We start from the raw sequence: 71,762 nt of genomic DNA, 5'->3' as shown, positions 1-71,762 counted from the left end.
GGCAACAGAACGCCTGCTTTACAGTGTTGCTTTAGGTGAGAATCTGTTTAGTGCCCTAAGACAAACAAAACATACAAAAGCCCGAAGGCCAACACACTGAGGGAGATGTTGGCAGTGGCTGCCTGAATCCCTCTGTCTGTTACAGGTAATGTCCCCGCTGGAAAATGATGCATTCAGTGGCAGATCTTCATTACAGCAAATTAGGTATTTTCCAGTACATGAACATTGATCAAGTGAAGCATTTCAGGGAGTGAGCACATCCATCCTCCCAAGGGCACCCCAGGAGTACTTGATCCCAGCGAGGGAGTTATTTTTTTAGGCTGCAGGCCTCAGAGCTGAAGAAGTCCCTTCTGCTCCCTCACCTCCTCCTACTTCCAGCCACTTCTTCCCACTCTCTTACTCCTCCTTCTGCTACTCTGGCACAAGTATTTGGGCATGTGGTGAAGTGCAAAGGGAGAGCTAATCTGACTTAAAAAAACTCTGGCTGAAAAATAAGAGGTGGGGGGCTAGCTAGCTCAGCTCCCTGCTCTAATTTATTTGCAGCAACCTAGGAGGTACGAGGAGGAACAATGTAGGAGCAGAGACTCCTTTAGCAGACAAAGCTGCTCAAAATAATGCTGATCAGGATTTCCTTTTTGTGATGACTTCTTCCTGCCACCTGCAAGGAGACAAGACAGCCCTGTAGCAGTCTGCTTGATGAGGATGGGGAGGAAATAACCTGCTCACAAGCACTAGGTTCCAAACTGGGCATCAAAGGAGAATTTAGAAGAAACTGTCAAGTGACAGTCAAGATCTATATTCTAGTTTGATATACAGTTCAGTTTAAAATAAAAGTTTTTAGCTAGTGAAGCTCTTCATGGTTTGAACCTTACTACCTCCAAACAGAGGAACTACCACTTAGTTCAAAGCACTGATAAGAGAAACCACTGGACCATTAGAGAATCCTCTACTGAAACAGAAATGTATCCTTGGTTTATATTGAGGAGGTTTTCATTTGTACTCCAAAACGTAATGATTTATGTAATTTGTAAAATATCTTTCTATGCATTTTTCTTGTGACGTTAAATGTTATCACTGTGTACACAGATATATTTATATATCTCTTCTAACCTCCTTTGTTTTTCAATCTTACTCACCTCTTGTCCTCTGGAGATAACAGGAGGGTGTAGAGAGTGTTTTCAATGAGTCAGTTTGAAAGTGACTCTGGGGATCTGAGGTTGCACAAGTGCTTTTGAAAACATGACCAAGTAGCTTCAGGCATTAGGTTAAAATGAAATAATGCTTCAAAACTAAGTCCTGGCCATCTGGCAGAGATTCCAAGTGAAGAGAGATAGCTCCAAGGCCATGTCAGTATGCTGGAGGCAATACCTTTCCTTTTGTTTTTAATCAGTCTATGGGATGACGAAGCCTGTGGGCTGAGGGAGAAGCTCCTGGGATAGCTGATGAGATGAAGATGTGTCTGAGACCAGGTGCCTGGCTTGGGACTGCCTGGGGGGTGTCCTTGTCCCTTGCAGATCAAGAATACTGAGCTCTAGGAAGGTAGGTAATGATAGGTGAAATCTTAAATGGAAAAATACAAGCAGTCACTGAGTGGGAACCTGCCACCAGATTCCTGCCTTCTGGAGGTGTTCATAATTAAGGAGTCAGATTGATGCTTACTTTCTCACTGGCCCATTGAATGTTGTCCTCTTTGCAGTTCAGTGAGCCAGCTGTCATAGGAGACACATGGGAGTGGGACTGAGCATTTTGTATTCTGATGGCTGGAAGATCTTACCAGAGAAGTGGGAGCTGTGGGAAAGAAGAGTCTGGGTCTTTAACACCCTAGGAGTGTGCTGCAGAGACTGAGTTATCATCAAAAGGCTACCACCATCATCTCCACCCGTGTTCTGCAGTGAACTCCTGTGTAAGGCTCACTTGGATATATTAAGATCATGTTTTATTTTACTTTTTTCCAGGGAGCTTTGCAGAAAGCAAAATTAGGCAGCCTTTAGGGGCTAAGTATGTTTCTTCTTTTTCAAACCTCAGGTAAGGTTTATTCCAAAGTGATGACAAAATTTGATAGTGATGTATATACATACATACATACATGTATATGTATACAATAAGTTCCTCTGGGAGTCATTTGGTACTGCAGTAAGTGGTCAGAATCACTATTTTGAGTTTCCCAAACTGAGTTGCTGGTAATGTAAATGGGAAGGATCTGACCTTCTGGCTCTTGAATCAGCAGGCTTTGTTGTTGAAACTGAATTGTATTAGAGAAGTCAATATAGAATAAGCCCTTGTATTTAGCTTTTTTCAAATTCCAGCAGGAATGCTGGTGTCAGGGGTGTGGTGCACAGAGATGACCCATGCCATTGTCATTAGAAAATAAATAAGGGTTCACAAAGTGATCATGCAGTGGCTGTGTCCCTGCAGCGTGCCCAGCAGACTGTGACTGCTGGATAATCTTTATTGCCTCATTCTGTGGAACACTCAGTTCTGAATTACATTAGAATCTCGTATTTCATCTACAAAGCTGTGAAGCAGATGCATTTTTCAAACAGTATGAACATTTTTCTTTCCTATTTTTTTTCAGGCCAATTCCATACCTTTCCTGAGGGAGCCAGAGTGCCTGGCTAAGTGGAAAAGTAATAGTGCATCTGTAATAAATAGATAAGATAAAAACTTGCTCTGTTGTAAAGGGTGTAGCTGCTTGACTGCATCTGCTTATTTTGTCAGTGTGTGATTCCCACTTTCTTCTTGTCAAGCTTTGAGATTATTAGTACTGAATCTTCATCTCACTGCTTGCATCTGCTGATAGTCTTTCTTACTTTGAACCTCATGGTGTGATAGCCTGAGCTGCTGTAATGACAGCTGACTTCATGCAAAAAAATGCCCCACAAACAACAAAACAAAACCAGCTGAGGAAAGGCATGGCACCCACACAAGTCCCAGAGAAGTACTGTACTTCTTCCTTAGCTCCTCTAAAGAGTTGCTACAAGCCTTGCTCAGAGTGGGAGTATAGGCAAGAGGAAAACTGATATGCAAGGATTTACAGCATAGTGGCTGTGCATGTCTGCCTCAGCTGGGGGTCTGCTTGTAGTGTGGGTAAGTACATTTAATTTAACTTTGATCTACTTTGCTTGGGCAACAAGCAGGGTGAAGAGATCAATGGAAGCGCCACCCACTCGGTTAATCACCCCCAGCCCACTCCCTGCGGCTGCGCCGTCACTGCTGCTCGTAGCTGAGATACAAAGATTAGGAATGGTTTGCATGTGTTTAATGGTGCTGCAATGGTATTGTTATTTCCAGTTGCAGAACAGACCTGTTGCACTGTGGTGTGTGTGAAGGTGTTGTGTGAAACCAGGTGTCCACAGACTTGAAAGGCTTTGTTTTCGCAAACGCTGATGCCATGATACAGGAGACTCAGAACACAGGGGTCGCCTCTGTATGGCAGTAGTATCAAAACATTTTGTTATTCATTAGCAAAATTCTGTACTTTGTGGGAAAAGCCTAGTTTATCTGCTAGTTGATAAATATTTCAGTGCCCCAAAACAAGTGGAGCTGGATGCAGGGAGGTATGAGTGGAGACACAGGAGCTGGGGGAAAGAAGCAGCAAAACATATTTGAGAAAATTATCTTTATCCATATAGTAGGAGATGAAAATACTGCTTTGGGAAGATGGGTTTCCCTTGATACATTGTGTAGGGAAATAAGTTTTGAAAGTGACTGAGCTTATGTAAGTTTAAAATACTGAGGCTGGCATAAACCTTTATGGTGCTTGAGGTAGAGAAGGAAAAAAAGGTGTGAATCAACGGACAACAACCACAGGTCTGAGCACTTGGCAGTGGGTGACAGCTGCTGGATGTTGGACCTGTGAAGTTAAGAGTCAAAACTATACCCCACACTCAGCATTTTTACTGCTGATTGGATGAATACTCACAGTGAGTTAAGTCCAACTAGAGATTTTGGGGAATTTTAATATGCAAATGCCCAATAAAGATGTATTTCCTTGAGTTAGAAGTAAGGTCTAGCTCCAGTTTTTGTGAATATTTTTGTGGGAAGGCCTTGGAGAATGAAGCAGCCTGTTCCACTGTTGGTAGAAAGAATATCCCAGGATTTTCATGTTACTGAAGAGAATTAGCCCCTGGCCTCTGTGGAAGGCTGGGTTTCCACCTCCAAGTACTGTATGCCAGTACCAGCCTCAAACCCCTTCTGGTGTGTGACTTGTTGCAACCTGAAAAATTCACAAGTTTTTCCTCAAAAGCTTTTTTAAAAATAGTTCTGCTGCTTAGGAAAGTTAAACACAGACTCAGAGAGATATTTGGTCTAAATAGCAGGGGTTTAGGAGATGAGGAATGGCATGTTGCTTTTAATGGTGCTTCAGACCTGCTAGTGCCCTACTCCTGCAGCAAGGCTTGGTCAGACCCTGCTTCGTGCCTCTGGGGTTGATCCTGTCACATGCAGTTTGGATGTCTGTGATTTTTTGACAGCTGTATTCAGCTACAATAAATGTTTTCTTAAAGCCTGATTAGATCAAAATGATGTTTGTGTTGTGTGTGACAGTGCTGCGGTGACTTGGAGAACCAAAGACTTCATCACAAAGAGGTTTCATTGTGTCTCTGGTTTGGCTGATTAATAAATGCATTTAGTAACTGGAAAAATATGTTGCTGCTTTGTTGATGTGTTGACTCATTTGATGTATTTTAAAAGAAAACAGACAACAAACTGCTTGTCCAAACGAGTCTACTGACATGTCTGCGGAGGTAGGCTGGGCTGGAGGATGTCGAGATCGTCTCATCAGATTATTGTGATCTCTTGTTTGCTTCATGGTCTGTATGAAGAAATCACTTCTCTGTTTCCACCAGGTCTTCTGGGCCTCAGAGGAGGTTTCATATGGCATCGTTGTGACAAACACATCTACGCTTTATGAACAGCATGTCATGGGAAACTTACCAAACCACGAAACTCGAGCAGGCTTAATATTGATAAAAACTACATTGCATAAAAGTTATCTGAATGGTATTTTAATGACTCAGCCAGTAATAGGAGAAAATATTCCATTCAGTGCACAAGAGACAAAGTGTGCAGCTGTCAATCTAGAGTAATAGAGGCTTAGTTCAGTTTGCAGGAGATTTTATTTAAGGATGGAACCATTGGACAGGAGGTTCAGCACACACATATGGGTGACGCACTTCTCAGAGCGGGGGTGGTTCTCTATCGTGTGGAGCTGGGTTATTGTTTGCATCCTGGAGTACCCCTGCAGGAACTTAAATCTCTCTCCGTCTTGGTGGTTTTTATTTGGGTGGCTGTACATGCTCCAACAGTCACAGATTTGTTGCTGCGTTCTGTGCCTTTATGCTGGGTTTCTGTAGCTATTTCAGGCAAAATAAGCAGAGTCCTTTAGACAGTGGCACCTGGGAAGTTGCCTCTGCCATGTTAATTTGTTAATTTGTTGTTGTCTTATAATAGAGCTGTTCTGATACTGCAATCTCTCCGTGAGGGTGATACCGGCTTTTCCCTGTAAGAATCTCTGATTTTCTTTATAGAACTCTTGGAAATCTTTCAGGCCTCTACCCTTGACTCAATTTTGGTTGAAATTGCCCAGTGAGTTCACTGGAAGAAGGGAAGAAACTATCAGATAATATAAACTTTTTTCCTAAGAATACCAAACTGAAAACCCAGTGGAGGAATTTGAAAGCGAACACTACAGTTAATATAAAAACTTGACAAATACAGCTGACTCTGTGCTATTCCCATGTTCAATATGGGCAAACTTCTTTTTTCTTCCTTACATTTACAATTCATTAGTGTATTGCTGGGATTGTTAAGCAAGATAGGATGAATGGAGTAGTTCAGACCTTCCCTATGTACTGGCTAGACCTTCTGTTGTTTGCCAGAATTCTTCAGAAGTGCAGGTGTAAAATCCCCTAATGTAAAAACATGGCTTCTGGTGTATTCTTTTTAAAATTAGAGGTGCAATTTTTTGCAAATTTCATGGTGCAGCATCACAAAGTATATGGAGTATATGGAACAAAATTGGGTGTTCTGTTTTAAAACCATGTGACACAGTTATGTCATTATATATACATACACACATCAATATGCAGACTTAGACTGTACAGTCAATAATCAGATTTTGAGGTAGACAGGCATGTTAACAGGTAAAACTGATCATGAGTTTACTGCAAGTCTACTGGTTTTGCTCACATTTGAGGAACTGCTGCCTTAATTAATTATGAATGTTCTATATCATAATATTTCTCTTTGAATATGAGAACTATCAAAATATTAGTATATTATTTACATAGGTGTCAGAGTTGCTGCAGCTGATATTCACAGCTAGCCCAAGTCATGCTGGACTGGCTTCAAATTACTTCCTTGAAAAGTGCAAAAGGGCAATTTCTCAGCTGGGGTAAGATGAAGTTGTGAGAATTCAATTTTAAAGGCAAAGAATCAGAGTGGTTTAAAATAAGCTTTTCGTAGCCTCTACCTCAAAGGCACTTTCTAAGGCATTCAGCTACCATGGTGATGAATGTGGTATAAATAGAAAATAGATTAGATAGAATCCAAGACATTTCTGAGTAGATCTAAATTAACAGTGGCCATTCAGGAAAGAGGGGTAGGAAGTCACTGTGCAAAATTTAAGAAAATACACACCAATAGTAAATCTAGAGTGGCTTATAGGAAGAGGAAGGTAGGAAGTAGTTGATTATATCATGGCTGGTAATACAATATCAACAGGAGTATTGGATTCTGATTCTGTTCAACCCTAGCACAGAAAAAGCAGACACAGAAGATGTTCTAGAAACCTGAGAAGCACTGAAAGACTTTTACCTGGGAGACAACAACTTCTTCTGAACAGGCAGGTGCCAGAAATGGCAATGTTCCCCCATGAATCTATGAAGCACACAAGGGATCCCACAACAGTGGGATACACAACTAGGAAAGACACTCAGAAATAAGATACTTATTCTGCAAAATACATCTCTGTCCCCTGTCAACCAAACTCTCTTTAACTTGTCTTGTATCATAAGACCCTGATATAATTTAAAGACAGCAAGTACTTTTTTAGGCTGTTTGCATAAGAAGCTTGTAGTTTTTTTGCCACAGTATATTAAGGTCTGTTTGACAGGAGTTAAAGGCCTCAATTTGCAGACTTATTTAAAGGACATAAAACTTCAGGGACATGGATGGTTCTGTTGTTTTCAGTGGGAGTACTCAAGTGCTTTAAATTGCAGGTGGACTGAAGCACCCTGCTGAAGAATGGTTCTAGAAATAGCTGTGCACAGGTATAAATATGCAATAAGCTAATGCGTGGCCTACAGATCTATCTTTGTATGAATAGTTCGCACTGTGTTGCTGCTCTTTTTGGAGGGCTTTGCAGCCAAGGGGAAGGTTTAGCTTCTCCATCCATTTACTTTCTCGTGATTGAGTTAACACTCTATGATTGCTGGTGTGTGAACATCATTACTGGGTGACCTTTCCCAAGTGATTGTAGGATGACAACTGCGTAACAGCTGCTCTTAAACCAGCCTCAAGTTTATGATGATCAAGGGATTAAAGACCTGTCTTTTGTGCTGCTACTTGCTGAGCTTCTGAAGTGAGTCTTTTTTATGTTGTCATCACTTCTGATAGTTAGAAAACAAGGTGGGAATTCAGTCATGTATTTGTGACTGAGATGTCAGCACTGGTTTTGGCTGGTCAGATGAACAAAATCAGAGGGGATAGTTTATCTAACTCAAAAGTAATTCACTGAATATGAGATGATAGCAGTTCTCCACACCAAAAATCAAAGTTTAAAGAAAGAGTGCTGACCAGCCATGTATCTAAAAATGGAAATTTTAGATTTGAAAGTAATTAAAAAAACCCCCAAAACATAGCTGAAATTATTTTGGATGAAGCATGATAGCTGGACAGCCCAAAAACTTCAGGGGATATGCGATAATGCTCCCTCATCCTCAAGTTACACGATTCAAGATATTGGTGACCTCTCTGTGAGGAGGCAGAAGTGCAGGAGAATGTTCTCAGGGCCTCTATGAAAATGTCCACTAAATAAGAAGAAGATGATGTATACCCTGACTGCTATCCCTTTAACTAGAATTTATGCTGAACGTGTGGCCTGCGGATAGGTTGTTTGGGCAATGTGAAGACCCACAGTGCCAGCAGCACAGTCCTTTAGCAGAGCCTAGGTGTTATCAGTACCACTGAGACAGCTGAGTGCTTTTACAGATCAGCTCAGCAAGGAGGAAAAGCTGACTGAAGCTGATCTCAAGCAGGGGAGAGGTTATGTAAACAAAGAAAACCTTTTTTGCAGTCTTATTTCTTTGAGGGTATGCAAACACAACTGGTTAACCTGCTAATTCATTTGGTGATGGCCCTGGACTCTGAGCTGTCACTAAGCTTGTGTATCTGTTTTGTTTAAGAACCCCTGTCTCCTCCTGGCAGATTACAGATGTAACCAAAGCTGGGTTTCCATTACCCCTTCTCTGAAACAGCAACATGATATAGCTGGGTATGGCACTATTACCTTTGGAGCTACACAACCTAGAACACAACGTGCAGTTCATCTTAACACAAAGCATCACAAGCACCCTCTTCTCACATACTGGCTTCTCATAGCTAAGTGCAGATGTGCATTTTCAAAGTTATCTGAGTTTCTTGGGAGCTGCTCTGTTAGTGCTGAATAAATTCTCATGGGAGTAAACGGTTATCAAAGCTACACCACCTTCTACTCCCTTAGATTACTTTCTTTGTTGTAAACATAAGTAACATCAACACTTTAAGATAAAACCCCTAAAATAAAAAGTAAACCCCCAACCCTCTCCTGCCTACACAGTTCTGCCTTTGAGCCTGAAATGAAAGAGTGGTAGATATTCAGCCACATTACTTAACACATTCCTGGAAGGCATTTGGATGCTGTGGTGAAAAAGGGGTGTAAACAAACCAACATAAAACAACAAAGCTTAAATTATGTAACTCGTGGCAGGCTCTACAGACACCCAAACTGAGATCTCCTTGGGTGTCCATTTCCCTTCCAGAACAATTTAAACTCAGCAACTGGGGTGACCTATCTGGTGTTGAAAGCAGAAGGAGATAATGATGCCTGTACACTTAAAGCATGAAATGGTAATTACAAGGGCTGTGTTCTGAGGGAGAAGCCAGGATATCCTCCAAATGCCACACTGGTGATGGTTCTGGAAGAGTATATCATTCCCTATATCTTAGATCAGGTGTTTCCTTCTTCCTTTTCTACCTGAGAAACTAGTTATCGTTATTACCATTTAAATAATCGTTACATACTGGATTTCTAATATAGCACCAGGATGAATGAATGTTTTCACATTTCTCATTGCTCTAAGACCATCAGCTGACGTATGTCATCATAGTTTCATGGCACAATTTCTGTTCCAGGTACTCCATGGACTTATGTCTGTTATTTATACTACAGACAGATGTCTTCTGGAAGAGTTTAAGATGTTATCGCGTGTCTTACTTCCCCCCTCACTTCTGCTACCAAAGCAACTTGTTTGAGTACTCCCTAACCCACTTCAGGCACAATCAACACAGTTAGTGTATGGCTCCTATTTAAATTGTTTGAACTCAGCTGATTCTGCTTTAAGTGGGTTAGGGAGCACTCAAACGGCTGGGAGAGCTACCCAGGTAGTAATCAATGCCCAAGGGACTCTATAAACAGCTTGAAAAGAGAATGGCAGGGCACAAATGTTTCAAACCTCTGCAGCTGTTTGCAAATTGAATGTCTACAGAGAGCCTGTAAGCTGCACGTGAGCTATTGCAATACCCGTTTCCAGATGAGGTGTTCTCTCTCCTCAGCTGTAACAGCTAGCAACTTCTTAAAAAAATAAAATGAAATGAAAGTTGAGAATTATAAGAAAGTTTATGGTGATGTGCCCATATAGCATATGAGCAGATATTCTCTGAGCCCAGCGCAGCATATTGTGCAACAGCATGGGAGAGGGGAAATTTTGGCCAGCAAAGTCAAAGCATATTCTTTCTTTTATCTGTTGGATGCTAAAGCAGTGCCTTTCATGTGCCATTTGATTTCACCGGCCAGACAAGGGGGGGCAGACAATTTCCACTGCGCTCCAATCCCCAGCTCTGGAGGTACTTATTAGAGTCTGAACATTCGCTGTTTCAACCCACTGATAAGGGAGCCCATCCAACAAGCAAATTGGGCTGCCTTCCATCATGCTCTGTATCTTCCAAAATCTCCAAAGGGAACAGAGCGAACAAATATGTTGAGCGAGTGTGCTCAGTTTGTGGCAAACGGCAGAACAACCCCCCCAGGACATATGCACAGTCTATAGCCATCGCACCAATGCCGGGGATGAGGACCGGCGGATGCAGCTCATTAATTTTCTTCCACAGGCCTTCAGTAAGCACAGAGCTGGGGGCGGGGGATAGGAAACTGCCCCCTCATGGGAAACAAGCTTGCTCTGTAGTTCATGCTGGGGCCAAGGCATCTGGAGGAGCTATTTCTGGCATCTCCATGCACTCACAGTGTGACCAGGGCTGAGTCACACATCATTATCCCGTATGCAAATTAGATGTCAACAACTTTGCAGGTGATGTTTGTTGCAGCCTATTTTTTTTGTTTGAAGTGCTCAAGTGTACTAGTACATGGTATTCTGGGCTGACCTGGAGGATCTGTGGGCTGTAGCGCAGCCACCTGCACCCAAAGAAATAGCGTTTTGTGTTTTTACAAGTGATTGGTTCCACGTTGGTGTTTTTTCCTGGGGCAAACCCCACCTTCACTGAGACGTGAACCAAGGCAGGTCTTGCTCTGAAGGGCAGCAGCATCTGCAGCATTTGCTGGGGGACGGCAAACCCCTTCTTCCCCCTACAACATGCACTGTAGCCTTTGCCATCATATATGGCTTGAAAGAATCACAGAATATTCTAAGTTGGAAGGGACCCACAACGATCATCAAGTTCAACTCCTGGACCTGTACAGGACATCCCCAAGAGTCACACCATGTGCCCAAGAGCTTTGTCCAAATGCTTTTTGAACTCTGTCAGGCTGGTGCTGTGCACGTTCCTGGGGGCCCTGTTCCAGTGCCCAGCCACCCTTTGGGTGAAGAACCTCTGCCTAATATCCAACCTAAATTTTCTAATATCTAAGCTAAGAAGCTTTTAAGCTGACGAAATCCATCATGTCAGGCCGTGTAGCAGGGGCCCTGGTAGATGTGGGTGAAGGAGCGTTCTCAGAAGCAGGAGGGCGACTGCGGGACCTGTGCACGTCAGTGGTGTGGAATAAGGAGTGAAACGTGCTGGCTTTGGCTGGGGTTATTTTCTTCACAGTGTCTAGCGGCTGGTTGGGATTTGTGCTGGGCACAGGGTTCATAATACAGAGATGTTAATTTTGGGGAACGGGAGTTCAGTTTGGAATGGGCAGCCCAGGCAGGTGGTGGAGTCACCATGGAAGTATTTAAGGAAAGACTGGATGTAGTCTGGTCGTGCTGAGTCGTAGGCTGGACTCGAGGACGTCCAAGCTCTTTTCCAACCTAATTGACTCAGCGGCTCCTGATTCATCACCCAGCCCCAAGCACGGCTCTCTGCCACAGACACAGCTCCGCACCCGCGGGAGGGCCCTGACCCGACATGGCGGCCCGGGCGCGGGCGGCGGCGCAGGCGCGGGGGGCGGCGCTGGCGGCGGCCGCTGGGGGCCCGCCCGCATGGAGCCCGTGCCGGGGGAGCCGGTGGCCGCCTGGATGGTGGCGTAGGGCCCGCACTGCCGGCCCCGCAGCATGGCGAGCTGCCTGCCGCCCTGCGTGATCGACGGCGGCACCGGGTGAGTGCGGGCAGGGGGGACCGGCTGCCGGTCCCCGTGCTGGGGACGGGGGGGTGTCTCCGCGCCGCGCCCCTCCGCCGCCTCCCGCTGCCGGCGAGCGCTCCTCGCACGGGGCCGCGCTCCTGTCGTGTGTCCCGGTGCCTTCTCGGCTTGCCGAGGGCTTCCCTCCGCTCCGGCCTTCAGCGGGCTGGTGCCCATCCCTCTCGTCCTCCTTCTCCCCCTTTTGCCCTTCCATCCCGCCGGAGCGCGGAGCGGGGCAGCCGTGCTGTGTCCCCGCCGTGTGTGTTTCTGTGTGCCTTTTTCGCCTCTCGGGACCCGTTTTTGTTTGTGTCCTCTGGCTTTGAAGTATTGCATGATGCAAGTGCTAAAATTGGGGACGGCTGGTTTCAGACGGGGAGAGGAGCCAGGAGCCCGCACTGAGAGCGGTCCGGAGACAATACCTGGAAAGGTTCGCGGAGATGCCCGAGCAGGGCGCAGTCCTGGCGGTGCGGAGCTGTGCGTGAGCACAGAGCCCAGCGAGCACAGCTCTCCTGCCTCCGGGCCCCTCGCAGTGCGGGCTCCTGCTTCCTCTCCCCGTTTGAAACCAGCCGTCCCCAATTTTAGCATTTTCAGCTGAGGTGGGAGCGGGCTGCCTTACTCCAGTGATGCGCTTGGTCATTGGCTCATCCCTTCACCTTTCTCGGATCAGTGTGAGATTTATCCCATACTTAACCAAACCACAAGTTTTGTAACTCAAGTCTTGGAGGAGGGCAGGAGTGACTCTGAATTGCAGAGGCTGTGTTTGGGAGGCGTTCCAGGAGCGGGACTGTCCTACCTCTCTCTGCTAGAGAAGACCCATTCAGCATCCAGTCCTGCTGTGCCTTAGTGGGGGAGGTGTCAGAGGGAGCTGTAATGAAGGTAATGCTGAATCTGTGGTGTGCTTTTGCTAATTAATACCTTTCCTTTGGCCCAACAGTTACAGACAGCTCTGAGGAGAAGAAGTGAAGCACCGGTCCTTGAGTAACTATTCATGCAGTAGCTTTACTTGTCAGACTTGGTGGCACTGATTGCATTAATTTAGCCTTTCCTCTGCAGGGAATTTGCAACACTATTTTAATTTCTTTCATACTTGGAAAGTTATCTTTAAAATCTCCTGAACTAAACAATCTTTAAAAAACCAAACCCCAGACTAATCCAACCAAATCAAGAAACCCCAATCCTAGGTAACCACAGGAAGCACTTTCCAATATTGTGGTGCCACATTGCATTCTCCTGAAAAAGTGTGTCACATTTTGAAATATGTCTATATTAAACTGTAACAAAAGTGTTAGAAGTTTTTGCCTGTTTCTGCTTATACTTTAGCGTACCAGAAACCAGCTCTGTTTCCTCAGTGGGAATACTGGAGTTCACAGCTGGAGACTTTGGAAGTAGAATAGAGATGAGGTTCTACCTTATATATAATTCTGCTTGTTCTTTAGATACTTCTTGGTAGTTTCTCAGGTTTCTTCTGAAGATATTATAAGTATTTGTTCTCCACAGGTCTGTTGATATTACAGGACTGCTACTTGGTAGTTCTGGAGAGAAATGGGAGGTCTAGGTGGAGCCTTTGAAAAGGGTACAGTATAAACTCTAAAATCCAGAAAATGCATTAAATGCCAAGTCTGCCTTTTGCAGAAGACCTCCTTGGCTTTCAGTTTGTGGAGTAATTCCAGTGTTACACTAGCAGTAGATATTGCTGGCCAACAGTTACACAAAATAAATAAGGATGGGAAATTGCTTTTTATGTCCTTTCAAAGAAATAACAACTGAAGTAGAATTTCTAAAATCTGTTTAGTGCTTGCATGGGTAGACTAATGGGGTTTGGGGGGGGGGGGGGGGGCAGCCATCTTGTTTTGTTTCAGGAAGGGTTTGGATAGTCCCCAAATCATGCACGTTTGTTTTTCAATGCTTCCAAGTGACCTTAATTCATAGGAGACAGCATGATGTCGCTGCTGGTGGGACTTGTGCTTGACTTTGCTGTAGGGCACTCAAACATGGAAGACTTTTCAGCAAAGTGCCTACTGAATGTGAAATAAGTTATCTTGGAGAATTCAGGATGAAATGAGTCTGAACAAAAGCAGCCAGAAGAAGTAGCTTGAGTCATTGATGTGCAGTCTCTGGAATTTTCCTCTGTGTGGGCTGAAAACCTTCTTATTGTTGGAATGGATCTACTTTGGGTTACAAGCTTCAAACAGTTCATTCAAATTATTCATGAAAGGGCTTTCAGATGAAAAACTTGAGAGAGCATAGCAGAAAGCAAAAGGTATGTGCAGATGTGCACTGTGGGACATTGTGTATATAAAACACACTTTTCTACTTAAATCTCTGCTACTGCATGACGTGTTCTGTCCAGCCACTAATTTATCTTTTTTTCATGTAAGGGATTTTAAGAAGTTTGTTAAAAGAATGGTTTTGTTGTTGTTTTGTGTATAAGGAAGCTGGCTGAATTTACTGTTATTTGCAACCACAGGCCTTAGTCCTGTAAAAAAATGCCAGAATTCCTCCAAAAAAGTAAGAACAGATGTATAGAAAATGGGTACAGACCTTCAGTGAGAAACATACTGCTTCAGGACAGGATAACATTCCTTTAGTCTATTGGATAGATGACTCGAATTTCCTTTGCCATAAACTGTTCACTCTTTATTCACATATGTTGCAGAAAGAGTTAATGATTTGCTATAATCTTTTTCCATTAGTATTTGCAAATGACTTGACGTAGTGCAGTTTTGATGCACTACATCTTGATTTTCTCTGCATGAGGTTCTCCTCGTGATCGGTTTACACATTGCTGTCACTCCTTTTGTGGAGAAGGGCATGCTATTTTTAGTTTCTTAGGCCTACCAAGTCTTTCTGTGTTGCTGTTTTAAGTAGCTTTAAACTTCATAACTAGTTTTATTAGTTGGCATTTAGCTGTGGGACATCAGAACAGTAGTAGGTGGGTGAGCAAAACGAAGATATCTTAAAATACCTCTCTTCAATGTATTTGCAGACACTGAGGAGTGCTTCTGGTTTGGGTGTATTTTAATGAAGCCATTCCTTTTTAGTAAAGGAAAAGTACTTTGGCAAAGTCTTACAGATGAGTTTAGAGGTAAATACTTGATTTCTGGGAGAAGTGAGCTGGACTGGGTCTTAAAACTTGAAGGTTAAGGTGTTTTTTGATGATGTTGCTATTAAAGATAGTTGGAGCCTCAGACAGAACACGCTGTTTCCCCTTTTCTTAGTATATTTCTGATGCCTGATGAGTTGCTTTAGCCAAGTATTACCTCTCCTGTCCACATGTGGGACATGTGAACAGGCATTATTGTAATTGCTGTTCTGTGTCTAACGAGCTTGAGTTAATTAACTGTTGTTTATAATCACAGGCTTCAGTCCTGTAAAGTGCTAGACTTCCTCAAGAAACCCAATGGCTCTGCTGTATTCTTTATTCTTACAGTGGCTGCTGGTGCTCTTTGGGTAAATTGTGCAGACATAATAGATTCTTTTTCTATTTGATATTTTCTCCTTCATCCCTTCTTCATTCTCATCCCTTGATTTCAAAAGTGCTTTTCCAAACCTTCATGAAGAACTTGTGTTGCAAGTTCCTCAGACATATTTGTAGTAATGATAATAGTCTGCTATGGCAGCCTGGCATCACAGGTGTTCTGGCAGCAGTAGCCTGGTTATTCAGCCTCTTAGCTGTCAGGGAGAGTGTTCTATTTACAGAGGCTATTTGTTTGTTAACAGGACTTTCTCAAAGCATTCTGCTATTTTTAATCACATCATATCTATCTTTTCAGAGGGGTTTTTTTGTGTGAACGTAACACATTGTTTTAAAGATGTGGACCAAAAAAACAATAGAGAGTGATGAAATACTAAAATAGGTGCATTTGGGCTTTGGTCTTTTGCATACTTGTACAGAGAAAAATTGGATGTCTTGTGTTTTCAGATGGATAAAGCAACTGCCTGAGTTCGTGATTGGTTCTCATACTTTGGGAAGAATTTTCCAAAACATCTCTCTTCTCTCTAAAGTGGTTAAGGGTGCAGCATCTGCTTCTAAGTGCAGTCCATTTGTATATCTTTGGAGTTATTTCTTGGTGTAAGGTTTCCACCTTTCCGTCTTGGTGGGACCTCAGAAGAGAACAGGGTTAGGATGACCAATCCTCATGCAAAAGCTGGTGAAACTGGCTTGTGTACGAATTCATCATCCTGGCAAAACAGTATGGAAGAGACTATTTCTATTTTTAGAAATTGCTTGTTTCAGTAATGTGTAATTTCCAGAGATTTAAAAAAAATGAGTAGTCCTCCAAATCTCCTTGCATGAAATAGCCTTACTCTATTGGATCAGTTTTCTGCTAATTTTTAGTGCAGTATCCTATATTTTGGCCAGTTTCCAGTAGGTTCCTATCTCACTGGCAACAAATTGCTGCTTTTAATGAAATTAAGTTGGAATACTGATTATCTACACATTCCGCTACAGCTGTCTCTGTAATTTACAGATCACAAGATGTTGTATTACCATTAGTCTGCTAGGCTGTAACCCAGGAGAAAGAAAACTGTGTTTTAGATGCTTAAATATTCATTGGCGAAGGGACTGGAGACCAGGTAGCCTCTGTAACTGTTTAAGTCCAGAGCCTTTCCGGTCAGTGAATATTGAAATATCATGTAGGAGAGGGAGTATTTTCTGTAGGAGGTCCTGGAAGTGGGTTACCCGAACACTTTAATGTACCCTTGAGAGGTGGAATGAGTTTGGGTCCTGCTGGGCAAAACAGAAATCTGGGACCAAGTCTGCCATGTCCTGAGGCTCCTGGATAGCAAAGAGCAGCACAACTGCATAATCTATCTTCCTTCTCTTTCTCAGTGGTCTTGGGAGAAATTTGAATTTTCCTTCCATTTGGTTTTATCAAAACACCTGAAATGTGACTACTTGTTCCAATATGTCTCTTGTTTGATCCTAAATAGATTTTTTTTCTTTAACAGGTTTTGTTTCACTGCTTCTTTGCTTCAGCATTGAACTGAGAATTTAGTTATTCTCATAGTCTTTCATGGATTAATGGCACGCAAAAGAAATCTTTCCATATGTTACCTTCTGTGAGATGAGTTCTTTGAAGAGAATTTTTTTCGTTATACTGAGAAATAAACTTACCCTGTAGTTTTTTCACTAGGTGAATTAACCAAGCTTAAAAATGAATCTGTAAAATACTGAGCTGTAGGGGTTTGGTAACTTTACAAGTTACTCTAGTAGGGAAATTTGATCCATTCTTGAGAGGGAAGGTAAAGCTCTTTCAGACTGGTAGCCCAAAATGACTTTTACAGAGTGTTTCTTTTTTTAATACTGTGAGTGGGTGTGAGTTTAGCATGTGTGTTGAGGGGGAAAAGATGGCAAACTGAACTCACCTCTTGGCCAGACTTTAGTTTAAGAAATGAGTTCTGGTTAGACTGCAGGAACCTTTTAATTTATCCATGCACACAGATATATAAAAATTGCATTAAAAAGTATATATATGTATTTGCATGCATGTGTATGTATACATTGTCTTTGGTTTTTTTCACTGAGGCTTGAAGGGCTCTTTTTATGAGGTTTCTGCCTAATTGTCATTTCTAAGTCTTGAAACTAGGTCTTTTAAACCAAAAAAGGTTTTCCTTGGTTTTTATTATGTTCTTAGTCAAGATTCATTTCAGAGAGAGAAATAAGAGGAAGTGTCCTGTACTGGTCTTACATCCCAGCGGAACTCCTGTTGTTGCTTGTTAGGTCTTAACAATGTTCCCTATGTAGGCCTCATTCTAAAATGTGAAGAATCTATGCAATAATAATAATAAAAAGAATTTTTACTAGTAATGGCCTTCTTTGCAATCAATCTAATTTAACATTCTGATTATGTTTTTCTGAGAGCCAAAGCAAGTGTGCATAAACACTTTGGATTAGACTGAAAGCATATGTCTATAATGATGATTAAAAACCCAACAAACCCTTGCCTCCAAAACACACTCCTTGTCTTTTTAGCCTTGGGGGAAGTGGTTTTTAAACTATTGTTTGAAGTCTATTGAAGCTATAGCTTTGAAGAGATGTTGAAAGTATAAATATTTAAGTTCCAAGGTCATTGATAATTCAATTTAGATTTAATTCCTTTATCTAAGAAAACTGGGATTCTTAATGAGTATTTTTATACCAAATACTCTGTAAAGAGGAACCTACTTTTCAAGCTGCTAATGAAGATGCAAACTCTCTGCTTTGGCCATGGCATAATATTGTTTGCAAATATTGAGAATAGGATGCAGACAAAGACTTCAAATTCAGTTTACGACCTAGAGTAGGATTGATCTCATTTAAGAATGTCATGGCTTTAGGTTTTTCGTGTAAAAGTGATGTGAACAATGCTGATTCCCTCAAATCATGCTGCTGTTGTACTTCTGTTTCAAGCTAATGGCAATATTCAAGAATGACATCAGTCTCGGCAAGCATTCAATCAATTTTGTTGGGTTGGGTTTTTTTACACTGTTTCTGAAGTGGGTTTTGTTGTTGTTGTGGGGTTTTTTCTTTTTTTTTTTTTTTTTTCCCCCTAGGAGAGAGAGCTGTTTTTCACAGTCAGGGATGTTAATTGTTTCTAGTTGCTAAAGACCTGGAGTAGCTTGCAGCCACTAACACCGTGTAGAAATTTTTAGGCTTTATGTGGAAACTCCTTTACGTTTTTTCTTCCCCCTTCGTTTTTGCTCTTGATCCTTTACTTGTTAAAATAGATATTATATGTATATTGAAAGAAATGATCAATGCTTTGTACCATCTGCTATCTGTTTGTAATGCATTTCATCAATGCAGGCTTGCTTTGGTGTAGTATTTGTCTTTTATCACACACTATTACCTGTGAGGAGATGAGTGGTTTGTTCAAGGCCTGAAAAGGAATTGTATCACAACTGTAACACGGGTTCTCAGCTCTGGTTTGTACTTGTGACACGGTACTATTTTTTTTTTTTCCTGTATTTGAGGATATTAAAGAAATATGTAAAGTCTTAAGGCCCTCTTTGGTCATGGTAACTGAAGACTAAAATCTGCATGGCCCTGTTTTTACCAAAGGGTGGAATGTGACCTGCTTATCCTTTGTCATAGCTGGTCAACAGGATGGAAGAAGTAAGAGCTGAGTTTTCAGATTTGATAGTTCAAAATAACACTAGCAAAATTTGTAAGCTGAAGTTGTCTGAAAAATAAATTAACACCTAAAATATTTACCACTTCTGAGTTTTCTTCTCAGCAGGATGATACTTGAAAGCATAACCCAGAAAATGTGGACATGGCATGTGATACATGTTTCATCTTCACTTTAAGAAGTAGAGAGAATTGAAAGTATTTTTTTTCTTCATGTTTTTGCATCTAAGTGCATCTAATGACCTCGTGCTCATTTTTTTTTTCCCCTAGGTATACGAAGCTTGGCTATGCAGGAAATACAGAACCTCAGTTTATTATCCCATCATGTGAGTTGATTTTTCTGTCCCTCCAAATTGTAATATACACTGCTGTCACTGAGCACTTCCAGGATTAAATGACGTGCTTCCAGCTCCCAACTCAGCTGTCGTAGTCCCTTGTCCATCTGGGAAGTGATATTCATCGTGTTAGCATCCTTGGCTAGAGTGTAGCTAAACAGAGCTCCTTGTTTGCAGTTAGCTTGGACTGTTGCTCATTAAACCAGCTCTTGGTTGCTATGACAAAGATGAAGAGAACTCCAGTCCAATTTCCTTTTTATCTCCATTATTTTTCTGCCCAGACTCTTGAGTAGACAGAATGCAATTTACCTCCTGTCTACCTGACACCATGGTTACAGCCTGGATAATCTGGGGAAGGCTTCCAATCAAATTAAGTACTAAAGTGCAGGTGGTGTCTGCCTTATTTACATTGTCTGGGACTGTAGACAGTGTAATATTCAAAAAAGTTGTTCCTATTAGAAAATGTTCCTTTTGAGTGTGTATTTACCAATTAAAATGTTCTTGCACATTTACCATGCTTTTGTTGAACAGATTTACTCTTTAATTTTTTTTGTGTGTTAAACTTGTTTAAAATGTTATACTTTTCTGGTGTTCTTGATTTTAATTGACATCTTAATAGTTTCTCTGAAATGCTATATATATTTAGAAATAGTAGCACTGACTGTGTATTTATATCTATAATGGCATGTTACATCCATTTATGTTAAACACTGCTTTTTACTTTTTGTAAACTTTGCCAATTAACTACTTATTAATGCATCTAGACTACCTTGTAGCTACTCAGGGTAGAAAGCATAAAGATAAGGAAATTATAAAGGTAATTGGTGGCTGAAGAAGTGAAGAGGGCACGTGTTCTTCACCAGCTGTAGCTGCAGTACAGTCTCACTATTTTAAGGATTGTAAAATTCCAAACCTAAACTACTGGTAAAGATTTAAATGTCTTATGTTAAAGAAGTGGGATAGTAGGGATTTCCTGTGAATTTTCTATAAATCCTGTTTTATACAGCTGTAAACCTGTTGGGGTGTAGATGTTTTTCCAAAAGAATCGTTTGCCTGTGAGTCATTTTTTGGTGCTAGTAGTATTTGTGGATGATGCATGCCTACTCTGCATTTTCTGCTGTATGTTATTTAGATCCTGATTATGACATATTTTAAAAAAACTATATAAATAAGGTTACATTTTAGCAGTACTTCATTCCATTTTTATTTTTAGCTTGCCCCAGATTTGATTTTTGCTGTCTCATCTTCTTGCCTACAGCAGCCATCATCTAATAACTTTAGTGGTAGTTGCAGGCTGCTAATGGGAAGCATAAGTGTCTCCAAAGATTTCTCTGTAGCACTGCAAATTGATTTCTCCCCTCCCTCTTTCCGTTTTCTCACCAACCAGGATAATGACTCCAATACTTATTTTTGAATACACAGTTTATTTTCTTCTTCTCCTGTGCTCTTCCCCTTTATTCTAGAGTTAAAACTCAGTAAAATTGTGTTGCTTACTGGAATGCTGCACTCTGCTGAAGTCTGTAACAGAAGGCATTTTCAGTTTTTTCTGTGAATTACTATTTGCATTAATGAGGGATGGGTGACCAGAATCCTGCAGGATAGAGTAAGAATGAACTCGGCTATATTGTCTTGTCAGTAGATCCCTTACATGATTTGTACTTTTTATATCCCAGTTTTTATTTCTGGAAAAAAATCCTTAAGTAAAAAATATTCATCACTTGGCATTTAGCTGTTTAAATTTTTTTGGTTTTATTTGTTTTTTGGGTTTATTTTAAGGTATTGCAATCCGAGAGTCAGCCAAAGTGGGGGACCAGGCTCAGAGGAGAGTAATGAAAGGTGTTGATGATCTGGACTTTTTCATAGGAGATGAAGCCATAGATAAACCTACCTATGCTACAAAGGTGAGCATTCAGGAGACTTAGACAGCTTTTCTCAAGTCTCACATTTTCATGATAAAATGTTCTAGGACTTTTGGATAGCCCTTCAAAACACGTTTGCTTTTTTATAAAGTATTTTTATTGCTTTTTAAAAACGGCATGATTTGGTTCATGGCTTTACCCTTTTTTAGATATCTGTTTTACTAGTGCTGTCTTGTGTGGTTGGTGTTTGTGTAAATATTCATTGATACAGTGCAGCTGTTCAGTTTTCAAAATTCTGAGCTATTAAAATAGTGATATACACTGAATATTTAAATTCTTGCTAAAAGTGTACCCTTTTAACATACGAACTGGGAAATGTGTTGGATACTTTTGCTTCAGGGAATGTCACAATTGTTTTGTGAAGGGCTGTCTTCAGTGCTGCTGTTCTGTGAATCATATTTTCCATACCCTAGTAAAGGACTTCCTGTACTTACAAAGCGTTACTGGCTTATGAACTATGTGGAAAAAATAATATTTTATACATCCTTCTGTGTTACTTAAATGTCAGCTGTGTTCTTAATATTGAACTAAAGGTAAACCTCATCCCTGCCAGAAATTTTTGTTGAAAAATATATAGCCTATATGGTCTTTATTTCTTTTTATAATATGGAAAGGCATACTGAAGCCAAGTACAATTCTCAACTTTATAAATGATAAAATTTATACAAAAAGACCTTAAAACACAGTTCTGCAACAGACTTACAGGAATAGTCTGGATTCTGGCTGCTAGTCCTGCAAGGTAGAATTTGGCTTTGAAGTATGTGGGAGCAGGAGCTAACTTTGAATTGTGCCTCTAAATTAAAGTCAGGATGGAGGGTTTGATAAGATACATGTGAGATGAGGTGTTGGACTGTTCCTGGGTTTATTTGTCCTTGCATGATCCAGTGTTGACAAGTTTTCCTGTTGCAGTGGCCTATCCGACATGGTATTGTTGAAGACTGGGATCTCATGGAGAGGTTCATGGAGCAGGTCATTTTTAAGTACCTTCGAGCTGAGCCTGAGGATCACTATTTTTTAATGGTGAGTTAATAAGATCTGGTAAGGAAAGTTTTTAAGAGGAAAACCAAATGCCATTCCAAGCACAAGTAGCTCTGCTGGAGGATTTTTCTCTGTATGTCTTATTTCGGCTGTGAGAGGGTTTGGGGTGGGAAGAGAAAACGAATCTTTAAAGCTGCATTATAACTACATTCTGTTAGTTTTGTGATGCAGGCTACTGCAGGTCAGCTGCTGCTTTTGAAAAGCTTCAAACACTGTCTAAATTCTGTTTGAAATTTTCTATTTTGAGTGCACTGAGGACTTTAAAAGTTTGATTACCATACCAAGCTAATCAAGGCAGGATCCTATTGAGGTGCTTTTCCAAAACTCTTTGTTTTTGCAGACAGAGCCTCCACTGAACACACCAGAAAACAGAGAATATCTTGCAGAAATCATGTTTGAATCATTTAATATCCCAGGACTTTACATTGCTGTGCAGGTGAACAAAGTGAATGTGTTCTTCTAAAGTACAATATAACTGCAGTGTTTTGGCCTTTTGTAGGCATGTGTCTAAAATGTTTGAAACAGTATTTTTTGAGAGTGTAAATTAGCACACTCTGCCTGCTTCTAAATATAAACTCTGTGTGCTGTAGGCAGTGTTGGCCTTAGCTGCCTCCTGGACGTCACGGCAGGTCGGGGAGCGGACTCTGACTGGAATTGTCATCGATAGTGGTGATGGAGTGACCCATGTAATCCCCGTGGTGAGTAGTAGGATGCACTTTGAAATCAGCAGTGGTTTGTACAAGGACATGGTTTGTTTATGACAGATTGAAATAAGAGGTGTCAAATGAAACCTTATTTTACAATTTTTTGTGGTGTTTGGGACTTTTTTCCTTGAAAAAGTATGTATTTCGTTATGTGAACTTTATTATATAATAATTTAGCTTGCAGACTACAGGAAGGTCACAGTCAGGAACCATCAAACCATCTTTTAAAAGGCTATTTCTGTGTAAAACCCTACTTTCTATTGCTGTGATGCCTCAATTCTCTTTAGTATCAATAATTTTCATGGGTTTATGTCTCCTGCATGCCACCAGTGTCTGACAAGAAACGTCCTAACTTTTTTTACATCCTGTTTTTTGGTTGTTTAATATATCTGGTAATGTGTGCTTTTTATATGATGTATTATATATTGTTGTTTCCACTCTGCTTGTGTGGAAACAACTATAAACTTGTATAAATACCTGTTCAGGTACATGGTTGATCTCATCAGTTTAATTATGTGAGGATGTTAAAAATACAGAGCTATCTGTGCATACTGACATCTGTTGATGTAGTTTTGTGTGGTTTTGAACCATACAGTGTCCTTGAATGATCAGGTATTTTGGAAATGAAGATTTGATTCCCTTTAACTTCATCTTGCATTGGTGTTAGCCTGGTCTTCTCAGTATTTTTATTGCATGGGCAGTGCTGTGAACAAACAGCATTTACTGTGTGAAACTCTGAAAAGTGTAAAAAAAGGAATGGGTGAAATAATGTGGCTCAGCAATACCAGTGTTTTGAGTAAATGCATCCTAAAAAAAAAATTCGGCAAGTAGTTTTTTTAATTTTTGTTCTGCTTATTGTTAGATACTACTTATTTTTTCGTGTCTGAGAAACTTAATAAATTTTATATGTTTTTCTACTCATTTTTCACTCTCAAAGAGAACACAGGTAGTCTGTTTATTATGTTTGCTTTTCTGATGATGCCTTAAAGGAATCATCTTATCTGACTAATCCGTACAAGACCAGTTATCACTTGTGTATCTATTGGATAGTCCTTACCTGTTTCTATGTGGTAATCAAGGTCTTTAAATAAAAATGATCCCCACTTTGCAGTAGGGGTGCACATTTTTAGAGTGATTTTACAGTTTAAAGATTTTACTTTTAATAGAAAATCAGAGTATTATAAAAATGAATGTTAGTTATTGATACACAGTAAGTTTTCCCCTTAAATATGTTTTTTCCTCTCCTCCTACATAGGCAGAAGGCTATGTAATTGGAAGTTGCATCAAACATATTCCTATTGCAGGTAGAGATATTACTTACTTTATTCAACAGCTTCTAAGGGAAAGGGAGGTAGGAATTCCTCCTGAACAATCTCTGGAGACAGCAAAAGCCATAAAGGTACACCCTCCTTTATCTCTTAATACATATATAATAAATCTCCGTGAGCTAATTTTTTGGCTCTAGCAAGTTGCCAGTGGCTCTCTTAAAAAAGCAAATGTAGGCAGTGTATTATAATTACACCAGCTTCTGGTGGTTTATCCAATCAAGTGTGGGGGTAAGAGGAAGAGGAAGAAAATATTCATGCTAGACTGTTTGGAGTATGTTCTGCAGATGAAATCAGCATTTAAACTTAGGAGTTGTTTAAAATTTGCTTTGTAATAGAATTTTTAAAAAGTAGAGTGATTGTGTGGGTCTGATCTTGCAGTGAAAGCTTGCCCTTGAACTTCTTTATTGTCCCAGACCTGCTGTTGGTGATGTTTTCATTTTGGGAGAGGCAAATGTAGCTGAGTCAGCATGTGCAGCCCTTTGGAAGCAAATGGGGCTCGTGCTTTGTCTTGTGGGGTTGAGGCTTCAGTAGTCATGTCGGTGAGAAAGTCCCTCGAGTAGCTCCATCTGTAAAAATGCCCACAGTTTCCTTTTTTGATTGTGTTGCACTTTAATTCACCAGTGTACTAATTATTTCAGCTCTTTTTAATCCATGGTGTTTCTTAACAGGAGAAATACTGTTACATTTGCCCCGACATAGTGAAGGAATTTGCCAAGTACGACGGAGACTCTCGCAAGTGGATCAAACAGTACACGGGCATCAACGCCATCAACAAAACCAAGTTTGTTATCGATGTGGGTTACGAGAGGTTCCTCGGACCCGAAATCTTCTTTCATCCCGAGGTAAGAACAGGGAATAGCTGTGCTAAGTTGTGCCATTCCCGGTGCCTGGGCGCCATCCCGTGGCAGTGAGGGGCCAGTGAGTCTCCTGAACAAGGTGCGCTCACAGGTGACTTCAGCACAGCAGAGAAGTGTTTCTCTGATGTCCAGGCTGATGTTTAAAACATCTTGTTCTGTTCCTTTAAAGGCACTCTGAACTTGAGAAGAAGTTGTTTGAATTCACAGTTTTTATGTAGTATTTTCCTCTTTCTTTCAGTGTCAGTTTAAACAAGTCTTCCTTTATACTTTGCTGCCAATCCCTTTGGGCGCTACTCAGCATTGCGTTGATGATATTTTAAATATTGGATGCAGACTTTTGATACTGAATCAGTTTATAATGCATGGATGATAAATTCATTCTTGAAGAAAGTCCATTGAAATCTCTGTTGGTGTGGTCATAAGTAGGATGTACAATTTTGGGAAAGATTACTGTACCTCATCTGTCTGATTTTTGGTAATTCAGTTTGAGTGAGTTTCAGGATATTGTGGAGAGGAAGGAGTCAAGTTTTAATACAGTCCTCTCCATTCCTGCACACTTGGTTGAATTGATGCAGGCACTCATAGTCTGTAATACTGTTAAAAACTTCTATTGAAATCTACATTAACACTGGTGAGGTTTCCGTTTTCCTACCCTCCTCCTATTTAAGAATATTAAAAAACTTCTCTCTGTCACCTTTTGTCTAAATTCCTGCTTTAATCTTCTGTGGTCAGTTTGTAGCCATCTGATCTCTTGCCAATATTTAATCTCTGGGTTAAATAGTTTTTCTTCCCTGCTGTTTACCCATGTGATTTAACAGAGAAGCATTGAATCCCATGTCAGACATCATTTTAAGAGCTCCTCTTTCCATAAGTCTCTGAAAAGACTGTTGGGAACAGGATGAAGGACCAATTTCCAGGTATTTCATTTCTTGATAGTTTCTTTACTCTGTATTGAAAAAAACACCTGAACCTGAACTGACTTCCTAGACAAGAAAAACATAGTAGATGATGTATACAGCATCCAAAGAGAATTTCTTGTTGTGTTTCATTAACTCCTCACTTGAAAGGGTATCAGCTTAGCTAAGTAAAAGCTGCCTTCAGTAAAGCTGTCTTGTAATGTTTTCCTATTTTCAGTTTACAGAACTTGTCCTGAAGTCTTTACTACTCCTGAAGTTAGGTCTTGGGGTTTGTGGTTATCCAGATTATTTCTCCACTTTTTAAATTAGATATTTTATTTGCCATTCTCCAGCCATATTGTATTAGCTAGTAGACTGCAATTTTACATTCAGTTCTCTTGCTCCTGTTCTGGGATGATGTTATACCCTGCCTCTCACTTCTACTTATTTCTTTTTCCCTGCTGTTTTATCAATATCTTTGTGGAGAACTCAGGAGTTTTCAGGCTGTAGCTCATTCAGATGAAAACTCTGTGTGCAGCAGCACGGCTGCTTGCTTCTCTTTTGGTTTATGTGGCTTCATGGTTTTGCTTCTTGCATGATTAATTCTTACTGTGGAGGTTAGCTTGAATTCTTGGGGAGTGCCCCCATCATCCTTAGGGCTTCTGAGCTCCAAGCCAACTTCCTTTGCTAATTTTCTCTCGGTTCAGTGTATGCTTGTTATGTTTGACTGTTGTTATTTGTTCATCCAGGTAGATACCTCATCTTGCTTTGAATGTAAATCCCATGTACTTCTACCCCTTTGGAAAAGCTTATAATATATCCAGAATAATATATTATTATATACTGGTAATTAATGTAATTTTTCAGAGTTTAATCTCTGAAAGGAAAAAAATGTGGGCTATTATCAGTTCTTTTCTTTAAAGCTTAAGTTTTAAGTGGAAAAATGCCACTAAAATGTTTTCTAGCATTAGCAACTCTTGACTCTCTAGTATTCATAAATGCCGAAATTCACATTAGCACTCTATTGATGGTTGCATTGACATTGGTGGGGGCTTTCACTCAAAACTGTAGACTATTTATGCTTTTTTGAACATTAGATACTTCCTGGGCTTGGGGAAAAAAAATCTAACTTTTTGGTGGGAATTTTAACTGGAGTATTTTAGAAGCATTAATTTTTTTTTTTTTTTTTACAGGGAAGCATTCTGATTTGCACACTGATATTTTTTATCTCACTTGAAAGGAAAGGCAGGACCACAGTGCATAGTAATAGTATGTTTAATATTGCAGGAGAGCTCAAACTCATGTCACAGGCAATAAAAGGCCCATAGTGCATAAACTGTAAACAGTGAATTTCTGACCAAGGAAGAGAATCTGAGTTTCTCAGCAGAAAAAGAAATTCTTGTTTCCTTTGTAGAGAAGTGATTGTTTTAATGTAGAATAAGTGGTGAGCAAGACTTGAAACTCCCACTTGTCCCCTATTATAAAATCTCTCCACAGTCTTATTTCTGCCTTTTTTTTCCCCTCTGTTCTTTGGATGAAAAATCTAATGCCTGTTCTGTTTCATTTTAGTTTGCTAACCCTGATTTCATGGAATCCATTTCGGATGTAGTTGATGAAGTTATACAGAACTGTCCCATTGATGTCCGGCGTCCATTATATAAGGTATGGCCTTTCTCTGGCAAGATTCATGTTATTTATTTAAAGACTAAATACCAGCATCATGATCAGAAACCTATACATGGATACCACATCCTCCATGATGAGAAATGTGAACTTTGTAGAGAAATTAAATGAAGTGCCACTTCTGAATGCCACTAAATATTTGCTGGTTTTTAGTTTTGAAAGAAAATTATCTGTAAAGGCTTGATATGTATATAAGTATTGTCCCTGAGGAGCTGAGGCACAGGGATGTTATTTGTATCTGACATTTGTAATGTGAATTCTTGTGCATTGACCACTTTGGTTTGCCCATTTTAAGGGTTATACTGTGATCTTACCCCTCTCACTCCCCTCCTTCCCCTGCTTTATTAAGTAGGGATTTCAAATTGGTTTTTTTCATAGCCTTGTCTTTTACCTGCCCATTGTCTGCAGTTTTAGTCGGTGTTGAATCACTTATAATGTACATGAAAACTGAAAATATTTCAGGAGACAACAGTTAGGCCACCTTAAACCTGCCTAGGCTGTAGTCCAGAGTATTTGCAGTCCCTGATTTTTAAGGAGTGAAAAGTAAGGTACTGACATGCATAGTCCATGTCAAGCTCTGTATTGGCAGCACATCCCATGGTTCCCAGTTTTCTGCTTGAGCAGGAGCAGTACCATTTTCGAAGTAACAGCATAAAGCAATAGCACACAGAGATTTGCCTGCTCATGTAAAAGGTGGTAGCGTTCCTCACCTGTTAGAATGAGCATTAACTTCCACCTAAGTCATGTCTCAGGGTAATTTGTAACTACTAAAATTTTGCAGTCCCTTCTCTTTGCCTGGTAAACACTCCCTGTAATGTAGAACAAGATGCAGCTCTCCAGAGCAGATCTGTGGAGCAGGACAAAAGGGATAGTTAAACTACTTTACAGGCTCATTTGTGACTGTAGATGTCTTCAGTGGCTTCAAGCTTAGGTAGCAGAAGGCTTTAGAAGCCCCTTAATATGTGGTTGTGTTTAGGGTCTGCTTTTTACCTGAAAGACCAAAGCTTCCTCTCAGCAACAGCTTCTTTGCTTGTTAGGGTAGGGCTTGGTACTGACTTAGAAAGTGGTGTTTAAAATTTGAGGTTGCTACTTTTGCCTCATCATAATCAGCAGACAAATAACTTTCCCTTGGCTTGGCATTGATTGAGACTTTGTTTTTCCTTTTTCTGTTTATAATTATACTTGGTTAATTAAAATAATGTTTCACAATTGCCTGTTGAGTGTACTGAGAAATATCAGCAGCTATTAGTGGTGATAGTTGCTATCTTCTTTAAGCAAGGTCGCTTTAAAGGGACAAGCATCTCTTGTTCTCATTGTTTAAAACAGTGTATGGATGCAGAAATACTCCACTCGTACTTTCTCTCTGAGGTTTATCAGTTTCAGCACTTGCCCATGGTGCTGAGTGGTGGCCAGCCAAGGCCCTGTGCTTTGGAGCTGAGTTTCCATCAAATGTATTTGGATTCTTCCTTAGTGTTCCTGCAGAAAATACCCAAGTACCTAATATCCTTCTTGCAGACTTTATGTGGTATGCAGCCTTTGAATCATTGTTCCACAACCCATCTTTTGATGTCCTGTGGTATTTCTGAGTTTTATTGGCAATATCTCTGTTTCCTAATCTCATCAACATCTCTCTCACAAGGCCAGTTATCTTACCTCGTGTTTGGGCCAGCAGAACCTAGATAAGACTTCTGTAGCCAGATCTGTGACTCTTAAGGGGAGGAAAGCATCTAAGATTCATAAATGCTCATTGGTCAAAAGGAATGACAAAAGTCAGAGGCTCTGAAAGTTTTATTAATAAATTACACACTTGGCATGGAAATTGGTCTGTTAGTTTCTGACCTACTATATAAGCACACAGCAGCAGGTTTTGGGTAAATGGTTGATGCCTTGAGAGGCCTCCTAGAAACAGAGACTAGACAGGAGTAAGGGAATAAGGCAGGTATTTATTGGAAAGGCCTTCAAAGGTGCCCCCTGAGGGCCAGAGGCCATTGCCACGATGGACCCCGGGATGGATGACAGGTCACGAGTTCTTCACACTTTTATAGGTTTGGTTCATTTGCATATCAGGGTTAATTCTCCAATTAAAGCTTCAGTTTAATTATGTAATTTCCCTCAGCTTGCCCCCTTTAGAGGCTCTTTGGTTTATACTTTTTGGGCCTAGGACGGTCAGGGTGTCCTTGAAGAGCAGGCCCACAGAGGATTTGTTATGTCTACCTATCATGAGAGAGCAGGCTACAAGAAACTTCAGAGTTACACACTAAGCAGTACAGAATTTGAAAAATATAAAAGTTAAAACCTAAGGCATCAGGGTGTAGAGTGAAAAGGAAAAGAGGAATTAAAGAGAGAAAGCAAAAGGGAGCACCAGTCCTGGTTTCAGCATCAATCCAGCTGCATCAGTCTGTCCAATGACATATCCAGGGTCTTGGGGGCACCCCCAAGGCTTGGGGTGGGGGTGCCTTTTTATGGACAGGTTTCTCTGCCCCAAATAGGTTTCTTGCTTTCCATGTAAATTAGTTACCATGTGCAGTCTTTTCTTTCAAGCCTTTCTGAAAATGGGTTGGAGGGCTTTAGGGCCCTTCGGTGGTAGTAATCCCACCCTGTAGTCCATGCCCACTTCCTCCCTCTCGTTCCTTGTACTGCGTTGTGGTTCTTTCTCATGGACAAATGCCCTATATCTGCCTTGCCCCTCTTCTCCAGCCAAATCCTTTTCTTCCTCACAGTGTGTTAATAGCATTAGTCCCTGTTGTTACCAGCAGTTCTTGTCTGTTATTACCAACAGACCTTGGTTGGCTGCACAGCCATCTGATTATTGGTGTTTGAGACATACACAGGAGCCCCTTACTTTCTGGGAATTGGGAGCTCAAAAGGATCTCAGTTTCGACTGCTGTTCACAGGATCAGTAGAGAGTGGGCTTTAATTATGGTAGTTTTCAATCCTGGCCACAATTTGAGTTGGTAAGTTTCTTTGAAAGTTCAATAACAGAAGTATTATTTCACTTGAGTTGTTATTCAGGCAAGGAAAGTAAGTTTGCAAGGCTGTTTGTTAAAAAACAGGTTCTCACTAAACACCTGGGAACAGACAGTGTTTCTCTTAAGCTCAAGAAGGACTTAGTCCAAGTGCAGTTTGTCAGGGTTGAGGCCTAATGAGCTTTCTCAGATCCCAGTGGGGGCTGGGGTGGGGGGGAGGTGCACCCCCAAAAATCCATCCCACAGCTGAAGTCAACTTCTGTGTGGTTCCACAAGATCCCATAACCTGTGGCCATTCGATACCAAGCATGTTTAAGTATTCATGATTCAGATCATGCTGAATCAAATGACAACATCCTTAACCTTTCAAGCCAACTTCTCAAGTTGAAAACACTGTATGAGGCGGGGACTGTAGGATGCTGGCCAGTGTGGTGTTATATTGTTGATGAATTATGCAGGTTTTCCACGGAAATGCAGGTGCACGGAGAGAGGGTTTTGACAATATTGGCTCTTTTCCTTAGAGAGGGTGACTTTTTAGCTGGGTGTGCAGCTGTTGTGGATTCTCTCAAAATGAGAACTTAGTGAAATAGTTGAGCCCATTGGTGCAATTAAGACTTGGACTGCACTTGTGTCAGTGTTCACTCAGCAGGTTAAACTGCCCAACTCACAAGAGCCCATCCTCAAAGACTGGAGAGGTCCAGGAGGTTAACAGGGTGGTAAAAACCCCCTGTTACCACTTCTGACTTCAGTTGCCGATAAATAGAAACACTTGGTGTGAGAGCAGCTCCAGCTGCACAGTGTGGTGGGTAGATGGCACTGTTCGACTGGCTTTGCTGATCTGTGCTCCAGCACCACAGAAATTCTCTGTTACTGACCCAGAGCAGAGTGGGGAGGCTCGGGGGGTTTGGGAAGGGTGGAGAGGCTACCAGTCCACGGGATCTGCTGGCACCATGACAGGACATGGGAAAGGAATGGCATTCCTGCTGCATCCTTGTGGTGGTCAAGTGGAAGCCCCAGGTGCTTAACTCTGTCAGTGCAGCACAGGAGCACTGAGGAGAAGCCCTGCTTATTCCTATCACAGCTGTAAATAAATTTATAAGATTACTCCTCCTAGTTGGTTTAACAATGGCTCAGTGCATCTGCAAGGTTTTCTGGTTTCTTTTGAAGTTGAGGCATATTTCTGCAGAATGGCACAACCATAAGTCATGCTGAAATCTCTTGCTATTACTTGAAATGTGAAATGAATGTTAAAAATCATGATTTTAAGGAAAAAGAAATGGTTTCTTTATCATTAGAAGTAAATGTATTTGAAAAGTAGTGTTTCTCACAATAAATTCACTTCTTTGTATTATATTTGTTGTTTGGTATGAACAGTATTTATTCTTATACTTTCCATACCATGTTGGCAAATAGTGCCCTGTTTTAACCAAATTAACAGAAACATGCAGGTTAATTGATTCACTTGCTAAGGAAGTGCTTGGCTTCAGCTTGCGAACCTTCCTGGTTTTGCCCATAATAATTTTTATTAACAGTCATATATTGATCTAATTACATGTGTCAGGTGGTCTGGTTGTGTCATGTTAACTTTTAATTCAGGCTGTCAGTTGGAAAGAAGGGAAAATGGGATGTGTTGTTCTTACTTGCCAGAAAAGCAGGGGATGCTTTTCAGCTTGGTGCTGCAAAGTCTGATGTGTCCAGCTGAGAGTGTGCTCACACCACAGTGCAGTGTGAAGATGCACAAACCAATTCAGCACCTTGTGTTTGGTAGTGCTGAGTTCTTCAGGAGCTAGTTTCACTCTTCGGGATTTTATGTGAGCTTGATTTAGTCAGAGATTTCTGTTGTACGAGCTGGGTTGCTTTGTTGGGTAATTTCATGTCTCTGCAGCGTTACATTGTACAGGCATAATACCAGAAATGGTACGAGGAGAAACTCAGTACCACAGAGTTCGCAAGAGAAGCAAAAGGTGCTGATGAGAAGGGGGAAATTTCTTGCCACCTGTCTGAGATGATCTCGATGACCTTAGAGGTCTTTTCCACCCTTAATGATTCTGTGATTGGCATCCACTCTCCTGGTCTACTTCCAGAAACAGGCCACTTTCATTTATTTGCTTGTTGCAGTGAACTTTTTCAGGTGTGTGGAAGGGCTTCATCCCTCTCTGTTAAGGGAACACATTATTTCAAAACAACTTAAATGTGCAGCCAGTTAGCTATAAAAGTGAAAACCAGCTGGAGGTTCTTTCCATCAGTAGGTATGATAATTGGTGTTAGCTGAGAAACATGGGGCTGCTCGGAGCTGTTAAACCAGCTGAAGTGTGTTTGAGCAGAGTAAGATCAGAAGAAGTCTTCTTTAAAGGAATCAGCTGGAAACAGATACTTAAAGCCTAACTTCTTTGATGTCTTTTTCTGGGAGGTCAGAGGATTCCCTGACAGGCTGAAAACCCAAACATTTCTAGTAAGCTTTCTCCACAGTCATATTTAGCATGCTTCATTTTTATGATTTTTGTTAAGCAGTTACTGGAATTACTCAGATTTATTCTAGCGAATACGTTTGAGAGGTGAGGTGGGTGGTGCTCCCTTGGTTGTTTTTTGGGGTTCGTTTTTGTTTTTTTTTAATGTGCCCATCTTTTCTCACTGTTACTGTATCCTTTGTAAGTGGTGGGTGTGGTATTTGAGGGCTGGGGAATGAATGTGGATTCTGCTTTCATTGTAAGTGAGGAGTACCTGGCTTCTGACCTTGCAGAAGTCTGACTTGCTGAGTTTAGAACTTATGGAAGGCTGTATATCAAAAGTCTTGACTAAAGAGTTAGCATGGATTTGGTCTGGCACTGACAAGAAGTCCGGGGAGCAGGGGGAACTGTAACTGTATAATTAACCATCTTCTAAAGGCAGTTGGTGTTGCCTAGTTACTTAACATCCAGAATTTTGCTTAGCCTGGCTGGTCCAGATATGTGATAATGAGGTGATTCATCTGTTCAACATTTGTGCCTTGGTGCTTCTGTTCTTCTTGGGCAGTGTTATTGTTGAACTCATTTCAGTGTGTAGAAGCACTTGAATAATCATAATTTGAAGAAGATGTAACTTCTTATCCTCTAACCCTGGAATGGTAACTGAGTGGAAGGATCCTCCCAGTGATACTGCTAACTCTGTACTTGTATGAATTGGTCTTGCATGTATTTGAAAAATTATTCCTGGGATTATTTTGGAATCTGTTTTTACTGGTAGCATTGTCCACTTTATGGAGTATGCTTGAAATTTAATTTGCTTTGAATAGAATTATTGCTTTCACATTCTTTGCCAGCTTCATTATCTCCAGGCAATATTTTCTGATGGCATCTTTTTAATTGCTATTTCATCACTCAGGTTGGTTGTTGTCTTTTTTTGCCCATTAGCAATTTCCTTTTCCCAAGTGGAGTGCATGACCACTTTGATGCAGGGGAAGAGATGTTCTTATGTGTGGGGGGAGTAGGGAGAATCCTCCCTCCTGCTTTAACTTTAGGACCAGCTGTGATTTCTGGCTCCTTTCCTCTTCTCTGTCCTCTTTTCCTTTTGGAAATGTTTCAGTAACGTTATGGGGACTTGTGCTTTTTTCTTTAAAGCACACCTGCCTTGTTATGCATTCTTTTATACTGTAGATAATCTGAAGCTGTGAAGAAATGAGTTTTTTCTACTTGTAATGGTTTTTATGATGTGCAGGGATTTTTTTTCTCATGAATAAACAAACAGCTTTCTCCTCCCTTTCCAAGGTACAAACAAGACTTCCCTGGTTATCTGTTGCTTAAAATCCAAGTACTTCTGCACCCTGCAAATGTGAACACTTACTATGCATGTCTTTGACTCTTCAGATCCATGTGCAGGCTGAAAACAGTGGGTCAGGGATTCTTTCTTCATGTGCACAGTCTTGGTCTGCAATGTCAAAAAATGTTACTGAGGGAGAATCCTTAGACCTGTGTGTGATGAACTCCTGATCCAAGTTCCTTGTAGACATGTGTCAGAGGCATGTGAGTGGTTTTAGAAAGTGCTAATTGGCACTTGGGGTTGTAGTTGCAGCACTGTGCAGAGGCACATGTGCAATTTAGTCATATGGAGTTCTTTTTTCTGATCATGAGTTGCATTTTTGCAGTGTTAACTTCTAGAGATCCTGTCTGATGTTATGCTTTAGGGGTCCTGTTCTGAATCCCCTGCCTTTGAAATGGCTTCTGCATTAGTCTGTGATGCTGCAAGGTTATCAGAATTAGGGATGGGAAGTCCTAAAATGCCTGTTTAGAATCCCAAGTACAAGTCCAGCTAAGAAGCGTTTGATTCTGCTTGGAAAAGTAAGTAGTACCAGACAAACAAGGGAAGAGGTATCATACCTTCCTCTGTTCTGCAGTTCTCTGTGAAGGTGTGGTGTCTTTTTGAAGAACTCTGGAAATTAAAAAAAAAAAAAGATTCAGATAATTTTGTAGCTATGTAATATGATGAGACTTGAGCCTTTTTATTGTCAAGGCTAAAACTGCATGCTGTGAACATTCTCAGGGAAACTTCTTGAAGTAGTGTCTTGCTTCTGCTGCTCTGCACTTGTAGGGTAATAGTTCATGGTTCTAATGGAATCCTGTTTTGTAATAACCCATTCTACATAAATGTATTTAAAGGAGAAAAGTAGGGGAGCCATGAACCTCCTATGAATTGGGGGATGCTTAAGGTGTTCTGCCCTCCTTGTCAGCTTCCCAATGATGCTGAGATCCAAATAGTCACCTCTGCAGTGTTGGCTGGTGGGAAACTTGGTTGAAGACAGATTTACAGAACGTGTCTTTAATTTCTGCACAGAATGTGGTCCTCTCAGGAGGGTCCACAATGTTCAGGGACTTTGGACGACGACTGCAAAGGGATTTGAAGAGAGTGGTGGATGCAAGATTGCGGCTTAGTGAGGAACTCAGCGGTGGTCGGATAAAAGTAAGCAAGCGTTTCAAGTGTGTTAATTACATGACTAGTGACAGAAACTTAAGTTCAAAGTTTTCACCTCGCTAGTGAAAACACATTGTAAAGTCAGTAGGATATGTTTATGTGTTGTTAAATGCGCTGGTAGCCTTGCAGTGTATGACATCTCTTTATAGGAATCTTAAAATTACTGTAAGCAGTTCTGGTTTTCCTTCTAGGAGATGTGTGAGCAGTAGGCAAGAGGGATTTGTGTCCTTCATCACAGTTACCATGAAGAGTTCTATGACTTGGTCTCCTAGGGGGAACATATCTGAGTAATAAGTGTGATAGTAATGTGAATGGAGGGTTGAAGGTGTCTGGTTCTGACCATGTTAAGTTTGAAAAACCAGCTAAATATGAACTTTTTTCCTTAGCCCAAACCAGTGGAAGTTCAAGTGATAACACATCACATGCAGCGTTATGCAGTTTGGTTTGGAGGTTCCATGCTGGCTTCAACAGTAAGTCTTTATCAAAGTTGTTCTTAATTTTTATTGCATTTTGAGTTCTGGGTGTGTTTGATCTGACTACTAAGTTTTAAACTTTTTCATTGTGACAGCCTAAACTATGTCACATTCTGGAATCCTTACCCAAGTTTTATCTCAGTAAAACTTGGACAGGACAAATGGGAGCTTGAGTAAGGATATCATGAGTTGACATAATTCTGATGTATTTTTTTATATGATAGTTGCAATATAGTGCCTTTATTCCTGAAGTCAGCACTAGAGATCAGTTAGGACTTCAGGAATATAAAATCCAAATCAGTGGTCTTAAATGCAAGACAGAAGCAAATACAGGAAAATGGGAGCAACTGCTGTCTGCCAAGTGGGAGTTCTTACTGCTGTGTTTACAAGCAGTCTTATGACCAGACAAACTTCTCTTGATTAGTTGTATTCATATCCTAATTTCTCATTTTATTATATTTCAAAATGTAATACTATGTCATAAAGCTGCAATCTACAGAAATGTTAAGATGTTACATATTTGTTGGTTTTTTCTACTTATGTTCTTATGCTTTTGGGGGGATTTGTTTTATATTTTTATAGCCAGAGTTTTTCCAAGTGTGTCACACCAAGAAGGACTATGAAGAGTATGGCCCTAGTATTTGTCGTCACAATCCCGTTTTTGGAGTCATGTCATAATGTTCACCCAATGGAAGTAAGATCTCTGATAGATACTGTGCTGTTGAAGAAACTCATGCAGTGCAGAGGAAAGCAGCAGATACTGTAAATACTGAAGCAAGATGTGGTTAACTCTGAGGCATTTGGATCACCATGGTGCACTAAAGCACAGCTTACAGCCCCAAGTCATTTCAGTATGAGCCATTTCTCTGCTGACTACTCAGAGCCTTTCCTTCTTTCTTCCTAAATGTGAGGTATTGAAAATAGGTAAGTCTCGGTTTAGGGGGTTGTGCAAATACTACTGAAACTGAATCTAGAAGAATAAGGCAGTGTTTTACTGCTTGTGGAAAGATTTAAACCTTTCCCACTTGTGCCCTGAGTTTGCAATCAAACCTTTAGCAATGGAGCACTAAATACCACATTGCCTTTAGGAGAGTTGGAATGGATACGGGTACCTACCCAAATGGAATAGATTGCAGGATTGGGACAGTACTTTGTAAATGTAGGTTTTCATACCATTTTGTATTTTATGATATTGCTAGGGTGAATTGATGCCTAGTTCTAAGCACGAACAGCTATCAATGTCATGGAGTGGTGTTATGCAGTTCCAGGTGTGAGGCATGTATTGGAGTTGTGCCCCCCCAATATTTTTGGGGGGAAAATAATAAGCCATTTATGATAGAAACTGATCTGTTCATGTTTGGATGATACAAAGTGATTTACAGTATTGTACGAAATTTATTATAGACACTGTTACTTTGTTTTGAATTTTCTGAAACTGTTTTTTAGGAGATAATGTTTTGTTTTGCTGTTGGTGAGTGGTGGATGACACATGGGCCTTGCACCAGTGAAATAAAAGCTGTTAACATCTTTATTAGTGTTTGTGGTTGTCCTGATTTACTCCCCCACTTCATCTCATGAGGTTGGTTTGGCATTTATATGTCAGTGTCTGTGGGATCACATACACTGAATGTGAAGGGACCTCTGGAGATTTCTGGTCCAGACTCTTGTGTAGTGCAGGGCTCACTTCAAAATCACCTCTGTTTGCTCAGGGCCAGTCAAGTTTCTGTGCATGGAGGTTCCTGAACACCTGGGCATCCTGTTCCGGGGCTTAACTACCTTGTTGTGGGTGCATGTTTTTGTGTTATGGGCACAGCTTTTGTTCTATGGCTTAAATCTTAACAGAGTAGGAAATCCTGCTTCCTCTGTCCTTGCTGATACTTGTCCTACCTGTGTCAGCAGAGGTTTTGTACAGTTTGTGTAGCCCAGTAAGAATTTTGTAAGACAAATCAATTTGATTTTAGCTGGCATGGAGGGATTGAGACGAACCAATTATTTGTTCAGCTTAAGTTAGAAATTAAACAAAATGAGACTGCAGGACTCAAGCCTGCTTCTGAATGCTTTTGAACTTAAAGCTCAGCACTCAGGGGAAAAGCATTGAAGCATGATTTGCTGAATCCTCTCACTAAGAAAGAAACGGATATTCTGTTACAATGTGTACTGTTGCAGCTTGTTCCAGTGGTACATCAGCTCGTCTGTGTTTAAAATCTACATTTCGAGTTTGTCACTGCACTGCTGCCTACCTAGGATTTTGGCCTGTACGGCAGAATCCAGAGCCAAGAGCAAAACGTGGCTGGAGTTGGGCTTTAGAGGAAGATTTCACACATTTGGTGCATTGAGAAAGTGGTTGCTGAGGCCCCAGCACACTCACGTGGTGCTACAAAATAGGGAATGCTGGGCAAGTAGCATGGGATGTTACACGTGGCTTGCAAACAGCTCTAGCCAGGCATTAAGGTATCTTGAAATTTGCAGGAGGTGGGTAATTTTGTGCTAAAAACTTCTGACATAAGGCATGGGCATCTGTTTCATTTGGGGGGGAAAAAAAAGCTTGTAGAAAGTGAGCAAGACTTGCGTTGAAAACAAATGGGGAAATGGGCTCATGTTTGCTCTTCATTAAAAATATAGATAGTAAGAATGTTAAGGATGTTTGAATGATCTGAAGATGAATTTCCCTATTCTTCAACTTTTTTGAAGCCTAAACTGCTTGCCACACTACAGACCATGTTGAGTCTAAAGCAGTCATTGTGCTGAAAAAAATCCAAGGTGAGATTTGTCAGGGGACCAATGCAAATGTGAGTTATCAGCCCCCCCTTCCGTCTTTATGCTGTTGGGATAATTTGAGTTTGAGGGCAAGTAAGTTTGCCTTTTCAGTTACATTTTATGGATTTTTTGCACATAGTTAGTGAAAAGCCACAATGACACTGAAAATGATCCCCTTGTATTTTGGGTGCTGACGTAAGAAAGAAGCATGTGGTTTAGCTTTGAATCCTTTTGGACAGAGGAAGGAATTGAACTCAAGACTTGTAAACAAGGGCCAGCAGGTACCTAGTCCGCTTCCAGGCACTTACACACCAACAGTTCCTAGTGGGCTTCTGCACAGCATGATTTCATAAGGAGTACCCTCTCTCTAAACATAATACATTCCTGGAACCTGGTGAGGGTAAAGGTTCGCTGCTCTTACAGCTGTTGTTGGAGGGGTTGTGATCCTTTTTTGTCCCTGGTGATCACAAGACACTTGTGAGATGATTGGAAGTGTTAACCTTCAGGCAGCTTCGCCCCACCACTGCTTTCCTGAGCACAATGATCTGTTAGTGCTTCACCATGCTTGGTGGAACTGCAAGTTCATGAATAGCACAGTGAACCTGGAACTTAAATTGATCTTGGGCTTTGCTGCTGCTTTCTAAATCAGTCTTGTGAAGTTGGTTCCTCTGGTTTGTTTGTTTGCTTTGGGTTTGTTTGGGTTTTTTAAATTGGCTTGTAGAGTGCCTTGAATATCTGTTTAAAAGCTCTTCAAAGATCTCATCAACAGCATGGCTTCAGTGGAGGACTGCATGGAGGCAGAGCACAGGTAAGCTAAACTGCAGGAAGTTCAGTATGATCTGCATAGCTGTAACTGGGGCTTTTGGCTCTGTTGAAGGTTTATGGTACTGTGTGCCCATTAGAAAAAGGGATTACCTTGCCCCCTCCTCAGCCAGTTAGCAGATGATGTGTTCTATCTTTGATTAACTTTGGCTTGATTTGAGTCAGTGCTCTAGAACTGGAAGGTATTGTTTCTTGCTAACAATCTTTTGAGCCTTTCCCTTTTTTTTCAGTAGTATTTAAAAACACTTGAAGCTTTTATGAACCTGAAGAGCATTGTGCATATGTTCAGTGTGGTACTTTCAATTAACCGCAATTAGTGAAGTCTTGACGTGTACTGGAGTACTGATGTTTCTGTAAATAATTCATTCTTTATGATCACTGGATTCTCTCTCATCTGGAAAAATTGCTGTTTTGCCAAACAAGTGTTAGAAATGGAACAAGCAAAAACCTTATTAAAAACCACCAGGGATACTGAGCAGAGAGATGCAGCCTCCAGCCTAAAGTGTGTTGCATGATATTAAGAAGTGCTGTGTGGTGCTGTCAGATAGTTACAGAGATGAAAGCTCAGGTAAAACTGTGAGATAGCCACTTACCTCACTTTCATCCACTGGTCCCTAGCAAGAGCAGTTTTGCAAAAGGTAAAGAAAAACACAGAGTAGCAAAGGGGAGTGTCTGTATAAGTTTCCAGCTTCTTAGGTTTCTTTTCTGCAAGCTAACGTACACAATGGAAGAAAGAATCAAAAGGATATGTATTCATGTCTTGCTTTTGTCGTCACTTTTGTTCTTGCTGTTTCACCTCTTATGATTCCTCTGTCAATATCCAGGGTCTGATCCAAAGTCAGTGGAAAAGATTTCTCATTGGCGTTTTTGATCCTGTAATACTTTATATTCTTTTCCATTTATTATAGCCACTTGCTATGTCAGTCTTGCCCATGCTGCATCCCTTCAGGCAGGTCACTTAATTTCTGTGTGCTTTTTCCTAACCTTTTCCTAGGGACTGCCTCTTAGACACTACCTTAGCACCCAGTGTGTTGACTGACTTCAGTGACAAATCCTTAGGTGCAGATGTTTGATTTTGGCTTCAAAGAGTAGCATAATTACATTCTGAGGACCAGTCATCTCATCCTAGCATGTATGCATCTATAAGAAGTTGGTTCACTCATCCTTTGTCAGTGCTTTTTCCATTCAGTTAATTAATAAAACTCTATGATGTGATGCACAGATGTTACATCTAATTCTTAAAGGCTTAAAGTTGGGGGGTGGGGTGGAAATCCCAGCCTGATTTTGGTCTCTGGGCACTGTGGGTTGAACACACTGAAGCAGTGTGGCTGAGGGGAGCTGAGGAGGGGCTGCTGCAGTTCCCTGCACTGCACCCAAGAAAAATGCTGAAGGATGCTGCTCTGCTGCTTTGGCTTCCAAACAACCTGACGCTTTTTACCTTGATGTTGTTTAAATGAACAACCTCTGTGGTTCTGCTTGTGTGTTCACAGCTTGGGTCTTGCTGTGCCAACCTGTTATGTCTTAGTTACTCTTCCTGCCTGTTCTCATGAAAGATTAAGAAAGATTTGATCTTGTGAGCTACAGCTTTCTCTGGTGCAAGGTAAGGGTGAGCTGCCACAGCTGTTCCTGTGTTCCCGGGGACACACAGAGCTGCCATGGTGTGATCTCACAGCACAGAGCTCTCAGCAGCCTTCTCAGCTGTACCAGCACATTGTTCAAGAAGGAAGTTTTGTCCATTCTAAGCAGTGGTGGTTGAGTGACATAAGTGGCAATTTATGACAGATTTTTTTCAATACTTCTGACTTGTGCATCCAGTCAGGTGCTCTTGAACACCAACCTCTGATGCAATAAATACACAGTGAGAGTAGAAATCCTGGTATTTTCAGGTTGTATATTCTGATGTTTATTAATTAATTAATCCTTGTTTAACAGCCTGCATTCCTGGCTCTGCTGTTGCTTTTGCTGTGGCTCTTGCATGAGTTTTTAGCACATTTGCTCGTGTAGTTGTGTGGTGTGTCTGTAATGCATTAGATGATATTGCCAATTAAAGGATTACAGCCAGGATCTAATTATGGCCCTGTGGAATAAAGTTTCCAAATTATTCTGCTGCAGTCTGTAATTACACTGTGTGTGCCCTGATGCCAAGGATTAATAGGGGGATTACAGACTGTTTCCTGTAACATGCAGTTCATGGATATGCTGTTCACAACTCACTGGCTTTAAGGAGCTGGTAACCTCTCATGGGGAATGTTATTAAAGGATACAGTCCAGTAGAATGTTTTGTGTTATGTTATGCTTGTTTCCTTCCCTCACGCTAAGTTTGCCATGCAGGCACTGGTCAGAGTAGCTCAGATCTTGAGTAGACAATGCTGAAATTGAAGTATTAAGGAAGTGAAAGCAGACAAGCTTCAGTAGCCAACCTTGCACTGTTAAACTCATTCCTCTTTTGCACTCGTCCTTCACACCTCAGCAAAAAGCTGTGGATTCTCCATTGCTGTGGAATGGAGGTGGGAGCTTTCGTGATGTATTGTTAGATATTACAGAAGTAGTAGGATATAAACTTTTATTTCTGCATATCTGAAAATTATTTACTCCAAGAACCTCTGCAATCAATGGTTCCCTGTAGAACTGCAAGTGTTTAGTTGTAATGAAGATAAACCAATGCTGATGTTATTTGAAATGGATGAGAATGTAACTAAGAATTGTCTTTGGAGTAGCAGAAGAGTGCTGAGCTGTTAGTTGGAAAGCTTAGGCTACTTTCTGCCAAATTACAACACGTAACCTAAATGCCATTTTGTTACAGTGGCGATTCTGTAACACGATCTATCAAACAAGGAGGGCCGTGGAAAAGAAATATATATGGACGGATTCTTGGTAGATGTTTGAGAGATGTTTATTTCTCCAGCCGCATGGCTGAGGATCTGCTGAGGAACTGCTCAATCATGGGACCCAAGGGTCCTTGCCTGTGCAGGGGAACACAAAACAACCAATGGGGAACGAGGCCGACCAGGGGCAGAGAAACCCCGTGTCTCCCCCCCAGGGCCCCTCTCCCAGGGCTCCGTGGCAGGGGGGAAGGGACCCCGACATTTCACCCGTTTATTTTTAACAAAAAGAGATTTAAAACTTAACATTGAAAACAATTGGATAAACATAACAAGAACAGTTTTAAAATAAGCCATCCTCCTGAGTCTTTATATGTCCAAATAGATTCTCTGGAACATCTTAAGGCTGACAGAAGGGAGACAGGACTCTCTGAGCATGCTTTGTGGGGAAACTGAGGCAGGAGAGGGTTTAATTTCTTCCCCTTTTCATCCCCTACTTGGCATTGGAAAGGGATTTTTGGGGAAACAATTGGCAAAAGCATGGTTTTGTGAGGGAAACCATGAGTGGAAAAATGGATTGCGAATACACTGGGGGTAATCGGACATAGGGTAAAAGGGAAAGGTGGGATTAGGAAAGGGAGACTGTAGGGGGGGGGCTTATAATGGAGATATTGTCTAACATGACTGATTTTTAGTATATATACTGCCTTTTACAGAAGCACCATCAGGCCCAGTGACCTCTGACGCTTGTAACCCTTTTGTACCTGGCACAATTTTGAATTCCACTACCTCTCCATCTCCCAAGCATGGGATGCATTTTTCAGGGTTATTCTTTTTAATAGCAGTTCTATGAACGAATATGTCTTGCTGGTTGTCACATCTCGTTATAAAACCATAATTTTGTTTAACATTATACCATTTTACTATTCCTAAAACCTTAGGTACGGTGATCTTCCCTTTTTTCCGAGTGGCTGCTGTTTTCTGTCTTGCTGCGTTCTTGCTTGCTCTTTCGCTTTCGGTCGCTCCTGTGTTGGAATTGTTGGGGCTGCTCGTGCCTGCGTGCTCTTCCCGGGGTCTCATTCGGGACCGTGCGGGCTGGGCCGGGCTGCGCCGCTCAGTTCTCCATGCGTTGCTGCTTCTGCTCTCAGCTGCGCTGCCACTGTCTGGCGCCGCGCCCATGTCTCGGCCGGGCCCCTGAGCAACGACCCCCCCATGCCCTGCTCCAGCACACATTTCGGCTGGGCACGGCTTTGCTCCACCGCTGCCAGCTGCCGCCCACACGCCTCCCCTCTCGGTTGGGTGTTCCCGGGGCTCGCTCCACCATGCACTGCGCGCGGCCGGGTGGGCACCGCTGGGTCGCGCCGCTCCCGCCGCGCCTCGCTCCGCCACCGACACTGCGGCTCGCGTGGCTCCGCCCGCGCGCGGGAACTGCCTCGCTGCTGCTCGCAGAGCGCTCAGTCCACATCACACAGTCCCCAAGCCAGGCTTCCCTTCACCAGGACACAGCTGACATTGCTCAACAGTCTCGGTAATTAAATAATATTCATGAAAATATTCTTCCATCGGCATATATTTTGACTATAAATTAACTGTGTCCAAACGGTGTTCCAAAAGTCTTTGGTCAGAATTAAATCCCAAGAAGCATAGAAAAAGTTCTTAAACAACCATGCCAGGAAGTGTTTCAGTTCCTTTTGAGCTTGAATTAAGCTAAAATTTACAAATCATTGTTCAAGAATCTTTTCAAGTTTAAGATAAATGTCCATATGCGGCTCTGAGAGCCAAGAGTCTTCCCACGGTTCCTCCATAGTTTAGAAATGGAATAGCAAAACAAAAACAAGAAGAGGAATCCAAAGTTTCTTTACTCACGCATCAGTCGCTTAGGGATCGGGGATCGTTCTGCTCGCAATTCTCCACCATTTTGTTACAGTGGGGATACTGCAACACGTGTATCAAACAAGGAGGCTGTGGAAAAGAAATGTATATGGACGGATTCTTGGTAGATGTTTCAGAGATGTTTATTTCTCCAGCCGCATGGCTGGGCTCTGCCAAGGAACTGCTCAATCAGGGGACCCGAGGGTCCTTGCCGCGCAGGGGAACACAAAACAACCAGTGGGGAACGAGGCTGAGCAGGGCCAGGGAAACCCCGTGTCTGTCCCCCCAGGGCCCCTCTCCCAGGGCTACATGGCAGGGGGAAAGGGACCCCAACACCATTTAACTTTGTGAACTTGGATGACTCTTCTGAAGGGTAGTATCAAACCTTAGATTAATTTTGAAATGCATCATCTTGTTTCCCGTGTCAGTTCTGAGTGGTTGAAGCAATGCTTGTAAACTGAAAATGCTCAGAGCCCTTCTTTGGCACTGAGACCCACTTGCATGAACCAGCCTGTTCTTACTCAACTCCCCTGACTGTGCCAATGAAGTGACCATGTCTGGGCTGCTTTATGGGCTGGTCTCTGAACTGTGTTAATTCCTGAGTTGTGCTCTGCCATTACTTGGCTGACTGACAGTTGGCCATGGCCAAAATGGTGCTGTGGATCTTGATTACAATTTAACAGCTGAGCTGATGGCACTCAGCACCTGGGAATGTTCTTGGCACTGTTTAATTTACCAGCGTAAATCTAACCTGTGTCTTTTGAGTAGCAGAGTGATGCTAAATATTTCAAACAGGATGTTTTATTTTCTTAAGACCCCAGATCTTTGTCCTGCTCGTTTTTACATTAATCTGATCTATGTTTTAGGAGAGTGTTTTTACCACGGCTGATGAAGAAATGTGGACTGTCAGATAATAATGATAAATAAAGACTCTCCAGTTTGTTTTAATAACAAAATAGTTTTTAATACATTGTTCCTAATGTCAGAATAAGATCTAAGTGTGTAAGTTGAACATATGTAACAATACAGGTCAGCTTACACTCCTAACTGTTTTTGCAGTTTTTATGGTTAACAGGATTTTTTCCTTCATCTTTTCATGTCACTGCTTTGCGTGAGTTACCATCATGTAACCTCAGTAAAGCTCTCATTACAGAGATGTATCTAATCTCTGAGAATCTTTCCTCCTGATGGGAACATGTGAGAAAGGAAAAACCACCCTGCCCAACTTCCTCATTTCTCCGGATGGCTTTACGGAACTATCAGTCGAACAATTTGTTCTGGAGTATTGGCACAAATAAGGCCTGGCAGCTGGAGCCAGCCTGCTGTGTGCATGGCATGAACATTAAAGCTCTTCTGTCTTTCTCTTCAAGCAGAAACTGCTTTGAAACTGTAGTAAAAACTCTCCTTTGTCCTTTTGTGTCTGTATGGTATTTTCCCTGTTTCCTCTGCCACAGTATTGTTATGTCTTGGTCCTAAGAAGTTGGCATGGACGATTCAATTAAATTATTAAATTAACAAAAAGATTGGTGTGACAAAATGATACTTTTCAGTGGAAAGAGGAAGACTTTTTGGGCAACTCTGCTAGAATAGTTTCTTTGCGTAGTCATTTTTGAGAACAAGGAATACAATTCTCGTTATTTGGCAAGATGCAGTCTTTTGAACCTACTCCTTCTCAAATGGGTCCAACTTAATGAAATAGTAAAGCAGAGTTAAATAATGCTGATAGATGCAGTTGTCATTGTGGTTTGCAAAGCAGCAGAAGAGCAGTGAAAAATAAATTGCTAGTATCAGCAGATGACAAGTTTAGTGGTGTCATTCTTTTCAAAGCCAAGCATTGCTTTCTTTTTCACAGGTTAGGCTGTACGCTTGTAATGAAAGCCAAAGAAGGTAAATCTTTCACAGAATAGTAATTTAAATCCATTCAGTGAGTTAGAGACCCTGGGTTATGAGTACTCCAAAGTCTTAATAACTGAAGGTAACAGAGAAATTAATTCCCCTTTCCTTTGCTGGTGCTGAATGTAACTGGGCAACAGCTCAGTCCAACCATCAGTTAAACTGCTAAGAAATAAACACCTGAAACATTGAACGAAGTAAGCTGCAGCACAGCCAACTCAGTTCTTTCTGAAGGGAAGGTCTGCTTGTTCCAATCATGATTTGTGCCACAGGCTTTTATAGCAGCACTGCAAAAATCTTATAAAAATTGTATTAAAGATCAGCCACCCTTAAACATATTAGGCTTCCAGCTGTGAGCAGATTTGTCCCAGAAGCCCAGTGAGTTTTGTGTGAGGTTCCTGATTTTATCTTTCTTTAATTGTGTCTATTATAATAATAAAGCTATTTCTTGCTCCTGGATGTTTACAGAGCAACAAGCAACTTGGGGCTAAATGCATGTTAGGGTCCTGGCTGTAGCACTTAGTGATTCATGAGGCATTGTGTCTTCAGAGACAAAAAGAAAATTCTCCTCCAGAGAGCACACTTTAATTGCTCAGATAGGTACATTAAACTTTTACACTTGAATAATAAATTATGTGGAAGAGGAGCTGCCTCTTTGCAGCCACTTTTTACCTTCTCCAGCCACCACCAGAAATCATCAGCTGGCAAATCAGCAGCTCCCTGAGACCATTCAGGTACCTTCTGACCATGTCCTGAGGGTTGGTGCTCCTTGTTCAGGATTGCTCCCCCATCAGAGGGATGGTTCTGTAGCTCCTAAAGGTAGCTGTCACTTGAACTAGACACCCAAAATTAAGCACTAGTATTTTTGTTGTTGTTGGTTGGTTGCATTTTTTGGGCTAGGTTTGGGTTTTTTGTTTGTTTTGTTTTTGTTTTTTGTTTAAAGGAAGGATTCATGATGGGCTACTCGGCATTTTCTCAGCCAGAGCAGGGTTAGTTCAAAAACCAGTTTTGATAAAGCACTTTTTCATGTTAGGCATTGGGTTTTTTTGTGAGGAAAATAAAGTATTTCAGTCCCCAAACTGAAATTGTTCTTTTCCAAATGATGCTAATAGGCATATTACACATCATACGACAGTTAAGCTACACTTTTGCTATGAGTGGCTTTGGTTGAGATTTTCCTTTCCTTTTGGACTATTGGCAAGTGCTTTCAGGATTTCTATAGTTTGTTTTTTTGTTTGGTTTTTTTTTTTTAATAAGTTTTCATTTCATTTAAATCCTCTTGAAAGTTTGGTCAAAGTGCTATTTTGGTTTTGTGAGCTCCAGTAAATCTAATGTTTTGACCAATGCTGTGTACTGCCAGAGATGCATTCGGCACTCTCCCAGGCCTCCATGGCAGTTATTAACAACAGATACTAATTTTCTTCAATCCAGATGATCTCTGATACCATCATGGGAATGGTGAGTGCTGACTAGGAAGGCAAACATATGGCAGCCTGGCACAACTGCTCAACACGAGCATCTCTTTCTCTAGAGCTCTCTGGTTTTTGGTCTTGTTGACCATTCTGTCAGGTTTTTCAGCTCTGTGAATGGCAGCAGAGTGGAGCTAGATGTGAGCAAATCCTTCTGGAAGAGGGGGGAGGGTATCATGAAGAATTTACGATTTTTCCTCCTGAAGATGTTAGCTCTTCTGTGAGGAGGGTATTCCTCATGTTTGATACTCCTGAATCCTTAGTGGGTATTCAGGTAGCTCACTGTTGTGTGCTGAGAAAATAGGGTTATAATCCTCAGATGACATGCTGGTTTTTTTAGGACGGAATTAATTTCTTCCACTTTATGATTCTCAGATACCTGAACCTGAGCTTATCAGTTTTGGCTCCTTTTGTAATCCTAGGAGGGAAGTGTGTGCTGCTGAGTGTAATTCACACAGGTCTGAAATAGGTCAGGGGAATGACTCCATGGCTCTGCTTGTTTCTTTCTGTGCAGTGAGATCAAGACATGCAGCTGAAACTGGGTGAGAAGAGTTTTCTTCAACTCAAATCTGTGTCACAAGCTTGGGTTTAAATTTTCTGGTGGTATATCCAGTCTCTGACAAGGACAGACATTTGCTAACCTTTCTTCAGAAACAGCAGGCTTTTTCTGAGTCCTGGGAGGATCAAGTTAGGACTAAAATCTCTGAAAGACTGAGTTTACTTCTAGAAGCAGGGAAAGAACCTGCATTTCCTAATGAAATTTCTGGTAACGTTTTCATGCTGCCCTGAATTTTGAGTCGATTCAGACATCCATTTACCAGTTACCAGCTGGTAGTAGCACTAAATTGAGTGTAACCATCATAATCAAATAAACTGTGAGTGTTTATTCTTTCCATGCAGCCTTTCTTCATTATTCAGTAGTACTTTGTGATGCTGTATTTTAGCTGCCCCAATGTAATTTGTGTGTGTGAATATTACATTTTTTCAAAGGCATGGGGTTGATGTGCAGTGTCAGAGCTGAAAAGGTTCATTTCACATTGTTGTTTCTGTGACAGTACTGCTTATGTTTAAAGATCTTCTTTTGATGTCTTTGAAATCATTTTACTCCTGGACTGTAGCTATTCTTGGGTCCTTCCATATTTCTGTTTCATGAATCTGCTTTTAATGTTATTTGCTTTTTATCTTCACTGAGCTGTCAGCATCTCTTCCTTCTAACAAACAGGACTGCAATGACTTGCTGTATTGTGATTTATTGAGTGCTGGGGACATCAAACAAGGCATTTATTATAGCTTTGGAGTTCAATAATAGTTCAGATTTGGGGCTTCATCCTCCTTTTCTTAAAGGCAACTGTTAGTTCATCAGTGACTGTAATTCCTGTTTCTGGGTCTGCATTTCTTGCCACTCAAAGAACAAACTCCTAAATAGCTTTATGAATTCATTTAATATTGTTTAGTGCTTTAACCTTTTCCAAACCATGAATTAGAGCTTCTAAGAAGAAGCAGACAGATGACAAGGAGAGCAATATGTTAAACTGTGAGCACACTGAAAGAAGATTGGGACTAAATCCTGACCACTCCTTGCGGGGAAGGAGGGCAGCCAGTGGAGCCCGTTCCATCTGTATTTGTTTGCTAAATGGATGTTAAGATGGGAGGTGCCAAAGGAACACTGTTACCTTGAACCTGATATTTTGTTTTAATGATAATCTTGATGAGAATTACAAGACCTGGGACAGCCACACCATGGCTTTGCTGCATGCAGCTTTTTGAACAGCTGGCCTGCTCTTTTGGACATCTCTGGTTACCAGTGGGATTGATGAGGAATGTGACAAGTACTGGCAGGGCTTTGAATGACAATACCCAGCTTGGTGGTCCTTCTCTTGTCCTTCCACAAAGGTGATGTGTTGCTAAAGGTCTTGGTAAAAAAGCTGTACCGTGGTTCCTGTGGTGTGGGCTAAAGTCCCTGTGTGATCTGTTTGCTGTTGGTGCAGCAGGAGGAGAAGTTAAGAACTTGGAAGACACAAGCATTACCTTCATATAAATTTGAGACATATAAAGAGTGCCAAATCCATTGGCCAACAGTTCAAAAAATCCCTTTTAGCCAGTCTGAAGCATCACTGTGATCAGTCTAGCACTTGCTATTCAGAACATGTGGGCAAGTCCAACTTGGTGGTGTTTTCATTGGTGCTGTAAAACCAAATGTGGTGCTTCTGTTCCCTGCTCTCAGCTGCTGTGTGATGGCTGTTATTATACAGTTGCCATCTATCATTCCAGCCATTCAGCTGCACAGTATCCAGCTATTTGTCTTGCACACTGAAAATTATTGTCAAGTGTCCCATTGTTTCAGCCAGGTTTGCTCCTCTGCAGTGAACAACCGCAATTGCCTTTGACATCAAACCCTGTGTGTCAACTACCTTCAAATTTTGAGGTGCACCCCAAGGCCCTCATCACAAAAATGTGATTCCTGGTGAAGGTAAGTTAACCCAGGAAGAATGACTCTGAAGAAGCAAAAGGCAAGTGCTGTTACCTACAATTATTTGTACTGCTCTACCGGCTCTTCCAGCCACATCATGAATTGTAAGGTTAAAAAGGGCAGGCTCATAGCAGAGAAAAAATTCTGTGTCACAGGAATGACACCCTCCACTTACATGTGGATTTTCTTTTTGCAAATCAAGACCTGCACAAGGTCACTAAATTTTGATGGCCTCTTCGCAGGTGGAGAAGCAAAAGCAGAGGGCAGTAAATGACTTGTAGGAAGTACAAAGGGTCAGTGGTGGTGGTGGTAAAGCATCAAAGGTTCCTCTCCAATCCCAGACCAGAGCATTTTCCCTGCTCACACTCAGGGCTGTCAATATTCTCTTACTCTGGGCTGCCATTTTCCTAGCACTTTACTCTGAGGAGAGCCTTCTAATTAAATTGTTTACAGGTGGGTAATTTGCTGGACTCCCCACACTTGTCTTTCTGCTGCATTGATTGGGAGTGCTGGGCACATCACAGGGCCTTTAGGTTCTTTGCAGGAAAATTTTCTCTGTGAATGCATCAGGGAAAGTGCAGCAGCTCAGTCTGTGCTCCCTCTTCCTGAATCACTGACAGAAGTAACAGGAGCAGCTCAACTGTTGGTCCTTTTGAACTACAGTGTTGCTTCTCAGGACAACACCATTTTCTAGATCTGGAAATCCATCACATGGATTTCCCATGTGCTGTGATGGTGTCATTTGAATGTGTACAGTGGCTAAGGGATGTCAGTGGTTGAAGGAGACCAATATTTCACAAGTGAATGCTCCTGAATAATGTTCATTTATTTGTTTATTTGTTGGCAGCTTTAGAACAAAGTTTGTGAGACACCAGTCTGCACACAGGGCCAAATGTCTCTTACCTCCTTGGCTGGGAAGGATCTTGACAATAGATGTTCTGACAGCAGGGCCTGGGATGTTTGGGAAGGAGTCACCTATGGAAAGCATGCACTGGGGAGAAGGCAGCAGCCAGGATCAAGCAATGTGTTTTCTCCAACCTAAAACCAGAAAATCAACAACAGTGGCTGAGAACAGGATCTCCTGCCCCTCACTGGTTCTGGGGAAGGCGTTTCAGTTTATCCTCTTGCTTGGGAGCACAGTGCAATTCTGTTAGTCAAGCTGTTATGATAGTCAGGTGTAACTGTAAGAGCGTTCTTAGGGAGTGAAAACCAGTGTTAATTCACTCCAAATAGCTGCATTAGTCTGGATTGTGTTGAATTTGAGCACAAAGAGTTGTGGGGCACAGAGGGATGGGAAGGAGGGTTGTACTGACATTTAATCTAAAGCCCAAGGGCACCTGGTGCTGTTTTGGTTGCATTCATTTGCTCCACAGGTCCGCGTGCCTGCTGGGTCCAATGCTGTGCCCATCTTCTTTTGGAGATTGCTAGGTTTATCATAGCACTACCTTGTGTCCTGCTGATTACTGCAGGACTTCTGGTGATCCTCACCAAGAACCTGAGCTGCTGTGCAGGTTCATAATGTGGGAGAAGATTTATCCTGTGTGATCCGTAGGTAAAATATGTTTATTGCTCTGTAATTTTCTCTAAGGAAGTTGCTAAAAGTTCGAATGCTTTAGAAAAAAGCTGATTTATTTGTTGTTGTGCTTAACTTGGATAAGAATGTGAAAACATTTGGTTTCCCTAATTTGGATGAAAACAGGTTGTATGAAGAATTTCCCAACAGGCATCCACCACTACCATCATGAACAGTCTGCATTAACCTGCTGGCTCCTGCTTTTTAGTCAGTTTTAAATCCTACTTGTAGTGTTAGGATCCTGTCATTACACTTGATAATTTAAAAAATTCCAAGCTTTTGGCCACTTCATTGCATGAAGTTTTAACTGATGCAAATTTATTATTCCTGACCTAACATTTGTATAAGCAAATGGAATTGCACCACTGTGGTTAGCCTACGAGGTGCAAAAGTCATATATACTGAAAAGTCAAATACTGAACAGCAATTTCCTTCATTATTCTGATTTTTTTGTGCAAGTAAAGTGCTTCTGGTATATTGCCAACCATTTTTTTTTCCCAAGGTCATTTCTATTTAATGTATCATAGTGCTTAATTCTGCTATAGCTCTGCCTGAGTTGAATTAGAAATCCCTGTATGCTGTAACAATTTCTTTTGAAAGGATACCTTAGTAATACTTCTCAGAAGAGTGAAATGTCCAGGTATTAATAGGTACACTTTTTCAGGGATTTTGAAGATGGTAAAAAAAAGCTGTCATACACCTCAATGATCTTTGCTGAAATTTGACTGGGGCACTTGATGGAGGTGTGGAGGCAGCCCAAAGTCCTGGACTTGGTTTGTGCTCTCCATTTCAGAAGTGAGTGGGAATAGCAGAGTAGAGCTTTCAGGAAATGTTGATAATTGGGAATCTGATGGACAGATGTTGCCACTTTTATATGTCATTTATACAGTCAAAATATGTCTCTCATCAGTTGTAGCAGGATTCCCAGCTCTCAGTAATGATTCCCACCTGCCACTGTCCAGTGCTCGCTGTCCCATTAGAGATCAAATACAGAATATAATGTTCAGTAGTGATTTAAGCAGGGTCTGGGAAGGATGCTTGGGCCTCATCTTCTAATTTTGTCATCTTCAGAAGAGCATGGTTTAGGAGCTGCAGTGGGATTGGAGGATTCAATATCCAAGGGGATCTTGCAGGTTGTCTGGGAAAGAGTGGTCTCAGTTCTTCTCTGCTGCCTGTGTAGAATCCTGAACCTGGCAGGTGTTAATTAGCAGCTTGTGGCCAGTGTAGTCAGGAAGAGCTGGAACCAGTTCACATCCCATTTAGGTCACGTATACAATAACACTCTATGTACAGAAATGCTACAGAGCACAGAGCCCACTGCACCTTTTCGCAGCCACAGGAATGACTGCATAGCTGTTGTCTTCTAGAGTTAACATTTATGTCTTTGGTTAGAACACATCTAGTAAAAAAACCCCTTCAGTAAATGGTTAGAGGTAGCAGGGTGGTGTGTTGTCCTTTTTTGCAGAAAACTGAGTTTAGAAAAATTCAAAATTCCAAGGCCAAGACATTTTGCAGTGAGCATGACCAAAGAGCAGGGAGAAATAGCTCAGTACATCTGTAGAACAACATGTTTTAGTTCTGCCTGCATGTACCAGCCAACAGCTCTTACTTACACCTGCCCTGCAGTCTGTCAGCTTTGCCACAGACAGAACACGCTGTCCCTGTGTTGAACAGCCTCTCTGTTGTGTGCTCACAGACACCCTGTGCTACTTGTCACCCCACAAACCACACTCAACACCTCATTAGCACCCAGCTCCCAGGCCAAGGGGTCTTCTGTCCCAAGAAAGGTCTCCATTACTATCAGAATTGTGCTGCCCCTTCTAGGAACCCCTCTGGCTTTCAATAGAACCAGTTAACTTTGGGAAAGCTGCCGGGTGGCAAGAGTTTCCCATTTGCTTGGCTGGGCTGTGTGGGGGAGGAGTGGGAGGAAAGAAAAAACCACAGTGAGTGTGAATTTGTGTAAGATAGTTTCTAATTTCTTGCTTTTTTATAAGTTTGGCTTTTTCATAGTTTGGTACTCAGGAAGGACACCTGACCATAGAATCATAGAATGGTTTGGGTTGGCACCTTTAAAGGTAATTTAGTCCAAGCCCCCTGCAGTGGATGGGGACATCTTCCACTGGATCAGTTTACCCTTCTGTGGTGCTTGACTTGACAGCCTCCTGCGTGGATTCAATGCAGTAAAAGGAGACTGTACTTAATAACCAGATCCAGCCCAAATTTCCAGGAGACCCTATGAGTAAAGCAGATATTCATCAAAGTCTTCTCATGTATTTGAATGTCTTATGACAGCCATATTGTTTTCAAAATATTTTTGCTATTTTTTACCTACTTATTTTCTCCTCTAGAAGTACTGTCCTAGATGACAACTGTAATGGGTTTAATTTCATAATAGAAATACTCCATGTAGCAGTGTTTGGCCATCACTGCAACACAGGGATTTACCCAGTTGCCCAGCTGCTTATTGGGAGATCCTGGTGAACTAAAATAAACTAGCAACCAGCCCCAGTTTGGTAGTTACGAGAAAGGGAATTAAAGTACTAATTGGAAATGGAGTGCATGAATTTGACTGGCATGAGTAGGAAATGCCTGAGGAAGCTGACAATCCATCACTACAATGTTGCTCCTCAGAAATTCTAATTAGAGATAGCAATTGGGTCCTTTTAATTTTTTTCCATGTACACTCTAAGCAACATGAAACCAATTAACTTCCTTATTGCATTGATACATTACTTTATGTACAGAACATAGTGATAGAAGACATTTCCATTTGAATTCTTGCCTTTTGGCCTTTAACAGAAAATCAGATAGTTGCAATTTATTGGACAATTACAGATTATATAGGAACAAAATTTTTAATCTTTTTTCTACCAGAAAGGAAACCCTAGACCTTTCTACTTCTAGAAACTTTCTTCTTGTACAGAGCTTGTGATTTCTCAGCAATTTTCTAAAACCTGATAAGGATGCACATTAATTAAGTTTAGATGAAGGAAACTTCTTTGCAGCTAATCTTTAAGTCTGATTGCTATTCTGAACAAAAAGCTCTCCTTGGCTGGTAGTAGGTATTTAACCAGGATTTTGTTTGGAGGCAAGGCCTGAGTGTGGGCGCTGTGCATGTTCACACACAGGATGAGCTAGTAACTAAAAATAAGTGTCTTAATCCAGCTTGGAATGATTAATAAATTTAGCTTTTCCTGTTTTGACTTTCTTCTGTTGAGGTAGGACTTATTTCTGAGGGAAAGTTGTATAAAGCTAAAAATTAAAGTCTTGTGGTGATTCCAGTTACATTGCCCTAACAAAGAGAAGTACTGAATTGAGGCTGGTGGGGGACTGGGAGGAGGCAGGAACTGATCTGTCTCAAGACATTTACTCCAAGCCTTACTTCCATTTACTTTCTTTATGGGTCATTCATTCAAGGCTCATAAATCAAGAAGAACAACTACGATGATTTCTGTGAAACAGTGTCTGTTTGGGGAAACTCCACAAAGGGTGAAAACTGGCAGAGACTGGAGTACCTGGCACTGTCTAAATGTGGATTTATGGTGTTAGAGACCCCCAGTCACTCCCCATCATGGTCTCACATGGTGCTGCCTATACCCCATGATGCAGAAGGAGGAAGAGGCTGCCTGCTCACATTGTTGGACCCTTCCCAGTTGTTACCACAGCTCTGTCCAGCTCTGACAAATATCCAGACCCAGCTCTCTGTTCAGACATCACCCCCAGACAGATGCAGCTGACTGAGAAACCAGTTTCTCTATTGCTCAATGAAGCAATGTAGGGCAGCTGTACTTTATTTTCGGCATAAACTGTGCTGAGGTCCTTGGCAGTGAATTAAAGCCCAGCATGAGCCTTCAGCATTTGCAGCAGCGTGGTCCAGCCTTTGCAGGTGCTGGATGTGGGAGTGTGGCCCCATCCCCATGATCTCCAGGGGTGTAACCTTCTTTGTCCTCTGGAAAATCAACTGTTTTCATCTTTTCTCTGACCTCTCCTGTCCCTCCAGCAGCCACTGCAATCACTCTGTGGTACCAGCTTCCTACCTGAGGACAAGGAGAAGACAGTGGGAAAGGTGGGATGGCTGCTGCTGTGCAGGGGTGTTGCTGCTGGGCATGTGGGTGTTGGAGAACCAGAGACAGTAACTCAGGTGCTGCCAGGTGCATTTGAAGAGGTCCTGCCTGCAATGGTTTCAAGGAAATTGAGCAGTATCTGCTCTGCCACTCCTGGTGAACCTGCAGAGCAAAATTGGCTGCATTACACAGATTGGCACAACAGTATTGAGAGCTGAGATTTTTTTTTTTTTTTGGTGTAAGATGCTGAGAGAGTTTCAAGAAGTGGCAAAAACTCTTAAAGCCAGGTTGGATTTAACATTAAGGAAAGTAAACTCAAAAGTCTCAGGAAACTGAACTTAATGTCTTACTGGTTTGTATTTATTGTTCTCGATCCTATGGGAGTGATGAGAAGTAGGTTTTCAAACTGCATATACTCTGTACTGCAATACTTTTCTGTAAAGTCCAACTTGCATATGTGCAGTGTTGCTCTGTGGTGCAAGATACAGTTCTGTGGTACTGAACACTACCTGATGAGCTAGAGGGAGCTCTTAGACAAAGATATGTGCTCTTTCAGCCTTGCTTTTTCTTTTCAAAACAGTAATTTTAATATCACCAACCTGTCATGACTATTGTTTTCCAAACTTACGACAACATTTAAAGACTTGGAATAGATTTTCTGTGTAAGAAATTGGGTTTTGTTGAGCTCGTTTGCCTATCTGATCTCCAGAAAAAGTTTGGGCACACTGATAGAGGAATATTTCAGCTTCCCTTACAATGAATTCCTGCTACAGTGGAAAGGCAAACATCTGCTTAAAAAAAAAAAAAAAAGTCTCGTTTTTAATTCTGAAGTCAGCAGAGCTGTATGTAAGGGGTGTTTTCCAGTGAGAAGCACATTTGCTTATGGGATGCTCCTGTGCTCAAGTGCCTGCTCCTTAACAGCCTGACCCAAAGCTCTTTGCTGTTTGTGGGATGACACTCATTGACTTCAACAGTTTGACCCCAATTATTTCCTGCTGGAGCTGTGGTTTCACACAGGAAGAATTCTGTGTCTGTTGTCTTGAAAAGTTTGTGAAGACTCTGTAGGTTTTCTCTTATCACAGCTTCTCCCTTCTCTCACATCTGGGTTTGGTAAAAAGGTTTGGGTGCTTTGTGAATCTTGAATTATCACTTTCCCATGTTCAGATTATCTTTCAATAGTTAGTGAAATAAACCCTGCAGTATCTCACAAGCCCAGCAGTGTTTCTGTTCTCAGTTTACAGGTGGAAGAACTGAGGTGCACTGTGAGCCAACTGCATCCATGGAAACGTGGGATTTCTGTGGCAAAGCCACTGAGCCCCCAAACCTTCCTCTGTTCCTGCCTTTGCTCTGTGGCTTGGATTATAGGATTTGCAGTACTTTAGATGTTTGCACATGTGTCAGGACTAAACTTGCAACCCTTTTCCCCTCTGGTCAAGAATTTTGCTGGTTTATTTCTGAATATCAGTACCTCCATGAAATTCAATGTGCCAAAGACGACAAAAACTTCCTGACTGCCCCATGCTTCCACGTCCAGTTTGTTGAACCAGAGCAATCATGAGATGTCTCAGCAGGGTGTGGTGGATTCATACCCATACATCTTTTACAGCGAGCTGGTGCCTTGATCCAAAAATGTTATCTCTTAAACCTGGACTATTGGCATTTGTAATTCAAGGCAGGATACGTTTTTATGTGTGGAGATAATGCAGAACAAGTCTAAAGATTTCTGCACAAAAGCAGCACTAAAATCAAGTGGAGCATGGAGTCCTTTTCAGTGCAGATGAAATCAATGGCTCTTTCAGCTCCAGCTGCCACACGTGATATCCCAGCCAGGTCTGCCTGTGCAGGAAGCTGGTGATGCTGGGAAGACTTTCACAGGCAGAGGGTTAGGTCAAGTACCTGGTTTTGTGGAGGGTCAGGAAGAACTGCCTGTGTAACTGCACCATTGACATCACCTTTCTTTCCCAGAGATCAATTTGTGCTGGGCAGGACAAAGCATCCTTTCTAGGTTTCCATCTCAAAATAAATGCATTCAGGGTGAAAAATAAGGCAAAAAAAAAAAATAGAAGAAGAAATAATTTTAAAAATACTTTGGAACCCTTGAAAACTGCCTTATTTTTCCATTCCAAGATGTTTCAAATAAGCTCCATTCACCACCACTCCCTGGGCCTGGCCATCCAGATGGGTTTTTACCCAGTGAACAGTACACCCATCCACACCATGGGAAGCCAGTTTCTCCAGGAGAATGCTGTGGGAGACAGTGTCAAGGGCTTTACTATAGTCCAGGTAGACCACATCCACAGCCTGTACCTCACCCACTACGTGGGTCACCCTGTCACAAAAGGAGATAAGGTTGGCCAGGCAGGACCTGCCTTTCCTAAAGCCCTGCTGGCTGATCCTGATCCCCTGTTTGCCTTGTGTGCCATGTGGCACTCAAGATGATCTTCTCCATGACCTTCCCTGGCACTGAGGTCAGGCTGACAGGCCTGTAGTTCCCTGGATCCTTCTTCTGGACCTTCCTGTAGATGGGCATCACATTTGCTGACTTCCAGTCAACTGGGACCTCCCCAGTTAGCCAGGACTGCTGGTAAATGATGGAAATTTTCCCAGTGATAACTTCCAGCAGCTCCCTCAGTATCTGTGAGTGGGTCCCACCTGGCCCTGTAGAGTTGTGTGTGTCTTTGGTGGCACACCAGGTCTCTGAGCTTTCCCCTTGGATTATGGGGGCTTCATTCTCCTCCTCATCCCTGTCTTCAGGGGAGCTTCAGCTTGAAGCAGGGGATGCTGAACTGTTGTTGTAACCACTGGACTCTGCCTAGCAGGCTGCTGCTCCCTGAGAGCTCAGCGAGGGTTTCCTCGGGCCATGCGATCAGTCGCACCCCGGAGTCCATTTCGGACAGCCCTGAGATCTGGCTCCGGCACACAGCAGCGTTACAGGGCAGTGCTGGTAAAGAAGGTAGAGAAGGGTCTCTCATGAGGGCTTGAGATGGTTTTAATCACATCTTGTCCCCACGATGTTCAGAGGTACAGAAACCATGGGGTCTGGGTGCGGGGTGGTTTTGTCAGGGGCCCAGGGGCGGTCCCTGGGTGGGGTTGGGATACAGAACAAATGGGGAGAAACCAAGGGAGTGGCCAAGGCTAGGGAGGGAACAGGGGGATCGTACAGAATCACAGGGTTAACAGGCCACCACACTAAAGCTCAGCTCTGCGAATCAAAATCACAGTTTGATATATTTGTTTTAAGCAACCTGGAGAGGCAAGGTGTGGTTTGCCCTTTCCTGTCCCACAGGTGACTGTAGCAGAACCTGCTTTCTAGATGCTCTTTAGGAACATCAATCAGGCACTTTGGTCTGTAGGGGAGCACAGATGAAAATGAAATTTTCTTCCTTATTTACAGTCAAGGATGCTTCACTTGGCAGCTGTTGCTGAAGTCACTTCCAATCTCATCTTGCAGAAATAGGCTGCCAGTTAACATGCACTGGCTTGCTTTTCATCCCATTACAGATGCAGCTGCCAGGAGCTGGGACTGGTCCCAGTGGGTAAACTGGCCACAGAGCAAGGTAATGTGTGTATAGAACAAGGAAGGGAGAGTGAGGAGATGCAGGAATGTTTTTTACATATCATCCCAGACTGGGGACCCTGGACCAGGCAAAGTTTTTCTCTGTTTATTTGTTGTTGCTGAGTCTATTTTGCCTGTAAGTGCCTGCCCAGGATCTGCCCCTCAGAGTGTGCTTGTTCTGGGCTCTGCATTTCTGCAGCACAGGCAGTGATGGCAGCAGTCTGGAGGCTGCTCAGGTTGTGGGAGTGGCGGTATCCACATAAAACTCTTCCACAGGAGGGAGAGCCTCAGAGCTTCATCTGGGGATAAGACAGGCTGAGATCCACCTGGATCAGGACCAGAAGGATATTCCCACATTCCCTGATAAGGACACAGCTATGTAGCTGTATGGTCCTCCTGCTTGTATTACAATGCATCTGGCCCTGTGGAAAGGTCAGGAGGATTGCCAGTATGACTATAATTGTTTTCAGGCTGGTGGAGCATTGAAACTGCTCCCCAGCCCCAGATTTAACTTTTTTAAAATTCCTAGGCCTGTGATATCTGCCATTAAAAAAATCCCTGGCTGAAAATTCCTGCCAATTTAATGTTTTCAGGACAGGAGTCTTCTGAATTGTTTGTCTGAGCTACAAATAACTTATTATACATATGTATGGTGTAAATAACTAATTTTGGGGAAAACTCTTAGAATGCATTTGTTGAGAGATACAAGCCAAGTGGTGAGGGCTTGAAGCTGCCCCAGAGGTTTGAGTCCACCGGTTCAGTGGAAAACAATGAAAATTATATGGGGATCATTTGATATCTGGTTTAGATTCCTAAGATTTTGTGGCTACAGTGTAAGCATCTGCAGGCAAAGCAGATGTCTAAGCTCTCATAGCTGATGAAGATGAAGGCAAAATAGTCACTGGAGATATCTGCTTTAAGTTGAATAGAATCATTCTCTAAACTCTGTTAACTACGTTGGGATCTCAGACACCTGGATTCTATGTATAGAGCTATAGGTAGGCACTTATGTAGAGGTTCATTCTCTGGAGCTGAATAGTGCTGTAAATACAAAATACAACCTGGAGAGATTGAGATCAACACTTCTCAAGCCTAAATATGAAAAGACTGAGAAGGAGTAGCTCTAGTCTTCAAATACACAGAGGACTGCTACCAAGAATAACTTGTTTTTCAGATTCCTGGAGAATGTGATGAGAATTGATGGATTTTGGTTGCAAGCAAGGAGGATTTAAAATCGACATCACAAAAAAATTTGATAATGAAACACTGAATAGAGATTCACTGAGAGGGATGTAGAGATGTCAACATTTGAGGTATTTATTAACATGTATCTGCCAGAGGAGGTTGGTTTGGATTCCTTACAGTCAAGTAACTGAAAGATAAGGTCTCTTTACTATTATAGGATAATTGAAAGCAATATATGAAACACTACACAAATCATGGCTTCATTTACAGAAACATTTCCTGCCCTGGAATTGAGGATGTCACCAGACTGGGATGTTCCCTCTGTAGAGGTTACTGGCTGTGCTTACATTTTCCTGAGGAGTCACTGGTGTGGCAACAAGAGCAAATAAGTCTTTCTTGAGGAATTCAAAGTCAGTTTTGTTTTCAAAAGCTTAAGCTACTTATAAATCAAGTGGTATGAGCATTTCTGCAAGCATTTTGCCTGTTGAAGGAATCCCATCCACCATTTTGAACCTCTCAAAATCAAAATCAACCTTCTGCCTGTCCTGCAGAAGCAGCTTCTGAAGGTGCAAGAGTCCTATACAAAATCTGTGTGCTCTAGAGCACATGGCACCTTCTGTGCTCTATATTAAGTCTGAAAAATTGCAATAGGCACATTATAAATGCTTGGATACTGGATTTTTCTGGCAAAAAATAGGGAGAAATGAAATCTTCAAAGGCATTTGACATAAAGTAGTTTAAGCCTTGTGAACTGCTGAAACAGCATGTTTGGGTAGGGCTATCTACTGTAGCTATTATCAATATCAAGCACTATATTACTGTGGCTGTGTTATCTCTGACAAGATTAAGTGCATTCCTGTCAGAGAGAATTTTCCGATAAAGATTTCATTGCGTCTTCCCCACATACAAAATGATAAGTGACCCTGATATTTCTCTGCTCCACTTTATCAATAAAAATTGTTCTGCTTGGATTATTTCTGTTTGTCTCCTAATGAAGTGACATTTTGTGATGTGTCAGTCAATCCTGGACTTGAGAAAGACACATGGACTCAAACCCACATCCTAGAAGTTGTAGCTATGCACCACACACTGAAATATGCTGTGCTAGGCTTTTAATCTGCTTTGATCATAAAGGCATAAATCACCAATTAAAAATAATAACTGAGGTGAGGCAATAGATTATTTGATGACCCAGATTGCTCACTGTGAATCATTGCATCACTTGCTGAAACAGGCATATGATGGCATGGAGTTGGAGACATTGAAGCTGATTTAAGAATAGACATCAGCAGTGTTAAATCAAAGTTACTGCTTATAGAGCAGAATTTATAGTTTGCTGGGTAGACATCTTGAGGACCACATGGAGTCCCATGAATATTAAATAGTCCATGCTGCATGTGAAAAGTGCAACAGAATGGTCTAAAATATGCACAGGAACCTGAATTGATGACAGTGCCCTCGTGTCCTTTTCCTCACTTACTCATCCTAATGCATCCATTTCCAGGGAATCTTGGCTGTGCTGGGGTGAGCCTTCCACACTCAGTTGGGCCCAGCACAACGAAGGGAGCTGGGATTTCCATGTTGGCACAGGTGAACTTACCCAGAATAAAAGTTATTCTCTGGCATCTGTGTAGGTTGGATAAGCTCATGATGGCTGAAGCTGCTTTCCAGGGCTTCTTGGGAAGTGTGAATGCCATTTTAAGAATATTTTTGTCAATGGAAGTGGCTTTGGGGATGATAGAAGGAGTCAGTGGCCAAATAGGAGCTCAGAATACCTGCCCATTCCTGACTTGGAGTGTTATGAAACTGCTGCAGGTGGTGTCTGGTGGAGATTGAAACCAGTTCCACCTACACTGTGAACAGACCAAGGGACAGGATAGTCCCCAGGCATGAGAGGAAGAAGGGGGAAGAGCATTTAGGAAAGGCTGAGGCTAGTGAGATTGCACCTGATTTAGAGCGTGGAATTTGCTATCTAAACTGAGGCAAAGAGCCAAGTGAAGAGCCAGGAGAATGGAGAAGAGAGCTGTGTCTAGAGAATCAACACCATGGCATGGGAGAATCATTGATTCCCTCCATCCCAACAAAGAGCCATTGGTTCTTATTACACCCATGGCTGTTCTGGTGGCCTTAGATTACCTGAGTAGCAAGACCAGAGAGTGGGAAAGCTGATGTGAGTGTGCAGCAGTCAGTGCCAGTGGTTGTAAAGGATCTGCAGCTGTTTTCATAGGTGACATAGTTCTCATTTGCCCATTATGATGTCAAGTGTGTTAAATTTATGAGGCAGTGTGTTTATTTTAATGTGCAGTGTCTGCATCTCACCAGCCGCATATATTTCAATCTTTAATGCAGCCATCTCATTGGATTATAACACTCTTGCATATTTACTCACAGTCTCTCTGAATGGAGAATTGAACAGTATCTCAGGGCATTTTACTAATTAAATAGATTGTGTGTTTTGCTGGCAGTGTGTTGTGAACATTAACTTCTGAAAGCTTTTTCATTTGTCATTGTCTCATTCCTTGGCATTATGATTACTGCAGTTTTATATGTGGTAAGACTGTACAGCAAGTTAGACTGTACATCAGAAATTCCTGCCAGCAGCAATCTGCTCCATGAGATAGAAGTGTAATGGGATTCATAATGTTCACTCACACTCTCTTCATCAGCATTTCCTCCCTCCTCTTGACTGGGCATTTTATTTGTGTCTCTCCCTGTTCCATTTGGGCTGTGGGGAAGAGGGCTGTGCTCTTTTTTCGATTTTCTACTTTAACCTTGACTCTGAAACACTTTCTTATCAGGAAGCTGTTAGATGGGGTTTCACAAAGGCCGGGATGCTGCAGGAGCATATGGCTGTGAATAGGATATGTGTTCTCACAGGTACTATCAGATCCCCTCCCTCCTAGAGTGTGGAAGAAGCTGCTCCATCCCTAAACCTCCAGCTCAGTGGCACTACTCTAGCAGGGTGTGAGGCATAAAACCCCACAGCTGAGCACTGGCTTGCTCCTGGCACTGAATGAGGTTTATAAATGCCCATGTTGCCTTTAGGTTTGGGGTTGCTGTTGCAGGACAGTGGTGTTTGTACCTGTTTGGACCCATTTTCTATTGTAAAAAAGCCATGGCCATCAGTGTGAATGGTGTTTGTATCCCCTAATTTAGGATGTCTACGTTATAAAAATTTGCCTCAACTATATTCCACTGCTGAATAGAAAAATATTTTAACTTTGGGAAAAGAGATGTATTCTAGTCCTGATTTCAGAAATTGCTGGTGAGATGCAGATTGTCCTAAATTTAGGGATGGGTAAACTCTCAGATTGAGATGGCTATGCGAGAGCCTGGTGCCCAGATTCCCATTTTATTCCATGAAGAAGCTGTTGATGAAGAGACCAGATTGCACAGAGTTGTTCATCTCTGCATAAATGTAGGATGAGATTAATACTTCCTAGATTTCACTAACTGGACAGCCTGGCTCTCTGTGAGATATAATCGGGGGTCACCTGCAGATGTCTCACCTGGCAAGATGTGCCTGGAAGTGACAGTGCTGGATGTCAAAGCTACTGTGATGTCTGTCCCAAGGGATGGCAGGGACCTTGAAAATTCTTCTCCAGACTCCTCATCTGAAAGAGAGCCCTTCTAGAAATGCTGTTAAAGTGACCCCAAGCTTGGAAATGCTTCCTTCTTACTTGTTGATGCTTCCAAAGGTCATAGCTGCCTCCTGCCTGAGCAATGAAGTGCACAGAGCAGTGCAAGTGCTGTGCTGCTCTTTCTGCAGGATTATTGTGACTTGATGCCTCTTCTCAGCTGCACCTGCAGGAGCCATCAGTCTCCTCCAATCTGATGAAGTACATCCATCTTCCTCCCTCTCCTGGTGGCCTCATCTCCTGATGACAATGCCTGTTCTTGTGTGGATGTGTTTTGGAGCCCCTCTAAGCACGGTGATCTTCAACACTTTTTTAATGCTTGCTAGGCTCTTCTATTTCTTTAAGGTAGGGAGCTGCTCTTATAAGTTATACCTTTTGAATTTATTTTTTTGCTCAGGCAAAATAAGATCAATCAAATCGTATGGCTAATAAAATTGATAAAGAACCAATAAAAGCCTGATGACACACCATCTGGTACGCTGAAGATGAATGAGAAAACCAAGCCACTGCTCAAATCTTAACCTTCCCAATCACATTAGAAGCTCATTCACACTTCATAATAGCCCAATATTTCATTTCAGCTACCAAGATTAATGCCAAAGAATACATAATCAGACAATAATTCTCTGTATCTTTCCATCCAGATGCGTCGAATGTAGTCATCAAAATAAACAGATCAACTCTTTCTTCCTTCCCACCATATTCACTAGCACTGTAACAGCAGCAAGCAAAACAGAACCTCTGCAGGAACTGGGGATCCTGCTGTTAAACAAAAGGCAGCTGGAAAGAACAGCTTTTCCAAAGCATCAAAATTACCTAGGGGGAGAACCCCTGTTAAAGTCCAGAAAATTCAAGTTGTAACTCCTGGAGCCTCCTGCTGTGGAGCCATCAATGGGCTTTTGAAATTTTCACCTGACCCTGCCAAGAAGGGTGTTACCACAGAGTATAAAGCTGAGTCTCAGATGGAGAGCTCAGGTGAGAGCACCACAGTGCAATCAATGGAGTTGTATCTTAACAAGGGTTTTCAAAAGTCAGAAAGGAACCGAAAAGCCAAATAAGGGTTATTGGAGATCATAGCACTGAACAGCCACATCTATAACATTGAGTGACCTTTTAGAAAGTGAACATATCCTTAATATGGATTGTGATCCTGATGCACCCTGAAAATATGGGGTATTTTAACAAATATTGACAAATTGTCAGTGTAATCATACCAGACAGGGCTGGAGAGTTAACTGCATATTTAAAGTACAGATTGCTGAAGGCTCCTCAGCTCCTTCTTTCCCACTGCTGACCATCCCTCTCGTAATGCATGGTATCTTGTACAATGTCTGCTGCAGTACTGTGAGCTGTTCACAGTCCCAGTGACAGGCTTTGCTCATCTATCACCTCAAGCCCTAATCAGAGTGCTGCTCTGCCTGTGATGTGTTGGTGCAATGCATCTGCCCAGAGACAGGGCTGGAGATTGCAAACCCACACATCTGGCAAAGGCACATGCCCTGCGTGTTTATGGATGTGTGTAAAGGGGTGTGTGGGCACACACATGGAGCTGTTTCTCACTTTGGCTTTAGATTAAAATTGTATGGATGTTTACAGAGTAGCTCAGGACTCCCAAAAGAGAGATGTGCATCTCTCAAAATGCCTGTGGGCCAAAGTAATCCTGGTATCTGCCCTGAGGGATGCCATGAATTGGGAACGAAGACTTTGGTGGGAGGATTACAGCAATTGTGCTCGGTGATATTAAATGGCCATTAAACCGTTTATTAAGCCCCACAATAAATGGCATACTGAATCATCTGAACCATGCAAAATATCTTAAAGACCTGACTTACCAGGAGAACTCAGTGAGTAGTTACACACAGGATGTAACTCAATGCAATGCATTTATTAATGATCCAAAGGAAAAGAAGGGCTCATTACTAGCAAGGTTTGTGGTTTGGAGCAGCAGCTGGCAGTGGTGAATAATGGTGAGGGAAGGGCAGTTATATGGTGTTCTGTAAGGTGAAATGATTTAAAGAACCAGCATTTTTAATGTACTCAAATGCCAGCATGTACCCCTGGGAAGTGGAGTTGTGCCTGGAGCTGGCAGGATGTGGGGCTGCCTCCTGGAAGGCATCAGCTTGGGGAGGGAATGAGAGGTTATGGCCAACAAACAGCGTGCAATGGTTGTCTGATATAATTGTGTGGCTCAGAGAGCTAATGGGAGGCTCAGATGTAAATCCAGGGGAAAATGGAACAAAAGAAAGAAAGTTATATTACTGCTGTTTGCTGCTGTAGTGTGTTTAATGGCCAGAAGTTATCTTGGAGTCTGAATGAAGGTGCAATGCAGTCCTTACTACAAGAATAACCACTTACATTTTAAAAAAGTTATCTGACTTTAGGCAAAAAGCCTAAGTACAAGAGGAAGGGTACTCAGAAATAAATGTGTCTTACTCACAGACTGTAAGCACCTATGTGGGATAAAAAATTACTGAAGGCAGAGGGCTGGGGAAATGAGCAGGCAAAGACATGGTGACATCCTGTGCCAGAACTTCAAGATGGATATATTCAGGGTAACAACGCAAAACTTTTTACAGGCTAGCAGACCTGGTAATACTCCATCTAATGATTTCCTGGATTCTGCATCACTGCTGGGTTTCTCTTGGTAAGCTTTACTCAGTTCAAGCAGAAATTACGCAGGAATTACCAGGTGAAATGTTATGCCCTGTATTACAGTGCTGTCATACTCACTGATCCTCATGTTCCCTCTTGGCACTACAAATCTGTGAACCTAAGAAACACATGACTGAAGGGCAGCCGTGGTACAGCTGCTGCATTCTTAAGTGGAGAAAGCTATCTGGGTCATATCTTGGGGAGAGAGATTGTGCTGTGCTGGGGAGACAGGCAGAGGTGAGGACTGACCTTTGGCTTGTTCTCAGTGACAGGAATTGCAAATGCATGTTCTTTGCAAAAATACACCTTTCCCTGCCAGTCCTAGGCAGCAAAGGTCTGCTACAGACAGAGCCTGGCTGGCTCTCACAAGGCTTTGGGAGGGGTAAGAGGGGGAATGCATTTTTGCAGGGGGCCATACTTAGGGCTTGTACTGGAAGAAGGCTGTTCGTGTGGCCACAGAATGAGCTGGTATGGTTTTTCCCCACTCCAACAACAATTCAGACCAAGACTACCCATGTTTATCACTGTGCCATGCCCTGCTGTCAGTGCTTCTCACAATGCAGCCCAGGATGCCATTTTCCCTCCAGGCTACAGGGGCACGTTGCCACTGAGCTGACTTGTGCTCAGCTTGGTGTCCACCAGCACCTCCAGGGCCTCTTCTCCCAAGCTGTTTTCCAGTCAGTCAGCCTCCAGTTTATCCTGGTGCCTGGGGATGCTCCTCCCCAGCTGCAGGACCTGTCACTTGCCTTTGCTGAGCTGCATGACATTCCTGTTGGCCCATTTCTCCAGTCTGTCGCGGTCCCTCTGGATGGCAGCACAGCCTCTGGTTCATCAACCACTCCTCCCAGTTCTGTGTTGTCTGCAAACTTGCTTGCCAGTTAGTTGGCTTCAGTAGCCAAGCTGCTGCTGGACATTCTGCCACATGAAGCTTCTACCAGGACTTTCACCAATTCAAGGAAGGCATCATGCCCAGGCAGCCCAGTGTCCCCAGGGCTGTGAGCTGAGTGCCACATTTGGGACACCTCTACAGAGCAGGTTTGTGTGGCAGCAGCCACTCACACCAGTAAGTGACAGTCAGTGCAGACAGACAGTGGGCTGGGGCACAGGTGTCTAGGTTAGGTTTCTAGTAGAGGACTGATGTCTCCTGTGCTTCATTTTTTGTCAAAACTGTCTCCTTATCCCCGTGGGCTCCCTCCCTAGTGCACAGCTACACTCAGAGACCATCACTTGATCTATCCTGCCTTTAGTCAGGTCTACACCTTGCAGCTGATTTCACTGCAAGAATCAGTGAGTTAATGTGGAGTTTTCTGATGGAGACACAGATCATGTGGGTATTGAGTCATGCAGAGATATTAGATCAGACCCCAATAGCTCATCACTCTTAGCACAGCAACAAACCCACGCTGGTAATCTTTGTCTCTTAGCAAAACTAATGCCCTCAGAGGTGGGGCTGTGCTGCTCTGGAGCTTGGGTGGCCATCACTTGCTGTGGCATTTCTGCTCTGTTCCACGTGGTGTGATGTAGACACACTCTTAGATACTTTTCAGACTCACTAAATCATGGCAGTTCCCAGGAACTGATTGGGAAGTTGTATTCTCAGCTCCTTGGAAAATTATTGCTATTACATTGTCACATCAACAGTTGGACAGGCATTTTTACAGGCATATAATACCAGATCAGGTGGGGAGATTAAAAGGTGTAACCAATGAAAAGGACAAAGCAACAGGGATGAAAAATTATTGCAGTGCAGATTAATTGCAAAGCACTTACAGATGTAAAGTGCAAGTCATGCAAGTCAGGAAGGCAAGAGAGAGCTTGATAGACAAGGAATAAAATGCAAAGTACAGGAACAAATGCAATTTCAACAGAAAGTTTATGAGGAATTATTGCTCTGAGGTAAAGAATTTGAGGCTGGAAGAAATAGCTAATAAAGCAGAAGGAAAGTAATTTATTATTTGAAGAGGTTAAGGTTTAGCAGCAAAATCTGTGACAGTTCTTTAATGTCAGCGGAGATCTGAGTGCAGTTATTCCCTTGGATAACATTGAGACCTCTGGAACTTCTGCAAACTACAGGATGAGCCCAGTAACAGCCTGTCCTGTTCATGAAGTAATTGTGGGTTCTTTCTCCATATTTCAACAGAGGACAGAGGAAAGCTCAGAGGTAGAAAACATGCACCTGAAGGCTAAATGATTTTGATAAATGTTTAACTTGCGAAATGCATTGCCCTGAGCTGTCATGGAGCTCACCACATTGAGACAATTCATTGAAATAATGGTCACAAGGAGAAGGCTGCATTGTGGTGACAGTTTGACATCACAGCTGAGCCAGTCTGGCCTGGTGAGCTGGGGGAGGCAGCACGCACCAGTTTTTCAGCTACAGGCAGGTGGTGCAGCCATCGTCCGTGCAGTGTAGGAGGCAGCTCCTGCACTATCCACAAGTGACACTCCTGTCACTGAGGCTGCTTGACGAGTCCCACTGCAGAACTGTCATGGTAAGTCAGCATAATTTTGCTGGGCATTAACAGTGAGAGAGAAATTTTCTTGGATGGACAGTTCGAGGAGGATGGCATTGATGGTTTTTTGTCTTCCTCAGCTTCTCTCTCAGCCATGCCCAGCTCAAGCCTGGGAATGTGACAACAGGCTGGTTGTGGAGTTCCCTTGGAGCAGCCAAGGCTGGTTGCCTTCAGCCACTGGCATTGCCTTCAGCCTCATTACTGATGTGCTAATTGACCTCATTGGTGCAAAGGGTTCTGGCACACAGTTCCAGAGGCTGTGTGTGCAGTATTTACATTTCTAGGGAAAGAAGAATTTGATGTCTTTTCCCCTGGTAGTTAGTGCAGAAGTTTGAAACCTTTCACTTTTACTGATGCCTATCCAAACTCCACTCAGCCCATAGCACTCTTTTTATGAAAAGTGTATGGAAGGTGTTTGAAAAACCTCTGAAAGATTGCCAGTGTCTTGCAGACTTTATGCTGTCCTATACTAGGTGAAGGTCCCTGAAGAATTCACCCAACAATTCTGTCATTTCCTGTGTAAATGGCTGCCTTATGTACAGAAGGGGTTTCTGGGGGGGGAAAAAATCATTTATACCTTTCTGGTTTGTTAACTTGTCCATGTAATAGGAGGCAAGCTGTGCTATCTGTCTGAAGGTGGGTGAAACAGTTTTTACTGAATGATCAATTCATAAGAACATGAGAATGACCATACAAGGTCAGATCAAAAGTCCATCCAAGCCTGTGTTTGGCACAGACAATGAAGTGGCAGAGGGAAAACGTAGAACAGAAGAGCAAGCAGACAATATACCCTCTTTACCACTCTATGGTTTCCTTATACATACACTTTTTTTTTTGTGTGTGATTTATTCTTTTGCCTTCACAAACACAGATCATAATCCTGATGTCAGTGGCCATGCTATAGATTTGTGTAAAAATGCCTGGTGCTCTCATCAGGCTGAGGTCAGTAATGCAAGTAATGGCAGAGCTGCTGACCCAAAGCCCTTTCTGCTGGAAGCATCCAGGACTGGAGATCTTGGTGGTTTAAAGACCAGATAGGATTGACTGGCTCTCTGGGAACTGGGATACTGATTTGACATCCTGTAAGAGTAAAGATAGTCCTGGGATTATATTTCATGAATAAATAAACCTTGATAGTGAATTCCCTCAAATAGCTGTCAAAGATTCATATTGGTGTTTCAGTAAAAATCAGAAGCCTTGATGGTACAACAAAGCTGATGTAGTGAAGCAAATGAAATTTTTACCAGTGAATGCTTGAGGTTCAATTAATCAGTTCTTTAAAGTCAAGAACATTTATTCTTTTCATCACTGAATTTAGTAATATTATAGCAGTAAATGCAAAAAGGCTTGCTGTAAATTGTGCTGGCCATGTATGGTCAGATTATTTGTGGGAATAATTGCTACATGGACTAGAATTACATTACCTCAGGTTATTGGATTACATATCATGTCCTGCTGAATTTGTAATATCGTTTTCTTTAAATGCAAATGCTAAAATAAATGATAGCTTCTGCTTTAGGGCTGTGGATTAGTTATTCAAGATGATCTTACTATTAACTCTGCAGGGAAGATAAATTGGTTAAAGGAAAAACTTGACATCTTATCAATTTTTTCTATATAGAGGTTTTAGTGGAAAAAAATGCTTGTTGCAGCAGTTTCATTTTAGTTCCTTAATCATGTGTTAAGTAAGTCTCTACTAGGAGTTTAATATGGAATTTTAAAGTGCTTGGACCTAATGAAACCAGGCAGGACAGTGGCACTGTGGCAGTAGCAGGGCAAGCTGTCTTAGAGTAGGAAAAACCCAAACAAGTCATGTTGACATTCCTCCTTCCCCCTGAAAAGTTTGCCAAAGCTTTTATGGTGCCTAATGACACTGAATTTGGGTGCCAGAGATTCACAAGAGAGGCAGGTTAGTGCTGTGTGCTGCCACCACACCTTTCAGTGACTTTTTAGAACTTAAAGGAGGCCTATAAGGAAGATAGGGACCTCTTGTGAGGATGAGGGAGAATTGTTTTGAAATGAGGAAGGGTAGATTCAGACTAGATACAAGAAATAAATTTTTTTAGAAGGAGGGTGGTGAGACACTGGCACAGGTTTCCCAGAGAGGTGGTAGATGCCCCATTCCTGGAAACATTCAAGGCCAGGTTGGGTGGGGCTCTGAGCAACCTGGTCTAGTGGAAGGTGTCCCTACTTGTGTCAGGGGGGTTGGATGAGATGACCTTTAAAGGTCACTTCCAATCCAAAATGTGCTATGATTCTATAACTCTGTGCAAAAAATTTTGAGACAGAAAACTGGGGAGATTGGAAAAATTAGATGAAAGGTAATTTAAAGAAGAAAAACTCTGCACAAACTCCAGATTCAGTGGAAGGATCAAGCACATAAGGAGTAGTAGGAAGGGCTGGGAGT

The 71,762-nt window shown here is 42.0% G+C and overlaps 1 protein-coding gene across 1 annotated transcript; it reads left to right on the top strand.

The window, feature by feature from the left end:
* The first annotated feature begins 11,648 nt into the window (after window positions 1-11,648).
* Window positions 11,649-37,600, top strand: ACTR3B (actin related protein 3B). Its single transcript, XM_042043516.1, has 12 exons — window positions 11,649-11,791; window positions 19,197-19,252; window positions 21,038-21,162; window positions 22,090-22,200; window positions 22,559-22,654; window positions 22,809-22,916; window positions 24,178-24,321; window positions 24,919-25,092; window positions 27,573-27,665; window positions 35,459-35,584; window positions 35,983-36,066; window positions 36,652-37,600. The coding sequence occupies exons 1-12, from the start codon at window positions 11,748-11,750 to the stop codon at window positions 36,745-36,747; spliced, it is 1,257 nt and encodes a 418-aa protein (XP_041899450.1). The 5' UTR covers window positions 11,649-11,747; the 3' UTR covers window positions 36,748-37,600.
* The last annotated feature ends 34,162 nt before the right edge of the window (window positions 37,601-71,762 follow it).

The sequence above is a fragment of the Corvus kubaryi genome, unplaced genomic scaffold (assembly GCF_017639235.1).
Source record: "Corvus kubaryi isolate FWS band 111438036 unplaced genomic scaffold, C.kubaryi_AGA036_p1.0 37398, whole genome shotgun sequence".
NCBI classification, from domain to species: domain Eukaryota; kingdom Metazoa; phylum Chordata; class Aves; order Passeriformes; family Corvidae; genus Corvus; species Corvus kubaryi.
The sequence above is the reverse complement of the archived record's forward strand: the minus strand, read 5'-3'. Positions and strand labels throughout refer to the sequence as shown.

What these genes read in the sequence shown, in the direction of transcription:
- ACTR3B (XM_042043516.1), top strand. Translation starts at nt 11,748, where the DNA reads ATGGCGAGCTGCCTGCCGCCCTGCGTGATCGACGGCGGCACCGG. An exon ending in GACTTTACATTGCTGTGCAG is followed by an intron (nt 22,655 to 22,808) that starts GTGAACAAAGTG and finishes TGTGTGCTGTAG; the next exon opens with GCAGTGTTGGCCTTAGCTGC. An exon ending in AGACAGCAAAAGCCATAAAG is followed by an intron (nt 24,322 to 24,918) that starts GTACACCCTCCT and finishes GTTTCTTAACAG; the next exon opens with GAGAAATACTGTTACATTTG.